The 72,089-nt window shown below is 48.8% G+C and overlaps 1 protein-coding gene across 1 annotated transcript; it reads left to right on the top strand.

Moving 5' to 3' along the window:
• The first annotated feature begins 44,226 nt into the window (after positions 1–44,226).
• On the top strand, positions 44,227–71,546 carry LOC144717779 (proton-coupled zinc antiporter SLC30A2-like). Its single transcript, XM_078593431.1, has 8 exons — positions 44,227–44,651; positions 54,702–54,928; positions 56,444–56,590; positions 57,771–57,924; positions 61,386–61,611; positions 63,343–63,448; positions 69,157–69,291; positions 70,743–71,546. Exons 1-8 carry the CDS (start codon positions 44,575–44,577, stop codon positions 70,889–70,891), a joined length of 1,221 nt encoding a protein of 406 aa, XP_078449557.1. The 5' UTR covers positions 44,227–44,574; the 3' UTR covers positions 70,892–71,546.
• Positions 71,547–72,089: the final 543 nt, after the last annotated feature.

Raw genomic sequence — 72,089 nt, 5'->3', positions numbered from 1 at the left:
CTGGGCCTGAAATGAGTACCTGGCGCGGTGTGTAAACCATACTAGGGAGACAAAGGTGGCCCGGCGTGGTGTTAGCCACCCGTCCCCTGATGTGCCGTGCTGGCCTTTGTCGGTGCTCACAAACAGCACCTAACAGTTTAAGGCTATACGGGGATTTCTTTGTGGATTTTTTCCTACACTATATGTGTGTTTGCCCGTGGCTTTCTCTGAGTATTTGTGGCCGGGTCGCTTCTGAAATAGAGTTATATAGCTCAGTGGACCTTTCCTGGTAAAAAAATAAAACATAGTTTAGATGCAGTGTGTTTGTGTGTGTGTCTGCGTGCGGGCGTGATAGACCGCCGGGATGGAGAGGAAACTTCTTGTTCATCAACTATCACAGAGGGGATGATGTCACTCCGCAGCACACACACACACGCGCGCACACGTGTGTGCATCCCTGGCCCGCTGTACGCAGTAGCACTTAACTCAGCCGGGGGGAAAGGGGGGGGTGCAGTGATTAGCGCACTGTGCTCGTCATCCGTAAACCTGGAGGTTGTTTGTAAAAGGTCACACTACTGTACAAGGATGTAACAGCTGGACAGAGATCACGCGAACTACCAAGAAAGCGATGGGATAAGACAGCAGGCTGGCGCAGTGGTTAACACTCGTGCCTCACAGCCAGTACTCCTGGGTTCGATTCCCTACTCGGGCGCCTTTCTGTGTGGAGTTTGTATGTTTCTGCCCCCGTTCTGCATTGGGTTTCTCCAGCTTTTCCGGTTTCCTCCCATAGCAAAAAAAAGCATCCAGTGCTGTTAAAGTATCAGCAAATTAATCAATTGGGATTACACACAGCAGCAACATCGCCCTCTATTGGGGAAACCTGATAAAAACCCGTTTGAAACAGAGTTGAGAATCGGTGGGGCTTTCCTGCGGTAAACAAGCGGAATAATGGTGATGAGGACGAAGGCGAACTGACAATCACCGCACATCAAGGCAGGGACCCTGACAGAAAACAGAAATGGAAACATACGCTGCTGCAAGCCGCCTACACCCTGGAAAGAGGATGTCACTGGTCGAGACGGTGCTGTGGGCCAGACCAAGTGAGTTGAAATTCCCGGTCACGGATAAAACCACGAGTGGCGAGTAATATCTGACCCGCTTATGACCTGGCCTAGCCCCCTCTCAATTCACTCCACTCCATTGTGTCCGGCGTGGTTAAGTATGGTCAAATACTTCCCCATGACCGACATGGGGATTCCCCGTGGCTGGGAATTATTTATATTGTTGTTTCGGTGAACCAGGTCTCGTGTGAAAGTGAAACTCTTCTGCATTGCCTGGCGAGTTATCAACTGTTTAAACAAATAAACGTGAACTTGAAAGTTTGATGAGCTCAAGCTGGCTTGAGAGGGCAGTGATCGCGAGCCACTATCCACCCTCCCCCACATTGGCACAATTCGCTGGTTGTTTATGCCTGCGGTTCTAATAATAGATCGATGCTTAGTGACATTACAATAATGTTTAGTGTCTTGTTCTCAAAGCATTCTGACAACCCTTTTAGATGCACATGCGTGTGTGTGTGTGGGTGCAACTATGTGATGTCCCCAACACTGAGGGTTGGGTGGCCTCACGTTTCAAGGGCACTGAGTGGGCTGGGCGTTCGTTCCACTGTTCAGCTCCTCCCATGTCCTCCTCTTTTCAACACGCGAGACCAGTGGTGGTGCTGCCCAATTGGAGACCCTCAGCAGAAATTATTTTTGGAACCCTCCCCGTCCCGCCCCACCTACCCATCCCAGTTTTTAAAATCCTGGTCAGATGACGGAAGAGATATAGATTACAGAAAAAATGGTGAGATGACAGAAATGTCAAAAAAAGAGTAAGATGATAGGTAAGAGATACAAACAAGATAGGGATATCTCACTCTCATATGGCATTTGAAGAGCAACTGGCAAGCCACAGCTGCGTTGTTGGTTGAGTCTGGTAATATATCTGATGACATGAGGAGTTGCTTGATGTTTAGCGGCTGTGTCTCTTGTGTAAGCGTGTAATGGGGCAGTGGTCAGTCGAATGAACAGATTGCACTTCATCACATTCACAAAAGGGGCGTGTTGAGCACGTAAAACGTATCTAACAGACTCAACACGCCCACGCACAACACAAATGTTCACACACATTGGCGCATGCATCCAGCCGCCCACTCGTTGAGGACGTCAGTCCATATGGACGCCTAGGTGGCGGATCATACTGGTAGGAACCTCATGGTTACACCAGCCTACAGGGGATTATTGTGTCCGTCCGTCGTGTATCAAAAAATGGGATGGGTGGGGCTGGGTGGGGAGGGGCTGGGTGGGGAGGGTGGGGAGGGGCTGAGTGGGGAGGGGAGGGTGGGGAGGGGCTGGGTGGGGAGGGTGAGGCTGGGTGGGGGGTGAGAAGGGTGGGGCTGGGTGGGGAGGGGCTAGTCACCCCGTGGTGCCCTTAAACGTTTAACCTACTCACGCCGGCTTGTCCGCCCTCACAGTCGGCCATATTTGCGGAATACACCACGCCGCCGTTGACCCTGGCCATTGACCGAGCAACCCAACGTTCCTACCAGCTCCCTCCGCAGGAATGTGTTTAACGTTCAAGTGTCCGTGATGTACCCGGACAGACGACACCCATTACGCCTAACTTGGGCAATGATTGGTTCGTGAAAATGTTGCGGTTCTAAGATTTAGTGTTCGGGACAAGCGCTGGGCGTGAGGACCGCGCCACGGTGTGGGAATAGGAATGGAGACGGGAGTTTTGTGTTGAGGTGAAATTAAAAAAAAGTGTTTTACACACTCACAAGAAATCGAGAGCGACTCAGCATCCTTTATAACAATGGTTGAAAGCATGTACAATTAATTAGACAAAGAGGGAGGGGGTGATAATTTAGAACCCAGGAATGCAACCCTATTTTCCCAGAAGGGCTATTATTTGTCGAATGTGGTTTTGGCCCAACATGGCATTTTCCAGGAACGTAACCCCCACGTTCGGCGAGGTATTATCGTACACCGGCATCTCATTGTTCATAAGTGATGGGAGGTATCCATGCCAATGTTTTCTGTTAATTACCTTGTATGTTTATTGGGATCTGAATTCGAGTTGATATTTGGTCCAATCCTATTTTTTCATAAATCTGGGGGCCTCTGAGCTACATGGGGCCCTGAGCTCTGCTTGGGTTTCTTTATTCCGAGTGCCACGACTATCGTGAGTCACTCCTATTTTTTGCCTCTGTGCGGGTGCGCCCCTTGCCATCAGCCACAGCGGCCGTTACTCATTCATTGGTTCAGGTTTCCCACGCCCAGTTTAAACAAAGCTTAACAAATCAATTAGTCACGGTCCACCATGACCCTGCCCATTAGCACACCCAATATAACCATCCATTAACCCTTGAAAGCATTCACCTACTACCATTTGTACTGTAGACCCTACTCCATTGTTCTTTATTTATCCCGGGTAAGCCTCACTGGGCGGTGACGTGACCCAGCGGGAGCGCGTTCGCCCTTTGTTGCATTGGTTCCCGGTTCATTTCCAGCGTCTGCACTGATTAATACTGCGGGTGTAATAATCACAATACATGTAGTTTCACAGAGGCTGTTAAAGATTCCCTGAGGTCATTCACAACAGCAAGCCACTGTGTCATCAGGTCCAAAATGGTCAAATTTTTATATGACCCGCAAATTACTGAATTGTGATCTCAAACAACAACCGTCCTCCACAACCTCCCGGCGTTTTGTTTGAAGAAGATATCCATTTCTAAACAATTTTGAACAAGCGTGAGATGTACCTCGGGCCAGTGATCGATGTATCCCGCTTTTAAACAAGCGCCCACCACATCTACGCCTCAATATAAGGAACGAAACAGTTAGGCTTCTCCACAAATCTGGCTGTCGCCTGATGAAGCTAGTTGTAATTACTGGCGAAACGTCGTACTCAGATTGTAAATGTTGTGGCTTGGCTCTCCAACACACCGGTGTACTGTACTAGTGACGAATTGGCATGTTCTGTTTACGTGACAACCCTTACTAGTTGGCTGTGTCGGGTGGTGGTGGGTTTTTAACGACGCATTTATATATTTACACGATCCAACCCAAAAATAACTCTTATATGGATATTTGTCGCGAAAGCCTACGTGTTAAACTGGATTATTTGTGTTGTCTTTGGTGGATGGCAGCCAGGGGCGCAAGTACCTATTTCAACAGGCATATGCAAAACACGACTGTGGGCCGTCCTCCTTTCTCCCGACTCACTTTTACTAAAATAGCTCAGGATATATTTACTCCGTATACAATAATATGTAGGCTATAACTATATCTTCATTATTATTTTATTTGCACCGTGTATTCGGTTTAGAGGAAGACAGTCTCACAGTGGCAGTATTAATGTAAATATTTAAAGGTAACAATACTCACAATTAAGTTGTCGTGCGTCTTGCTTTCATGCCGGCCCCATCGGTCTAGGATTTCCTCAAAGGGGGTGGATCGCGCAACTTTATACTGCTCCGTTGATACGATAGCCACATGCCTTAATCGTCGGGCTTGGTCCATGGTAGACCGCCGGTAATTTTTGTATGAATATTTTGTTTGAATAAAAAAAAATTAAACTTGTTTATCTTTGATTCGGGGCCCCCTTGTGACTGACTGGGCCAGCGTATGCGTTGCACATACCCAGCGTATGCGTTGCATATACGGAGTACCCAGCGTATGCGTTGCATATGCGTTGCATACGCTGGGTATGTGGCAGCGTATGCGTTGAATATGCTGCCACATACCCCTCCCTCCCATAGCTGCGCCCCTGATGACAGCCAATGTTCTGTTCTGATTTCACGCTGTTGTTAATTGCCCTTTGACCTTTATATGTCCCCCAGAAATTTGACCAGAAGGAGTGAACTGTTTCCAACTTTCTGGAAATGTAACTTTTTTTTAATCATTCTTGAACGACAAGATGTTATGTCATCAAACCTGAAGTTGATGCGACAATGGGGAAATTTGGCCTCCAAATTAATGAGCAGGTTTGATGATCGCCATGGTAAAGAGAAGAATTGGCAAACGCGGTGTGTGGAGGGACATTGATGATGTGAAGGGTCAAGGGGTAATTTCTCCATTGCTGCACCTGCAAGAGGCAACGAGGGCAACCTGAGATGTCACCAGTCCAGTTCGCCCGTGTACCGTCGGAGAGTCACGTTCACTCAGTGAATGTTCCTTGTAAGAGGAGCGCCAACGCAAAGTTCGTTAAAGAGACAGACACAAAGGTTTCCCGCCTTGCCTAAGACTGTTAGGACAAGTACTGTGAACATGCACATATGAAGGCGTGTGGTTGGCCAGCCCCACGCCGGCCGCCTTTGTCTCCCTCGTGGCGATGTTTACACACCGCAGCAGGTACTGTACTCATTTTAGACTGAGTTGACGTAGGGGCGACTCAGAACCGGTTCAGATAACCGTCACCGGTGTTGCTGGCCGTGAGCGGGAATCGACCTCGGGTGGTCGGGTTCGTAGCGCAGCGTTTCAAAGCGGACACACGCAAACATCAGCAGGTAGGTAGCGCCCCCTTGTGTTCGGGTGCATCATAGAGGCCGTCCATAAATGACGTCACGCACCTGGGGGGGGGGGGGTCAGACATTTGTGACGATGTGTGACGAGGGGGGGGGTTGAGAAATGTGACGTCACATCAAAATGCGCATCTTTAAATAAATATAGACAACACGTTCTACTTAGTTAAATAGACTTTTTAATAAATGTTTTCTCCTACAACATCAGAGTGCAGCGCCACATTAAATTCGCACGACAATAAAAATAGTTTAAAGCGATTTGAAGCATGTTTTATTTTCAAAACGGAAATATGGTTTGGGGGGGGGGGGGGGGCAGAGCTTTGTGACGTCATATTTGAAGGGGGGTCTGACTTTTTGTGACGCCGTGTGACGAGGGGAGGGGGGTCAGAAATCGTCCCAAATCGCGTGACGTCATTATAGACGGCCCCTTATTAGCCCTTTCTCAAAAGCGACCTGGCCATAAATGATAGCTCAACGTAGTGGCTTATCCTGTGGAAATGTATAGCAGCAAAATAATCTAAACGTATGTTTCTAAAGCAATACTGTAATCGCTGTGTTTCCATTGCGAGTGTTTATCCCAAATATTCACCAGAACGTGGACGGCCAGAATAAAAACCTCACTCGAGACACAAACATCGCACCTTATCCTCCTGTCTTTGAAATTCCTCTTCGAAGACACTGGCTGTAACGATCAACCGCACCAGAACATCAACAGGCCGATGCCCACATCTCATGAATGTGAAATTAGGCATTGCATTGGGAGCATGTCTTAAATTTTCACACTCGGTTGTTTGGCACTGCAGACCGGGCAGGTTAATCTCGTGCTAACTCGGACAGTGGTCAAATTATATTAGGATATATGGGTGTAGACTCACCCACAGCCACACCACACATAAATATATATGAAAGTCTGTCTGTTCCGAATACAAATCTACACCGTTAAAGCTATCGTTACCAACCTTGGAAGGGTTACCTTTTAAAAACCATCGGAACCCGTAGTTACATGGCGAGCCGACATTTTATATCGGGGGGCGGGGGCCGGAGCAGTGGCGTCTCGTGAGAGTTCCACCAGGTGGGGCTGTTGTGAGTGACCTCTGAAAAGACGGTGTTCTGATTACTAAAAACCTCGTCATGTTATTGGCCTTCCCGTGAAAGTGATATGACTGTGTTATCCACCAATGGTAGGCATTTATTTATTTACCTACATTTTCTCCATATATATAAAAGGCAAAGTTGTGATTATGTGTGTCTGTTCAAAATGTTTAGCGTACTTCCCGACATGCAACAAACTTGAAATTTGCCATTTGGGTACTTTCCAGACTGTACACTATGCACAATTATAAAAATATACTTTCAAAAAAAATTGGGGCGGGGGAGCTCAATAATGCATAGATTTTTTTTTGCACGGCAAGTGAGCTGTGACGTCAAATCTGTCATGTGACCCGCGCATGTGGAAGCGTAACGAACGCATTGTAGTGTAGTGGTTAGCACGCTGCACGACGAGCCCGGCGATCCGAGTTCGATTCCCGCTAACGGCCACCACCGGTGACGATTATTTGAACCGGTCCTGGGCCTCCCCTAGGTCGACTCAACCTCAAACGAGTAACTCGTGTGGTGTGTTAACATCGCCACTGGGGGAACAAAGGCGGCTGGGCGTGGTGAATCCAAGTCCCGGGCAAAGCCAGGTAGTAAAGCTAGTAAACAATATAAAAAAAAAACAAAGCACTCAAATACTGTTCCCATTATCCTTAAGTCCACACTACACAACCCCTTTGACACTGCCAAAATCCTAGGGCACGTAGACCGTGCCTGCTATATTTGCGCAGTGCAACGTTGCGTTGTGACATCGTCATTACAGCAATGGGTGTAAAGCTAATCGCAATGAATCTCTCACTCGGACGTCTTTACAACCGACTGTGGTGTTGCAGCGGTTTCAAATGTCAACAACTTCAAATGTTAGCTTAAATAAGCAAGTCACGTTGAAAGAACCATTACATAAAAAAACTATAAATTAACAAAAAAATATTTTTATTCGAAAAATTATTTCTCATCTCCAGCTGGTTGATGGGGCGGCACCCCAACGCCCCCTAGTGGATGAGCCGCGCCTGGGCCGGAGCCCCCCAAACGGCACTCCAAACGCTCCAATGACGTCACCATCCCTAACCCAGCATACGTTAACCTGGCCCCGCACATCTAACAGTTATATAACGCTTTTTGGCGTCCTCTGGTCTAACACCATTTGAGACGAGGCTCAAAAGAAAGCTGTCTCTGGTGTGGACCAATCAGTTTCAAGGACAATGCATATATTATCAGAGTATGTTTTTTGTTTGCATTCTGACCACAAGCATTATGATTAATGCCGACATGATTCCTCGTCAAGGTTTCAGTTTGGTGTTTTAACATCTTAACACCTGTTTTGTTGCCAGAAAAAAGGGGGGAAACCTATAATCAGTTATATATAACCTCCGTGAGCACGTCCGTCGTCTTTCCGTGGCGAGACAAACAAGACGGCATCATTCACGCTTCAATAATATCTTGACTGTATCGTTTTGTACCCTATTGTGGGCACCTTATATTACATTTATTACATGTCCCATGGCACAGAAAAATCTTAACAGTTGCTGTAATGCCATTGACCCCCCTCCTTCTGAATACAGTGATTGAGCCACTCTACATTAACAAAATGTAGCCGCAAGTGTCCGGGCAACGCTGGGTATTTCCTTTTAGAAAATATATAACGCTCTCATCGGTGACTGCAAAAAGATTTCACTTCCACAACGCTTGCACCGCTGTGGCTCGGAGACGGGTTTGTTTCGACGCAAGACCTCAAGCGAGTGGATCTACGATCTCGGTTGGAATGGACGGTAAAACCACCCCTCTATAAACCGTTAGTTAGCGTTTATTCACAATCTCGTTTTACATGCCACACGTGCCGATTAGTGGGCACTAAACATAAATGAAAATACTGCACCGTGCGCCATAGACGTCGCTACGTATTGCAGCAAAATAAAGTTTAAGCATTCGAGTAGCCGTTTTGTTAACGTTATTTGTTAGATTTTTATGAAACGCTGTGGCGTTTTCCCTGTTGGCTTTACAAGTGCCGACAGTTTTAGAAACGTTACCTATTAACGGGCATGAAGTCGCACACATTAAGAACCGTTTCGCGCTGAGCACGAGCAAGGCATTGGACATTTTTATGAAAGTTACTCGATAGGGGTTCTAGGTAAAAAAAAACGTACGTACTGAATAATAACAATGTATATTGAACTTCTTTCGCACCTTAAGTAGCCAACCGTTGAGTGATGTTATTTATATATCATAGTAAAGTGATTCACGTTATAACTTTGTTTGCACAGTGATGTTTAGATGCCTGACATTGGCCTTTGTATTCTGTGCAACTGCAAATCATGAATATAATACTAAATTGAACACTGCAATTCTTTAAGACAGCGTATGCATAATTCATACCAAGTTGAAAAAGAAGGGAGTACATCTTTTTGGTCTGCAATCACTTGTAATGGTTATTTTTCATATAATCCTTATGAAGAAGTGAGGTATCTCTTTGTTCTGGCGTTTCGATATGTACTACGTGGGAGGCACGCTGTAAAGTGTAGATAATAATGAATGTTTAAAAAGTAGACTGTTAAAACAAACATTTGAACATGTAATAACATCCAAAACCATCATTAGCGCAGTCGACAAACGTATAATTAATTCGATATTTCCATACTGTACTCAAAATGGCTCCGTATGCCACCAATCGTGCTTATAAAAGGTGCATACGATTGGAATGGCATAGAGAGACAGAGGAAAGAGGACCACGTTATTTCGGATTAATTATACCGCTCAAAGAGTTGGTTTTGATCATCAAGCAAAATGGGCTTGGGTAGGGCGCGCAGCAATCGTGGAGGGGACGATGGCCGCTGGTTCAAAATAGCGGCACAGCATTCGAGAATGTGCCAGACATAACGCGCGGCCTGACGATCGAGTGGTAAACTCAGCTCGTGCGCAGGTGCGAGGTGGATTTATAAGAGGGTATAATAATTGAGTGGCTGCTGCTCACATTTATCACGAGGGCACGAACCAAACGCTTGAAAGGGAGGATGGAAGGCTAATGCGTGTTCTTTTTTGTAAAGTACATTGAACTCTGTGGGAGTGTTTCCTTAACAAAATAGACCAGGTGTCACGCACCTTTGGAAAAAAATGAGGACAGACCGGTTCCGATAACTGTCGCTCCATTTACGGAAGTAAAAAAAACGGCAGATTTATCTCAACCGTTTTAATGAAAATGTCAAACAATTTCAGCCTTTAAAAATTCCCGGAAAATTAAGCCACGTCACGGAGGTAGTTTTATATCCTGAAACAGGTTAACGTGGAATTTAATTAGCAGTTTTATATTAATTTATGTTGCATCAGCACAGATTAGCTGTGGTTATGTGATTTGTTTAGTTGACAAGAATTTAGTATTATGTACACTTGGATATCAAGTCCAAAAAAATCAACACAGGTATGATGATTTTTTGTTTCTATTTTTGAGCCAACCACAATCAGCGGGCGACATTACAACTTTTTTCTTTTTAAACCTTGCCCTTTGGTCAAACGTATTGAAGGTTTTAAAGGATGCTGAATCTAACTATGAATTCACACTTTCATAGCTTTTTTATTTTATCAGTTTGACTGCAGGAAGAAATGTGGCATGAGGGAGGCGATATTTCGTCTAAGGCTGTTTTGTGAGAGAACGGTAAAAATGCAATAATATAGATATGCTTTGTAGATTCATATCAATCCATCTTGAGTTAATAAAAGCTTGTCAAGATGTAGAGTAGATAAGAATGACTTGAAGCTAAACTAAACAATTTTTTTCATTTTAAACAAAATTATTTTTTATTTTACCAGGTTAAGCCCAATGACCTTAATAGCTCGTTTTCAGAAGCGACCTGGCCATAAATGATAGTAAAACGAAGTGGCTTATCATGTGGAAATGTATAGCAGCCAAATACTCTAAAAGAAAGTTTCTAAATGTGGAGCGAACCGGAGGTCCCGTAGAAATATCCACGCAACCATGGGGAGAACGTGCAAACTCCAACTACACAGGCGTCGAACCCACAACCTGTATACTAGGCGAGGTAGTTAATATCTCACCACCGCGGCGCCCCAGCTAATCAGAGAGGTGGCCGACCAAATGAGGGAAGATTGAGTAGGGCGTGCTGTGAGGCTGTGTCCTGCACACGTGTCCGTTCAGAATTTACATGGTATGTCAACATCTACTCGGAGTTCATAATGAAAGAGGCTAACGTGGTGCTCCATAACGTTGACGCAAAACAAGTTCATTGAACAAGCAGGAAGTATGGGCTAACAACACAGAGAAGAATGGTCGTTGGTGATATTGGCAATGAAGGTGCCTATGAGGTCAGCATTAACGGAGATACCATCGAATAAGCAGACCCTTTCCCATACCTGGGGGACTTTTTTATGAAAAGGGGCTTTAGGAGGTTGAGTATGTCTTGGGGAAATGGTGAGTAAATGAGGGAGTTGAACCCAGATCTGTACTGGGAACATCACGAGAGCTTGTGCCGAGAACGGATGCTGGCTGACATTGACCATCAAACTCAAAATCCGGTGCTGACGCTTAAGTCTGAATTATTATTTATAGGGTCATTATGTCAGATGTTTTGTTAAACATTTTTCCCGCTCACGACCAACACCAGTGACGATTATCTAAACCTGACCTGGGCCTCCCCTAGGTCGACTCAGCCTCGAATTAGTTCCTGGCGCGGTATGTAAACATCGCCACCTGGGAAACAAAGACAGCTCGGCGTGGTGCAAGCCACCCACCCCCTCGTTGGCCGTTCCGGCCTTCATAAGTGCTAACAACACTTGCCCCAACGGTCTGTTAAGAATATACGGGGGGTCATCTTCTTGGTTCTTTCGGTAAAGTCACGTAGAAAGGAAGTAATAAAAGAATAAAAAATAAAACATAATAAAAAATTCTCACGACGTGTCGGCCACAACGCAAGCAACCGTCCTCAGGTGAAAACCCAGGTTTGTCGAGGCGACAGCGTCTGAATGAAACAGCACCATGCTTGGAGCATATATTTAAGCTGGGTTGGAAGGGGGGGAAAGGGCGCCTTGACAAAAGAATTTGCATTTTTATAAATATGCTAAATTCCTCTTGATATGCAAATTCTTTTGTCAAGGCGCCCTTTCCCCCCCTTCCAACCCAGCTTAAATATATGCTCCAAGCATGGTGCTATATATGCTCCAAGCATGGTGCTGTTTCATTCAGACGCTGTCGCCTCGACAGACCTGTTTTTTCACCTGAGGACGGCTGCTTGCGTTGTGGCCGAAACGTCGTGAGAATTATTTTATGATGTTTTATTTTTTATTATTTTATTACTTCCCTTCTACGTGACTTTACCGAAATAACCAAGCAGATGAATCCCTGCAGTCACGAATGCTTTAAATCGAATTACGGGGGATCGTTGTTTTTGATATGTATAAGTATAAATGAATGTGGGGGGGGGGGCATCCTTTGGTACGTGAATATGTGCTTATACATCTGCGTATGTTCATGCAGTTATAATACAAGAAGTATTTCATCAGGAAAGCCTCTGCTTTCAAAAAAACCTTTAATATATTTTCAGAAGTAATGTTTTTGCATGTGGAATGAAATTAGTTTTCAAAAATAAAATATGGATGTGATGGAATAACACTCAAAATATGGACAGGCCAATAATATACTTGATGTACTGAAATGTCCTAACCATGTTGCAGCCCATTGGGTTTGTAAATCACACGCAGATGATGCCAACCCTTGCCTCCAATGTGCTGGCACGTGCCTCCACGCCAGTCTTAATTGTGAAATTAACAGGACAAAGCTAAGGTCTCGTGTTTCCATGTACACACTGCGCTTTCCAGTTATCGAAACCGAAGAGAAGCTACAAGCCCTATCCAACAATGCCAAGGTCACCTTTATAAATATATTGCGCATTTTGAAGGAGACCAGGGTGTTCAGCATCAAGGAGATGCGGAGGGTCGCCGATGCGCTGGACAAACTGGAGAAAGATGTCACCATCTCCCAGACAGCGGGCACGGCCACCAGCCTTGTTGGTGGCATCGTGGCTACCGCTGGGATCATCGCGGCCCCGTTCACGTTCGGTGCCTCTGCTCTAATAGCAGGTGTGGTGGGAGCTGGGATTGGCATAACGGGTGGTTTGGTGACAGCTGGGAGCAACCTTTCCAAGTTCTTAATAAAAAAATGCAAACTCAAGCCCACTGATGCAGCCATTAAATTGGACACAGAAATGCTGGAAGAGGTCATGAATTCACTGATAAACCTCAATGAAGCATGCATCGAGCTTACTCATTTCGACAAGCAAGACTACAGGGCGTATTCTTTCAGGAAAGCTTACGGAAAGCTGTGCAGACATGTGGGTGTCCGGCCTGGCAGTGGTGATCAGTTCGCCGAGTCTGTGGTACGAGTGTTCATCAGTGTAGGCATTGTTCCAGTGAAGGCAGCTGATGCAGTTGAGATTGGAGTGAGTGCGATCAAAGCAGTAAGATTTGGGACAAAAGCAAGCTTGGTGGGAGTTGATTTGGCAAATAATGCCAGGATGGGAGCTTCTATGGTCAAAACTGCCAGTATGGCAGTGGGAAAGGCTGCATTTTCTGGCGTCTTTTCTTCCTTGGGGATCGTCTTAGACGTCGGATTCCTTGCCTACTTGGGAAGGAAGCTGCACAAAGGGAGCCCATCCCAGGTGGCGAAGGAGTTGCGGGAGAGGGCTGACATGTTTGAGCAGCAGCTGCCAAAGTTTGATGAATTTGCCAAGCGTTTTCCTGGGCCGCCGTCGTGTCTGGAGCGACTCTATCTCCAAGCACATCGCAAGATCTCGAAAATGGATCTGTGCTCTATTGTTCTGTGCTTTGTTGCTCTGCTAGTTGGTATATGGGCCCTAATCGCGTGGCTTTGTAGTGGTCCCATGCCGATGACCGCGCTAGGTTTCCCTCGCCCTGCAGAGCGAGCGAGGCTTGTCGTGCAGGAGCAGAGCTCATTTTTCTGGCACATGGTTTATGTCACTCTGACCTTTGTGTTCATGCTTGGTACTGCGGCCGTCTTGCTCCTTTTCTAACCAACGTGCAATCACATCAGCGGCGGTACAACAGCCATGCTTTCAGGTGCGGGAGCCTGTGTGCAATGTAAGATTGTAGGCTAAAAGAGGTGGGTTAGGAAGGTGTTGTTTTGCAGGTTGCCATTCCACAAGGCTCTTTGCCGTCTCTGACATTATTTCTTCTCTTTGTGACTTGCTATATCCTGCTCACATGATTCACTCTTTATAACAGCACTGGTAATTCATGATACTCATCAGTAGTATAGATTCCACTCTCAGCTGCCAAATGTGCCGAATCCAAAGGAGGGGGTCTCGTTTACGAACCGTGAACCAATCCCTCGTTTTCCCATTTGCCTTTGAGTTTGTGGATCGCGGATTTGCCGCTTTCAGCTATTTTCAAGAACGTAACCCTTGCCGTAAGTAAGCGTTTGGTGTAGAAGTTCAGCCGGAGTTAGAATACTGTTGTCAAATCTGGGATTACCTCATTCCTACAGTTCTGACATTGGAAAGCACGAATAATCCCCATTTATGATGTTTTTTGACTTGTTTGCATAGTTTAGTGAATTGCCATGTATTTGTATGAATGCTTGCAAATCTTGTTGTAGTATCGTATAAACGAATGGTGAAGGTTTATTTACCTGTGATTGACAAGGATATCGGTGACACATAACAATAAGTGATTGAGAAGTAAAATCCAACTGTCGACATTGTCCATTCACCGCGCATATAGCATCAGCATTGATTCAGAGACGACCTTGAGGAATCCATTTATATTTTATTCAGCCTGGAGAGTTTATATACCATACATAACAGGTCCCTGCGGGGTGGGCTGGTAGGAACGAATAACCAAAGAATATAAACATAATGTATTATTACACTTGTTTAGCCAGGAAAGCCTCACTCAGTCAAAAGGGTTTTGTAGGGTCCTGCCAAGTGTTTGCAGTAGGGGGCGATGTTGCTACACCTAATCGGACGATACGAAGGGAGAGTTTGAGGCCTAGTTCTAGGCTTTAGGCCTAGCTGTAGGCTTTAGGCCGCTGTGAGTTAATTTTTAATTGAAATGTTTTAATTATTAATGTAAAAGCTTTAAATGTAAATGTTTCTATTTAAAAACATCAGGGAATGTAACATTGTTAAACATTAACTCTCTTTCACACACGCGGGGGTACGATACGAAGGGAAAGTTTGAGGCCTAGTTCTAGGCTTTAGGCCTAGCTGTAGGCTTTAGGCCGCTATGAGTTAATTTTTAATTGAAATGTTTTAATTATTAATGTAAAAGCTTTAAATGTAAATGTTTCTATTTAAAAACATCAGGGAATGTAACATTGTTAAACATTAACTCTCTTTCACACACGCGGGGGTACGATACGAAGGGAAAGTTTGAGGCCTAGTTCTAGGCTTTAGGCCTAGCTGTAGGCTTTAGGCCGCTATGAGTTAATTTTTAATTGAAATGTTTTAATTAAAAGCTATCTCAGGGAATTATAAGGGAATGTTACACTTGTTTAGCCAGGAAAGCGTCACTGAGTCTAAAGGTTTTTGTAGGGTCCTGCCAAGTGTTTGCAGTAGGGGGATATGTTGCTACACCTAATCGGACATCGGACGGATGGACGGACGGACGGACGATATAATCTATTGTAGGCTGGTTCACTTCGTTCCTACCAGTATAAAGCACATATATCCATCGTTTACAAAAGGGATGCATTGTAAAAATAAAACACGCAAACTAAATTTTATAAATCGGAATGGTTTCAACCATATATTTAATACTAAATTAATACTAACCGAAAATATACACCTATATCACGTTTTACAATACACTGAACAAAAATAATAATGAACATAAACATTACACGATTGAATAATAATGATAAAACAAAAATTACTAACCTTTTCAGAGAACTCACCAAGAGACCTTCTGCATGTTGACTGAAAAAGTGACGTAGAGGCTTTACTTTTGCACTTTCAGGGATACAGCGACACTGTTTCAGATGGATGCGACCTCCCGGGCGGTTCTTGTTTGATCTCATGGCGAATGTGGTGTGAAATTTCGTTTACGCGGATATTAAATTTCGTTAATAGAAAAGTGTCCATAATTTTTCAATTGCATTAATGTGACATTTATTTAACCAAACCTTTTTTAAAACGAGGGACACTGTACCGGTACTGCATCACTGTCGTTTTAGTGTAGACCCCGCTTAGTGCTCAAGATACGTTCTTGCAGAAGAGAGCATGAATCAAATAAAAGGGGTCATTATACTATTGTATACTACATGGAGATGCGTTTACAGCACCTTTAATTGCTTTTCTATAAGCAATATATGAGGGCTTCGTTGGAGTATCAGTAAAAGTGGTAATTACCGGATGATAAACATTTCATAACTAAAAAGAAACAATATACAGGCAGTCCTCGATTTACGTTCCCAAGACTCATTCGTAAGTCAATGTGTACGTATCTCGACTCTCAATGTTTAATTATACAGTACATAGGTCAGTCTTATAAATCGTGGTATTGTTAAATAAAATAAGTATTTGTATATGATACACTAATAAATACTGAACAGTAAATAAAACAAAGTAACATGAAAAGATAAAAAATATTTTATTTTCATTTACCTTAAGACCTTGTTGGCTTGTATTGTTGGAAGGGATGTAATGAGTCCCAGCGCAGTTGCATGGTTCAGTTCATAAGTATGACCGAACGTTCGCAAATCAGATGGTTATAAATGTCTCATGGCGGTTCGTTCATGAGTGCAGATGTTCGTAAGTCGGACGTTCGTATCTCGGGAACTGTCTGTAACAACAGTCACTATTATGTACTGTGCTCACGAGTGCCATCTACTGTGCTCGTACAAGGGAGTGGTGTGCTCCCAGTGATGCCTTCAATCAAAGTTTATGTGGTGAGGTTTCTTTCAAATGGAGCCTGAGACTTTATCCTGGTCTCGTGAGTTTTCACCTGCCTAAACCCACTGTAGTAACATTAAAACAAAAGCATCGATATTTTTTGTTTAATCGTGACCATGAATCGTAGTCATCGAATCGTGGGGGGTGGTGTCCGGTAAGCTCAGCGTACATCGCTCTCATTGGCTGAGCGAATGATGGGGGAGGATACGTTTCTTCGGCCTGGGCTGCGTGTTCTCACTGGTAAGCGCTTTGTCGATAGTTGGATTTCATTTTATTTTAGTAAAACATTTCTCCAGGCGAAAGAACACTATAACGAATCAGCGTTGTACGGCTTCGAGCTAAGCGAGTTCTGCCTGTATAATATAAAGTGTTTGGTGTGACTACTTCAGTTATTCCTATTTTAAAAACATGTGATTATAATCGCTTTCTTCAAATAAACGTTGCATCAAGTGTGCTGAATACATTGCATCTGTTGCTGAGTTCCGCGTCGTTAATATTTGGCATAGGTCATCTCAAAACTTGCCAGTATCATAGTAAAGCTACCAAAAGTCCTAGTTTGGTCAGGACAGTCCCGGTTTCAGAGAAAGTGTCGTGGATTTTCTGAGTTTTAAAAAATCTAAAATTTGTCCCAGTTTAAAATGTTCTGGTCTCAAGTTCAACTCATGATGCAAGCAAAGGATGGATATGTTGCTACCAAAGCAGTGGGTAGAGTTGCTGGAGTAAGAGGGTCTTATGAGTAGACGGGACTGACGCAAGGAAGAGCTGCCAGATCGCCATGAATCCTGGTCAAGTCTCTTAGAAAAGCTTTAGCTCAAGGGAAACAATACACTAAGGGAAAAGGAAGTCAAGTGCAGAATGAATTTTCATTTCCGCAGAGTTAAACACTTGTCAGACACGGGCCATTACCATGCTCAAGAGCTATGTACTTTTACATCTAGATGAAAACTAATTTCTTTAGAATTGTTTTATGTGTTTCGTTTGTTGTCCTTCCCCCGTACCTCCGATTAGCACAGTTGGCTACATAACCAACCGTGCGAAACACGTTCTACATATGGTACGTACAACACACACACATGTTAATGATATTCAAACTGTTAAGAGAAGCGATTTGGCTTGGGCAGGACACGTGGCTAGAACAGATAATGCCCAGTAGTAAATAATGGCGGAGTGGCAGCCACGGAATTGAACGCATCTCACAATACGTCCACCGAGGAGATGGAGTGATGAAATCAACTCGTGTGCAGCGCGACGTGGATTATTACGTCACAGGTACATGATGTATGGCAATGGTTTGGGGGGAGATCTTCATCCAGCAGTGGATTGACTATGGCTTATGAGAATGATAAAGGAAATTTATTATTTCCCTTCTACGTGGCTTTACCGAAAGAACCAAGAAGATGAATCCCTGCGGTCACGTTGAAGGGAAATGATAAAATAATAAAGTAAAACTTTTAATTTTATTATTTCCCTTCTACGTGACTTTACCGAAAGAACCAAGAAGGAGAATGATAAAGGGATCATTATTTTATCCAGAGGAGAAGCGATGGAGAATTTATCTCGACCTTCCGACCGAATTAAGGACTCTAATTGCAGCACCACTTGACCATTGGTTTATTTTATACTAGCTTGTTAGCCCGTCCTAGGACGGAAGCTGTAATATTAAATATGTAAATTAACGTCTTATTGGGTGATTGTTATTTTTATTAGAAAATGTAGCACAAAAAATTAAGGACTTTGGAAGATTTCTCGGTACACGGTATTTTGTGTGAATCTCTTATCACTGTTCAAAAAGTTTATCTGCAGTTGGCTATCCTTGATGAACACTTTGATCTGCTGAGAATATGTAGTTCTAGACAGAGCCACGTACAACTGGCCATTGGAAAATACGGGTTCATTGAGATAAATACCCAACTTTTCAAAAGTCTGACCCTGCGACTTGTTGATCGTCATCGCATACGCAGGAATTATCGGAAGTTGTCGTCGTTTCAGTACGAAAAGAAGAGTGACGTCACTTGGAGCGAGGTCGATTATCGGGATGAAGACGATTTCGCCTCGGTTGCAAAGGCGAACATTCTCTGTGGCTGTATAATTTGAAAAAAACCCGTAACTTCACCTTAGCACTGTTTTCAAATTCTATGCCGCACTGTGATGCGGCATATAATTGTTTATTGCCTTCACTTTCTATAAAAATACGTAAAATCGAAAGCGAATTTCCGTATTTTTTTCATCATAGCCACTCGACCTTCTGCGTTCGTCAAAAAATCCAGGCACACATGAATAATAATGAGGGGGGGGGGAGGGGCGTGTGTGGAGTGACGTCACGCGCGGGACACACAAACACAGCCTTTTTTGACTCGTTATTAGTTGCTGCGTTTATTTCTTTATTAGCTTTACTTGCCATAAAGAAATGTCAAAATGAAAGCTAATTTGCATAAACACATTTTCGTTTCCGCTCCACCGTCTTCATGCGGAGTGACGTCACCCGTTGATGATTATTAATGACGGGGGGGTCCATGTGGAGGACCCCACCTGTTCATGATTATTAATGAGGGGGGCTGGTCGACGTGGAGTGACGTCACACGCATTACACACCGACATTCTTGGCTCATTGTTAGTAATTCCAGAAAACATTACATGTGGAAGTAGTAAATGCAACTTAACAATCATAGATCTCAACAAAACTTTCACCTATCCTCAACTGTCAACATTAAATCAAGCAGCGCTGTGTCATTGTGCTATCACCACAATCTTGGATGTGAAAATGACACATCCCTCACTTATATATCACGATTCTTTAGGTATCTCCAAATCAGGGACGCCATACCGAAGTCCCCTAACCAAAACTTAGACATGCCGACCCACTCCATCAACTGGCTGGTTGGAAACACCTAGAGACAGCTACAGACTGTCAGAGACCTATCGACTCCAGTGATAGGGGGTTTCTACCACCAGACTAGCAATTAAGAAACTGTGGAACAGGTTTTTTTAGCACCATGAGATTCCACCGCAGACCTGGGCACAAATCTGGCGAGCCCCTAAAGCCGGTCCAAGAGCTCTCCTCACTCAAGCTCATTCAATTTAAAATCATTCACAGAGCATAGTTGACGAATGAGAGTAGGGCAAAATTCATGGAGGTCTCGCCAGATTGCCCCAGATGTCCTCTGGGCACAACATAAACTTACCCCCACACTTTCTGGCTCTGTCCTGATGTTATGAAACTTTACCATGAGGTCATAAGCTTTTTCAATGACTTGTGCGGCACGAACCTCTCCCCGTCGGTAGAGGAGACACTGGGGTTTAAAACCCGGTATGGGATCGAATCATAAGCATGCTCTGCTCTAGACATTCAACATTACAGCCAGAGAGATAATTCTGGTCAAGTGAATCATAAACCCCCATCTGGAAACAGTGGTATAGCACGCTCCTCACACATGTGAGCATAGAACACCTGAGTTATAATCTCAAGGGACAGGAGGAGTTTGAGGCCAAATGGACCCCCCCCCGGGGTTAGAACCTGAAGTGAGCTCACCGGATGAGGGGGCTGGGGGACAGGGGACTAATGGTGAAGGGTAAAGGACCCGTCAGGGACCTAGCAGGAGCGGTACTCGGATTGGTGAAAGGGGAGTGCGAACGCACGTTGGCCGCACTTTCATTTTATTTCATGGCTATTCCCATTTCCCCTGCCTCGCCCCCCTTCTTTGTTTTCCCCGCATGCTTGGGACCTCCCTCTGTAAGTTGGGTGTACCTCCCTAATCCCAGTCATCCGCTCTCTCCTCCAGTTATTTAAAAACTCGCACAACCAACGCGAGACCCCCACGTGAATGGGGAAAGAGACCCCCCGCCTCCTTCACCTCCACGGTCCACTGCCTTCTCTGCAAATGGAGTGATCGCGTCGGGATTTTGTGCCTCACGGATGCCATCGCCTGGTTGTATTTGATACCCATAATGCTGTTATGGGTCTGCGTTCTTTGTTACAATAAAAACCTAATAAAAATCACTTTTATTATGGATATTGGTCGCGAAAGCATGCGTGTTAAACTCGGATGTCAATGTTATAAAAGTGTATTGCCTCGTTACGGATCACATTAACCGTGTTAGAACGGTTATTAAAGTTGATTTAGAATGCAATGTTAATGTTTTCATAGTTTATGATATGTTAAACGTTAGAAAGGTTATCAAAATAGATGATATAGTAGTTTTCAATGTGTGAATGTTTTCAGTTAATATCTTTGGAAGTAATCTGAACTACTTAAACTACCACAAACAAACGTCACAAAAAGTGCACCAATACATTTTCACACGCAAATACAACCGCTCAACCACAACTACTATATGTGACCCATGCCCACTGTGCCTCGATCTTTCCTGGCCGTGATCGTTATCGAGGGCACAGGGGCGTCATCAATAAAGAGAAGAATGACACAAATGCCACGGCCAGACGCAACATATAGAAAGCAAAATGAGGCCCCGCAACCCGGCAAGAAATTTTTTTTTAACACGAACCCCCAACCTGGCACACGTGTAATGCGAGCGTAAATGGGGTGTTTGCTGGGCTCTGGTCCAATCACACGGCCCGGGGTATTGGGGGGCGGAGCCTAGTCTGCGGGGCGTGTGGAAGGGGCCACCGTTCACCTCGGCTCCAATGAGAGGTGAGATAAATGGGGGTGGAGCCAGCAGGGTAGTATGGGAAGGCCGGATCTGACGATCCGGGAGGGGGGAGTCAGGATCACGTGGGGGGAATGGATATAAGTGGGAGCCCGGAAGAGATCGGGGCAGTCGGGGAAGTTAAGAGTCTGAGCCACGTTGGGTGGTGAGAGAGAGATCCGCGCCATCGGCCACGTGGCCGAAGGACCTCAGCACGCCGTCGGCCAGCGGTGTGCGGAGTGCGGGAGTAGAGGAGCTAACGGAGGAGCGTGCGTGGCACGCAAGAGGGAGCGTGCGCGGGGCGCACGCAAGACGACGCTGGTCCGTGGAGGAGACCAGTGGGGTGCGGAGAAGAACCTGAATAAAAGACAAGCGGAGACCAGCAGTGCCTGACGGAGTCTTTTATTACACACGCAAGATGGATTAAGTGTTAACAGGGGCCGGTGTGTGTCGTGTCATGCCTCGCCTGGCAAGCTGTGAAGAACGGAGGGCGGCAAGGTGGAGCACTGGGACGCCCCGAAGAATCTTGCATGGTGAACGCGGCCTCCTCTTGCGAACCGCAGCCGCCACTCGCACTCGAGCAGAAGACAGGGGCGCCACCCGAACGTGTGGAATTCCCCCTCCGCAGGCGTTGATGTCGGCGGGAACGGCGTGTTGGCGGGAACAGCATCCCGGCCAGTCGCCGAAATGGCGGGGAATGGCATTTTGGCGGGAACAGCGTCCCAGCCAGCCACCGAAATGGTGGGAACGGCGTTTTGTCGGGAACAGCGTCCCGGCCAGCCGCTAAAATGGCGGCCCCTCCGCGTGGCCTGCATTCTTGGACTTCCCCAGCCGGCCCCAGCAGCGACGGCGGCATCCTCTCCCCGCAGCTCTGGGGCTCTTTCCCAGATGGCGGCGAAGCAGCGGTGCGATGACAGTCCCGCCGCTCCGCGTGCAGCACCATCACTCTCACTGTCACCAGGGCTGCCATCCCCGGGGCTGTCCGAAGGATGGTCGTCACGCCGTCTTCGTCGTACGAAGGCGTCAAGGTGAGTTGTTTTCTTCGTGTGCTCATTTTACTACCCTAGGATAACACCGAGCAATATTTATTTTTCCGCAACTTCTTGACACCAAATGTAGTGGTTTCGAATTAGGTGCACACATACACTGCTTGGAGGCAACACTATTTATTAGAACAGTAAGTAATATAACACTGTACATTAGGTGGTGACCCCCTTCCTCAACTCACTAACACTCTGGAACACTATACAGCGTGACCCAGGCAGGCAACGGGCTGCCTGGTTTACGGACGATGACCCGGGACTTGAGGACCGATGATGTCGTCTTCACTTCGGGGTTGAACAACCCCGCTCTGCGTTCACACCCCGCTTATAACCGCTCCGGCGTGGCCTGGGAAAGTCTGGGAAAGTCCGGGAAAGTCCGGGTATTCCACCATGTGACCCCCGAGGCACCCCCTTGGGGTGCCTAGCCCTCGTACGGGCCGACACAGTAGTGACGTCCTATCTCACTACAATTATAAGCGCCATTCGCTACGAAGTGGTGGTGACGCCACCACACAATGAACTGATATGAGGGTACAATATCACATACCTGACAAGCCCTGATCAGTGCCTATCTTATTACATACCTCATTGGTCACCCCGTGCCCTTATAAATCTCAAGGTTCATCCTACAGAGTCCCATCACAAGAGAGAAACACAAACAAATTGATAAAACAAAAACATTTGCCCGTATTGAAACGACTGTACGCCGTATGAACCTGAAAACAAAATTTCCCCGTAAAAGAATACGGACGGGGTAAACCGTATGGGTTGACACGGTTATGATATTAGGGGCCGTCCATAAATGACGTCATGCACCTGGGGGGGGGGGGGTCAGACATTTGTAACGATGTGTGTGGGGGGGGGGGGGTTGAGAAATGTGACGTCACATCAAAATGCGCAACTTTAAATAAATATAGACAACAGGTTCTACTTCATTAAATAGACGTTTTAATAAATGTTTTCTCCTACAACAGGGGTCGGCAACCAATTCGGTACAAAATTCAGTATTTCAAGAGCCGCAATGCATCTGAGTACATACTGTACATACGTACATATCGTCAAGAAGCAGCCCGTAAAGAGCCGCATGCGGCTCCGGAGCCGTAGGTTTGCCGACCCCTGTCCTACAACATCAAAGTGCAGTGCCACATTAAATACGCACTACAATGACAATAGTTTAAAGAGATTTGAAGCATGTTTTATTTTTGCGGGGGGGAGCAGAGCTTTGTGACATCATATTTGAGGGGGGGTCTGACTTTTTGTGACAACGTTGTGACGAGGGGGGGGGGGGGGTAAAAAAATCGTCCAAAATCGTGTGACGTCATTTATGGACGGCCCCTTATGATAACGCTCACCCGCGCAGCCCAAGCAAGCGAGGACTCGCCGTAAAGGCCGGGCGCACAGAGATACGCTGGGCCGGTTGAGGGCACACAGTCGCCGCCTCAATCTCCACCGTGGAAAGTAGTTAGCAGTGACGTTGCAGAGATAACACGCACCGTTAAATGCATTAATGGGTATTGATTCATCGGCGACGTTAAACGTGCCGACGTGAAGCGTGGAGCGACTATACAGGGTGGCAACAAAGTCCCTTTGCATGAAACAAAAATATGTGCATGGATACACCTCGACTGGAACGCATCCGTGTGTTGCCATCGAATCCCAAGCACACAGCTGGGTTCGTACCCACGTTCTCCTCGACAGGTAGATCCCTACAATTGGATATCTGCATCCTGTAAAAGCAATTACTGACAGCTGTTTAGATCTACTAAATAGTTGTCAATCTTAAGTGTGAGATACTGTCTTCTCCTCAATCATTCCGGAAAGATAATTATTACATGCTGTAGTTGTCAGGTCTGGGCTTCGGGCAGACAAAACAGATCAGATCCTTTCCAATTCCATTGTCCATTGAATTCCTGATTCAAATACGTTTTCCTAAATTGCGAGAGCATAATTCTCCAGGGAACATGCATATTTATTTCAGGGGGTCTTTGTGACCATACCAAACTGTTAAAGCCCACTGAACTATTAGCTACTTTTCAGAAGCAACCTGCCCACAAATGATCGCTCAACGAAGTGGCTTATCAAGTAGAAATTTATAGCAGCCAAATACTCTAAACGCATGTTTCTAAATGTGAAGGAAAAAACCGGAGGACCCGGAGAAAAATCTATGCCACCATGGTGAGAGAGACATGCAAACTCCAAATATACAGGCATCAGGATCGGGATCCAACCCATGGCCTCCTGCATTCCAAGCGTGAAAGATAATTTCGCCACCGCAGTGCTGGAATAATAAAATTGGATAACCAATTAAATAACAGATCAGAGATCTGCCCATATATGATATTGTGGATCGTGAATCGAGGCTAATTGTATCAATTCTGCTCAGTTATTCCGGCAGGCAGCTCAAAGTCGATCGGACAGCCATCTTGAAATTGTCCGTTTTTATCTTAAACTAGCATAAGTACCCGGCGTTGCCCGGGTGAAAAATATATTTCTTAATAACCTTACATATATACACAGATGGGCTGCTACCCCTGCCCCCCCCCCCCCCAGCCACGATCTCCTGGGCCGCTGTGCAGTAATATGTACGGCCTATAGTGTGGTGGGGTGTCGAGGCCTAGTACCGTGCAGAGCCTCCGGCCTCGCCTAAATTGCCCACTCGGCTGAGGCCGGGTACGGGTGCCGTTCCCCCCCCCCCCCCCCGGCGCTACAATAATACTGTCTAATCGCTATAATTTTATTATCTACCGATCCTATAATAGTAATTGCACACATTGGGGTGGGAGGGGAGTGAAGAGGACGTGAAACTTTGATGAATTTACCTGAGAGTTGCGTGTTAATGCGTGCACATATTTTTTACGGGAATTAAAAATGGCATCCACCCCGCAGCGAATGCGTTGCTACCCGTTGCCAGGAGCAACCGCCGTGGTCCGCGCCGGTCGTCCAATGAAACTGCGTATGGTCCGGCGACACACAGACACACACACAGACAGACAGACAGATTTGCGATTTTATATATATAGATAACATTCTGGGGTTCGCAGTGTACAACGGTATTGTCTGTTTTACGTAATTTTATGTTAATCTGTTCGTAAAGGCTATCAGACTACTATGTTAAAACTATAGTTTTATGCTTTTAAAACAATGTTATGCTGATGAACAATTTCATCATAGCTGCGATTCAGTGTATTCCGATGTCCTATTTCGTCTTTAACTTGCTTCTGTGAGTGTCCGATCTTATATTAACGTTCATCCCTTGAGTCCATTCAAGACCATTGGATTCCGACGGCCCACTTCATCTTCAACTTGATGCTGTGTTAGATTTAGCAGGAAGCTTTATTCAGTGAGTATATACAAGCAGTCCGCATTCTAAACCATCTGGTCATTGAGGTTAACCTTATTTCTGGAAGCAAATCAATGAGGGAAGGTAAAAGCCTCGTCTCACATGTTTTTATTAGGTCAAAAAATCATGACATCTTCTTGGTTCCTTCGGTAAAGTCACGTAGAAGGGAAATAATAATAAAATAATAAAAAATAAAACATAATAAAATACAATTCTCACGACGTTTCGGCCACAATGCAAACAGCCGTCCTCAGGTGACGAACAGGTCTGTCGGAAAGACAGCATCCTGTTCGTCACTTGAGGACGGCTGCTTGCGTTGTGGCCGAAACGTCGTGAGAATTGTATTTTATTATGTTGTATTTTTTTATTTTATTATTTCCCTTCTACGTGACTTTACCGAAAGAACCAAGAAGATGAATCCCTGCAGTCACGAAAGCTTTAAATCGAGATCATGACATGCCACTGCAAATGCATACAATGACACGCAAAAATGGAGATTGGAGCAGCACCTCAAATCGAGCCACACACCCTGAGAAATACAACCACAAAGCCACGTGCATAAGGCGCAAAGTCAGAACATCACTCACGACTATGGCCCTACGCAATCCTAACACACACACACAGATAGTCCACCGATTCCATGTCTGCACAGCACATCTGCCCCACTGATCTTCAGTTGGGAGGCCAGCACTCAGGCTTCAACTGGCAATCTTGGTGAGGATAGAGGGGCCTGGGCTGGATTCTTGCCCCTGCCCACTACCTCCGATCCTCCCGCTACCCTATTTTTGTAATCCGACCGTGTCAGCAAGTTTCGATTTGAGAACAGGCTGTTCCTCCCGTGCCAGCGAGTCTGGAGATTTGTTTGTGAAACTGTCCAAAACATCCGTGGAGGTGTGTCCCATGGTCCCCCGCCCCGTGGAGATTTCCCAGATTGTCATTAACTTCCCTTTGTCCCGGTGTAACAGGCTGTAGTATACCCACATGCCGTAGTATACCCGGGGCTAAAACGGCCTAGGCTAGATTATACCCGGGAATATTATGGCCTAGGCCAAATTATGTCCCTCTAGGCCAAATCATACCCCCATGATAGTAATAGTGGTGAGCGATATACACATGAATTACTAAATTTTTCCAACATTTTATTTAAAACTGTAAACACATAGACTTTGATTGCTTCAACCAGAAAAACTTTAATAATAACCCTAACCCTAAAAATGCTTCAATTGATCAAATTGAGATTCTTACTTCCATTTATACGCTTTTTAGATTTCGATTGAAGTTCGTTGTCGGCTGTTCTCTGTATGGATAATTGCCTTTGAACTTTCACATAGGGCATATTCTGGCCTGGAGGGGTATGGTCTTGCCCAGTCTAGTTTAAACCCCCGGGTATAGTTTAGCCTAGGACACTTTATCCCCCCGGGTATACTCTCGCCTGGGTTTAATCGGGGCAAGGGTTATTTTAGCCTGTTATACCAGGGGTTTATTATTTAATTACTTTTTATGACCTCCCTTCAATTCTTTTATGTGGCAAGGCAGCTGGGGTGTGAGGGGTGGGGGTGTGCCTCACTGTTTCATGCCCCATGCTCACCCCGATTGATTATTACAAAAAAAATAGGCAGAATCATTCTTAATATAAAATTTGGAAAAAGGCCTATATATACAACACCACAGTGCACTGACCAGCTTTGTGAAGTATGGCTAATCAGCCAGAAGTGTCAGATCATAGCAGCTGCTGATGTACTAGTGAATGCTTGGGGAGGCCTTCATCCAGTTGTGGATGGACTGGCTATTGATGCTGATGGTGAATTAGAGGGGGGATGCCTTCATCGAGCAATTCATTGATAAAAGGCCCGTGTTTAAAAAAAATATATGCACATAAATTACTATATTTATAAGTTCTGGAGAGCGAAGGAGTAAACCCCTTAGCCTGCCAATTTTTTTGTATACACTCACAGAATAAGATTTAATATACAATCGGACATAAGAATACCATTGCTTTGTAGTTACTCACTGAATACAGTTTAACATTAAATCGAACACTCAGAATAAAGTTTAAGAAAACCGACATCAGAATAAAATAGTCTTCAGTTTAATGTAAAAACGGGCATAATAATATACTAACCATGGAAAATACCGGGTGAATCACGATCGGCTCATTATTTTGCGGGTTAATTGCTGTGTCGATTAATTGCCAATCAATCTATGGATCGAGTAATCCATTAGCTAGTATAGCGCCATGTGACACGCCCGCCTTTTTTGATTATCAAATATCTGCAAGATCGTTGATTCCGTCGCAGTCCATTTTTTTAATGTATCACAGTACCCTAAGGTTCCAACACGCCAAGGCCTATATGCATCACGAACTTCTTTCGCACCGTACATAGCCAACCGTGCTAATCGGAGGTGCGGAGGAACTCATTTGCATTCAACGTTAAACTATAAAACGTTCACATTGAATTATGGGTAATCATGATGCAGTGCAGTCAACAGCATAATCCACACAGCAATGCATTCCGAGGACGAATTATCATTCAATTGGAATAAAGGGACTTTCAAAGGTATTCTGTCATGAAAATCACTAACAAGAATGGAGACAAGACGCACCCTTGGCAGAGTCCAACACCGACAGTGAACGACTTTGATTTAACACCAAGCATACACACACAGCTCTCACTGCGGATATAGAGGGACCAGATAGTGCACAAAAGTGGCACCAGTACATCATGCTCCCACAGCACCTCCCACAAGACATTGCAGGGAACCCGGTTATATGCTTTCTCCAAGTCTACACAGCAAAGGTAGGCTGGCAAACAATATTCCCATGACCCCTCAAATATCTGTGAGAGGGAAAAGAGCTGGTCCACAACTATGACAGAATCCACATTGTTCCTCCTGAATCTGAGGTTCGACCACTGGGTGGAGCCTCCTCTCCAGCTATCTGGCATACTCCTTACCAGGGACGCTGAGGCGTGTGATTCCTGTGTAATGCGAGCGTGAACGGAGTTCGCTGCTGGGCTCTGGCCCAATCACACGGCCCGGGGTATTGGGGGGCGGAGCCCAGTATGGGGGGCGTGTGGGGGGGTGGCCGTTCACCTCGGGTCCAATTGGAAGCGAGGTGAATGGAGGTGGAACCAGCAGGGCAGTATGGGAAGGCCGGATCTGACAATCCGGAAGGGGAGGAGTCAGGGTCACGTGGTAAAGGGGATATAGGTGGGAGCCCGGAAGGGATCGGGGTCAGTTGTTGGAATGAAGAAGCGGGACCACGTTGGGTGGCCGCCGCGCCATCAGCCACGTGGCTGATGGGGCTTCGGCACACCGTCGGCCAGCGGTGTGCGGAGTAGGGGGAGCGGGGACGGGCAGAGGAGCGCAGGGAGGCTCCCACTGATGCTGCCCTGTTGTGTAGAGGAGCCAGTAGACGCCGGCTCTCTTCCTCCTCGGACGATGGTGGCAGGCTGGGGTTGGCCCACGGCGAGTGACGTCGAATGTCACCGCGAAGTTGGCTTTCTTGTGAATGTAGCCCAAAAGTGGGTGGCAAACATCATTTAATGCTAAACGTGCCTTAGGTGTGTGTGTTTGGAAATGTGTAGTCTCACGTGTGAGTGTGGTGAGAAGACGCTGGTCCGCTGTCAGGACCAGCGGGGTGCGAGGGGGAGCGGAGGAGCTGTCGGAGGAGCGCGCGTGGGCACGCGCGAGGAGACGCTGGTCCGCGGTCAGGACCAGCGGGGTGCGAGGAGGAAACTAAATAAAAGACCAACGGAGACCAGCAGTGCCTGACGAAGTCTTTTATTACACCTGTATAGTTGGAGCACACCCCTTTTTTAATGGAAACCACGACCCCAGTTTGCCAATCCAGAGGTACTGTACCCGCCTTCCATGCCACATTGAAGAGGCGTGTTAACCACGACACTCCTACACTGTCTAGCGCTTTCAACAACTCTGAGCGAATCTCGTCAACCCCAACAGATTTGCCGCTATGAAGGCTTTCGGCTGCCGCAACGACTTCAGCAGCTGTTGATGGATCCAACCCCCCCAGCTGTTTCCAGAGCTGCCTCCTGAGAGAAGGGCATGTCCACTGAGTTGAGAAGCTCCTTAAAGTGTTCCTTCCATCTCTCGATTACCTCCTTAGTTGAGGTCAATGTTATGCCACCCTTACTGAAAACAGCCTTTGCCACGTCCCGTTGACCCCTCCTAAGGCATCGGATGGTTTGCCAGGACATTTTTGAGGCTACCCAGTAGTCCCTCTCCATGGCCTCTTCAAACTCTTCCCACGGCCGGGCTTTCTTTTCAGCGACTGCTGCTGCTGCAGCCCTCTTGGCAAGCCAGTACCTCACAATTGAGTCGGGAGACCTTTTTTCGAGCATCGCTCAGAAAACCTCCTTCTTCACCTTGATAGGCTCCCTCACCACTGGTGTCCACCAGCAGATCCTAAGGTTGTCACCATGACAGGCACCAACTACCTTCAGGCCACATAACAACTTTTCGCAGCTGTATCCACAATCGAGGTCCTGAACATCGTCCACTCAGACTTAATGTGCCCGACCTCCTCGGGGAGTGCAGGAGAAGTTTTCCCGGAGGTAGAAGTTGAAATCTTTCTGTACTGTGTCTTCTGCTAGACGTTCCCAAAAAACCTGTGCTGTTCGTTTGGGCCTGCAACATCTATCTTGTTGGTGCCCCAAGTGTCGGATCCAACTTACCCCCTTCAACCGAGTGTCCAGAACATACGGCCTTGGCTTCGATGATACAATTATGAGGCCAATCATTGACCTTCGGCACAAGGTGCTCTGGTAGCAAGTACACTTATGAGTATCCTTGTGTTCGAACATGGTGTTTGTTATTGCCACTCCGTGACTAGCACAGAATTCCAATAACATCTCACCATTCGGGTTCAGATCAGGGGGGGCATTCCTCCCAATCACGCCTCTCCAAGTATCTCCGTCGTTTCCCACGTGAACATTGAAGTCGCTCATTAAGACTATGGAGTCGGTAGGCAGCACCATATCGAGCACTGCACCCACCGTCTCCAAGGAGGCCGAATACTCTGAACTGCTGTTTGGTGCATAAGCACAGACAACAGTAAGAGTTTCCCTTTCTGAGACCTGAAGTCTTATTAAGGTGACCCTCTCATCCACTGGGAAAAACTGAACAGCACCCAGCCTGGTGTTTGTGAGTATCCCCACACTCCCCGGGGCTTCTCACCAGGGGTTACTATGGAATAGGAGAGAGACCACCCCCGATCGAGAAGTTTGGTTCCAGTGCCAATCCTGTGTGTGAAGGTGAGTCGGTATCTTACCACCTTCTCCACAAGCTCTGGCTCCTTCCCCGCTAGTGATGTGCCATTCCATGTCCCAATAGCTAGTTTCCATTGCCAATGTCCAGTCCATCTGAGACTGTCACATGGCACCAAACAGTGTAAAGGCAGAACACAATGGAGGTTGGGGTCCACCTAGAATAGGGAAAGCGGTGATGAAAATTAGAGACACCTTCAACAAACAAGGTGTCAATCATCATTAATGCGGCCGGCTTCCTATAAACACATTCCTGCGGAGGGAGCAGGTAGGAACGTTGGGTTGCTCGGTCAATGGCCAGGGTCAACAGCGGCGTGGTGTATTCCGCAAATATGCCCGACTGTGAGGGCGGGCACAAGCCGGCGTGAGTAGGTTAAACGTTGAGTTTTATAAGGGCACCACGGGGTGACCAGCCCCTCCCCACCCAGCCCCACCCATCCCACCCCCCACCCAGCCCCACCCTCCCCACCCAGCCTCTCCCCACCCTCCCCACCCAGCCCCTCCCCACCCTACCACCCAGCCCCAACTTCCCCACCCAGCCCCTCCCCACCCAGCTCCTCCCCTCCCCACCCAGCCCCACCCACCCTCCCCACCCATCCCCTCCCCACCCTCCCCTCCCCACCCAGCCCCTCCCTGCACGACGGACACAATAATCCCCATGTAGGCTGGTGTAACCAGGATGTTCCTACCAGTAATAGGGACCGCTCCTTCCCCACCAGATAATGGAGGGTGAATGAAGGAAGACTCTGGCTAAATCTGCTCGTGAGCTGTTGTACAGATATAAGCGATGGTGTGAAAGCAGACAGGGAGAGCTTGTCTAAAATTAAAGAGGAACCAACCCTCTTAAATCGTCTCAGTTTTGATATCCATTTCTCTCAGACCCGACCCACACAACACAAGCGTGACTTGGCTGACCAAAAATATAATAGTGGCAGCAATAAAGGTGAGCCTTGAAGTAGGCTAGAACCAAAAGCGCCACAGAGACAATCCCTCTCCCTGCCATACTGGCATCGCACCCGCTCCTCACTCTTCATCCCGTGGATGGTAGGCGCACAGGACGGCGCCACATAGCCATTTCGGGCTGGGCCCTACCGGGTTACATGGGTCACCCGGCCACCAGGCCGGCAAACAACACCCCCAGGATTCTCTGATCTTGGTATTTTTTTAACCAATAATGAGGGGATTTTTTTCTCAGCCTTGTTATCATTCATTTAAAGAGTTCTGTTTATTGAATCTTCAGTTTCACATCTCTTTTTACATTCATCCTTATGACCTTTTGTCAGCAAACAGAAACAAACACTTACAGGATGAGTTGTTGGAATTTACACAGAGTATTTTAAGATGTCAAATCTCTTTAATCTTGTCAACAAAAATAACAGGAACGCTAGGAACGCTACCCTTCTTGCAAACAATGATTTCAGCTCACCCTGATGAAGAGCGGTAAAAGAGGTGGGGTAAAGTGACATCAGACTGGCGACCAATCATGTGGCCACCAGATAAGCCCAGGTAAATTAGGCATCTGAGAAATTTGGCCAATGTGGGAACCAAGCTCTGGCTATTTAAGAAATGTGCTCACCCTTTTGTGCGTTGTTGATGCTTGAAACTTCATGCGGAAAACTTGACTGCTCCGTCACCTGCCCGTTCCTGTCTGTGATTGATTCTCGGAGGCCGTGTGCTAAAGAGTGTCTAAAGGGAGAGGCTTCTTCAAGGTTTCCAAGCATAATTATTTCACGTACCACACAGTAAGTGGCTTATGAATAAAATTGCTAAATGTGTACGAGTGTATTGTGTTTTATTGTGAGTGTGGAGCGGAATGGGCAGTTTATCATTAAAATAAGCATTGGCTTGATAAAATTATAGTGGTGGTGAGGATAGCAGTGATGATAGAATAGTCATTGTTTTAATAATCTATTTTATATGTTTTTCCCCCTGTGATATTTGGCTGCCAATAGCAACCAGATATCCCAATTTGAGTTCATGTGATTTGTGACATGGATGGTCCCTTTCGATTTAAAGCTTTCGTGACTGCAGGGATTAATCTTCTTGGTTCTTTCGGTAAAGTCACGTAGAATGGAAATAATAAAATAATAAAAATAAAACATAATAAAATAATTCTCACGACGTTTCGGCCACAACGCAAGCAGCCGTCCTCAGGTGAAGAACAGGTCTGTCGAGAAGACAGAGTCTGAATGACAACCCCAGGCTTGGAGAGTCTTTTTTTTTTTAAGCTGGGTTGGGGGGGGAGAGCGCCTTGACAAAAGAATTTGCATATCAAGAGGAATTTAGCATATTTATGAAAAATGCAGATATGCGATTAGTACTACTTGTGAAATGCGTAGGAGGTTTGGCGAGGGGTTTAAAGTCATTATGCCCGTGCATTATGCAGGATTAGCAGCATCAAAGGGAGGGGTGGGGGTAGCATTAATAAAGAGAAGTAATGTTAATAGTATTTATCTGCAGTAACTAAACCAACACGTGAACAACTGAAGTATAAACTACATAGTATCATCAGTATACTAAATATACTCTTCAATAAGCTGAGCTACTAACAGTAAGTAATACATTACAATTCTACGTCGCAAAAAATATAATATGCTTCCAGACTCTCCAAGCCTGGGGTTGTCATTCAGACTCTGTCTTCTCGACAGACCTGTTCTTCACCTGAGGACGGCTGCTTGCGTTGTGGCCGAAACGTCGTGAGAATTATTTTATTATGTTTTTTTATTATTATTTTATTATTTCCATTCTACGTGACTTTACCGAAAGAACCAAGAAGATGGATGGTCCCTTTTAGTCAGTTGGTCGGCTATCTTACAAGGGAAATCCGTGGTGCATGAGCAAAGTAACGAGAGATAAAAGACAAAAACTATATTGAAAAAAAACAAGTATAGGTTCCTTCAGGAATTTTGATCAAATTAGGTATGTAAAGGTCGTAAATGAAATGAGATTAAAAAGAAAATGCAAAGGTGATAGCAAAAGGTGCCATAAAAGATTAGGTGCATGTGCAAATAAGCTCTGTGTTTTGGTTTCATAAGGACATAGAGAGGGGGAGTGAAGGGAGGGATCCAATCTGTAGATGAGCCGAAGGGTATTCCAAAAATGTGCAGCAGCAATACGGAAATACATTTGACTAAAGTTTTAACATTATTTTTTTACAGGAATTAAGGAGACACTTTTGATGCTACCAGAGTGATGTAGAGGAAATACGTCGTCCTTTAGGTAAGTCACTGATTTAAGAGAAGCTTTGGGATGAAGACAGCCCAGTGATGGTATCCAGGGGGGGGGGCAAATTTGAGTAAATGTACAGGTTGCAATGATGAGTTCTATAGGGGGCGTCAAGGGCAACACGGAGAGCACAGTGAGACAATGGAACGAGACGTTTTAAGGAAGATTCGGAAGCTGGACGGTTGATGGTGTCACAGTATGATAATTGGTTTTTTACCCTTCTATCTGGCAACAAAACTGACACCTTTTTACAAGGAGTCATGTTTGCATAGACCACAATACCTGCAGTCATAATGCAAACAAAAAACATAACATGATTGGTCCACACCCGAGAGAGCTTTCCTCTATATTCAGAGTCAAGGTGGAATAAAGTGTTTGTTTTTGTAAACAATCATGTTCTTATTTTATTGGCCATGTGATCAATATGGGTCTTAAAACACAGTCTATAATCCAGGATAACGCCTAGATATTTAAAGTTATCGGCATGCTGAATAAGGTCCGATTCCAGTGTCGTAATGTGCATTCTGGAGGGGTAGAAGCCCCTTGAAATACAGTATATATGGAATGAGGTGATGATATTTCTCAAGGTGGTATTTTAAGACACCCACACTTTTTTGACAATTACAAATCAATAATTGTTATATATACATGATGGATATTGTCATGCCGCCGCCACGAAGCCGTTCAGCAGGTGCCCCATCTCCGACCTCGCCACCACCAAGCGACGGAGCCGACCCCGCGTCCCCCTCACCTCACCTCACATGAACACACCCGCACGCATTTCCCCCCCCCCCCCCATAGAGCTCCGAGAGGAGGTCACCTGGCCGACCGGTTTTTATCCGAGAAGCCCTTACCGGGATTAAACTTTCACGGTTTCCGGCGACCAGGGAATTGGACGACCTCCCCCGACGCTACTTTGCACCGCGGCGCTGCGACCGGCCTTAAGATTGCAAGGTCGCAGCGAGGGGCCACTCGGCCACCGCGGGTGAAACGCATCCCACACACCCCACACACGCAAGTATCGACGGGGCAGGCAGAGGGAATAAGCATTGTGATGGAGGAGCATCATTAGAAAACACGCAGCGCATCTGAATTGCATAATCAGGCACCCCGCACAGGGAGCGGAGGGACGGCATAATTACGCTCGGGCACGCAGGCACCATTGTTAGGGGAGTTAAAGGATAAGGCTGTTAGTATGAGTAATCGGGAGAGCGGGGTCACGCGGGGAGCCATGCACAAATTCCCACGGCACACCTTTGTGACGGACGCCGCCGCATAAACTGCGATAATGGGGGGGGCCTGCGTGAGAAAGGGATTGATTGGAATTTGCGCCGCGCAGGTTGAGCATTAAGTAGCATATCAAAAGCGCCCGGAACCGCGGTGCGCGTGCCAGAGGGTCGCGAGCCTATTGTCCAGAGCCGCATTCCCTTTGAGGTAGGGAGGATAAATAGTGGGCACAAAGGGGAAATCGGGCTCTCCTCTCTCCAGCGCCAGGCGACAGGACGCTCTCCAGTCCAGCGACCCGAACGTCCGTGAGACGCATCGAGGCACGCTGCGAGTACGGGATCAACGAACCGCGTGGGCATCTAACAGGGAGTAAGAAGGTGAAGTAGGGTATCGTAAGCCGATAAATAGGGAATGGGTCCAGGGGAAGTAGGATAGGCCAGCCTCGTCGACTCATACTGACATAACATTAAATTACCAGGTAGCAGATAATAAATCATCAATAGCGAAGCGTGGTCTCGCGTGATCTTGTCGTGCAGCGTGAGCGCGTGGGTGAGCGTGTGTACGCAGTGGTTCTGTAGTGCTGCGGCTCGCCTCGGGGGGAGCGCGGCGCAGAGCGGTGCGAGAGTGGGTGTCGCGTGTGTTCACTCCGTGTGTGATACAGGTGTACGATCATAACGCGAGTAGTCAGTGTGGAGTTGGAGCGCACGGAGCGGTGTGTGTGTGTGTGCGTACGTTCGCTCCGTGTGGGTCGCAGGTACGCGATTAGGAAAGGGAGGTATCGTGGTAGCGTAAGGGGGGACATAATACTACGCGGTATCCAACCATGCCTACTACGCGGACCCGCGGTGGAGGGGAATCCTCGGGCGACGGCTCCCACACCATGGGTGAGGAACCTAGCAGCGGGGGGGCGATTGATGATGTTAGCCCGGCCGTTAGCATTATCGAGGGAGGGATCTCGGGGGCTAGCGACCCCCACAATATTCCACAATTCAAATGTATTTTTTTACAATATGAAGTTAACACATTATAAGCAACTTTGGGCCAAAAATAGATGTATAACAAACTTAGTGGTATACCTCGGTTAGCAGACCTCAACATTGGTATTTATCTCTTACACATTGCAATGTACAAAATATATATTAAAGAAAACATTTTCAGTTCCTTATTTTTCGCAAAGGTTTATTTTACATATTTGCTTCCAGACGGCATTGCTGACAGGCGCACGCAGTGAAGACCTCAAGCTAGTGGGTCTCCATGAAGATGGATGGTAAAACCATATTTCTATTAAATGTTACTTTTATTCACAGACTCATTTTCCATTCTAATTAGTGGGCACAATAATAATGATGAAAAACATGAATATTAAAACGTTTTCATAATTAATTTAAAGGAAAAATAATTAACCTTTTTACCGTTGCCCTTGTAGGAACACTGTGACGCTATGGTGGATTGATCACGTTGAAAATTTCTATAAACGCAGAAATTCCATTTTAGTCATCGAAAAGTGTCCATAAATGAAATCTTTTTTAAAGCTTTCGTGACTGCAGGAATTTATATTATTGGGTCTTTCGGTAAAGTCACATAGATAGGTTCAAATAAAATAACAACATTTTAAAAAAAACTACGACGTTTCGATCGCAACACAAGCAATCGTCATCAGGAGAAAAAAGAGCGGGAAAGCTGCTGAGGCAGGCTGTTTTAAAGGTTCGAAATGGGTTTAGTCCAAGGGTCATAAACGAAGTGGGCAGGGCTAGTGGTGTCAAAGTGAGAAATTTGCATGTAAATGTAAGGTCGGAGAGCTACCTCCACGACGACGAAGGCGCGGAGATGGCCATTGTGTTGTGAGAGATTAGCTTGTCAATGCAAGATCGCAGAGCCGCCGCCACATCGAGAACACGAGCGACGGTGGCTGTGTTAGTGTGAGACATTTAACCTGTTAATGTAAAACCAGAAAGTCAAAAATAACTACTAACATGACTTAAACTGGTTAATAACGTCATTCCAATGATTGCTCAGTTTATACCCATCTTCTCGGTGGAAATTGTGTCTGTGTCTATATATATGGATGGCTTCATGAACGCATCTTTATTGATAGCCAGTGGGCTTGCAAAGTACTTTCGTCTTAGAGAAATCAATTTCGTGTGAGCCCACTGCATTAAAACAATGATCAGCCACGGCCGAGGTATTGGTCCTACCGTGTTTCAGACCTGCCTTATGTTCACGAACATGGTCCGAGACATGTCGCTTAGTTCCCCCAATGTAATTACTGCCGCAGACACAACTTAGTTTGTAGACACCGGGGTATTGCATGTCAAGGATCACATCCTTCACGGATGGGATCAGATCATGAATTTTATGTACTGTGTTAAATCGAACCTGGATCTTGTGTTTGCTCATGATTTTGGAAATATTTTTAGTGACCCCTGCTATGTATGGCAAGGTGATGGTTTTGATTGGGTTGATTGGGTCCTCAGATGGTTATTTCCCAATGGTTGGGGTGATAGCTTTACGGATTGTGTGGTCTGAATATCCATTCATCTTGAGAGCTTGGTGTACGTGTTCCAGTTCACTGGCGAGGTGATAACGGTCGGAAATACATGGAGCTCTATGGTGTAGAGTTTTGATGAGGGAATTCTTCTGGGATGGGTGGTGGTGGGAGTCAGGTTTTAGGTAGGCATCTGTACATCAGCATTCAGTCCTTGTTAGACCACATCTTAAGATTGTAAAATATTTAGAGCTATACATTAGCCTACAGACATCTGTGTTCTGCATTATGTGAGGCCAAATCAGTAGTTTTGCATGTGGGAGGAAACCAGAGGGGGAAAACGTGGATATAAGGGCATCTGCAGAGAGAGGTGAGTGACGCACTTGCTGTATTTCTATTTCCTGGCCATGTTGCAGCCTATTGGGCTTCTAAATCGCACGAAGATTATGCCAACCCTGGCCTCCAATATTCTGGGTTGCAAGCGTGTGCCTCCACATCAGGAATGTGAAATCAACAAAACAAAGCTAACCTTGTTTTGTTATCCATTACACACACTGTGCTTTCCAGATATCGTTGGACAGCAGGATGCAAAAACCCTATACATCCAAGACCAACTCAAATTTATGGTTGAATTTAATATTTGGAAGGGCAAAAGGTTAGAGAGCATACAGGAGCTGCGGAGGATTGCAGATGTGCTGGCCAAGCTGGAGAAAAATGTCACCATCACTCAGACAGTGGGCACAGCCACCAGCCTTTTTGGTGCAATCGTGGCTTTCGTTGGGATCATGACTGCCACATTCACGTTTGGTGCCTCTGGTGTTATAGGAGGTGTAATGGGAACTGGGATTGGTGTAGTCGGTGGTGTGGTGGCGACCGGGAGTGCCATTTATAAGATGTTGGCTAAACATAACAATCTTAAAAAGACTGATGCAGCCATTACATCTGACATGAAACAGCTGGAAGTGCTCTGTAATTTACTGACGCAGCTTAATAATAAATGTCACCACCTCACATATATTGATGAGCAAGACCACATGGTTTATTCTTTCAGGAAAGCGTATATACAACTCTGCAGAAACATTAGCCCTGGCAGTGAGGCCAATTTCACAGTGTCTCCAATGGCAAAGTTCAGAGATCCATATATTGCTCCAGTAAGGCTATCTGATGCAGTTGAGGCAGGATGCAGCATCGTTGGGACAGCAACATTTGGGCAAAAAGCAGGTCGGGTGGGAGCCAATTTGGCAACATTTGTTAAAAAAGTAGCCAGTGTGGCTGCTGTGACCAAAGCCGCCACCAGATCGGCAGTGAGGATTTCATTAAAGGGCATCCTTCCTCCCATTGGGTTCATTGTTGATATCGGATTCCTCATCTACTTGGCAAGGAAGCTGGACATGGGAAGCCCCTCCGATGTGGCAAAGGAGTTGCGGGAGAGGGCTAATGCCTTTGAGCAGCAGCTGTCCAAGTTTGATGCATTCGCAAAGAGTTTTGCTGAGCCACCGTCGTATCTGGAGCGTCTTCACCTCAACGCACGTCGCTTGATTTCGAAAATGACTCTGCGTGATGCTCTTCTGTGCTTTGCTGCTCTGATTTTTGTCATATTTATTCTGCATGCATGGTTTTACAGTGGTCCCGTGACCGGGATAGTTTTCCCTCGAGCTGCAGAGCGAGCGAACCTTGAGCTAGAGATGGACCATGGCGTGCAGGTGCAGAGCTCATTTTCCTGGAACCTGATACACGTCACTATGAGCTTTGTGTTCACGCTTGGTATTGCAGCCGTATTTTTTCTTTCCTAACAGTGACATCAGATGCGGTAAACATACTGTTGGGTGCAGGATCCTGTGTGCACTGTAAAATTGTAGGCTGAGATAGATGGGTTCAGAAAGTGTCATTCTGCAGTTTGCCATTCCACAAGGCTTTCTGCCGTCTCTGACAGCCTTTCTTTTCTTCATAAGTGAGTTCCTATATCCTACTCGCTATATGATTCACTCTTGATAAAAGCACTTTTTATAACACACATCATACTCATCGGAAGTATATAATCCACTCTCAGCTGCCCAATGTGTCGAATCATCACCATTGCTATCAACTTGAACACAATCCTTCAGCGAGGAGAGAAGAACCTGGTGACTTTTCTCTTGAAAAAATAACCCAATCAATGTTTTTTTGTGTGTAAGGTTGTCGATACAAAGTACACCCAAACATTGCCCATCGCGGGTTTTCCCATCGCGCATTTGACCTTTCACGCCAAATCTATTGAGGTATAGTTCTCCGATCGCACCCCTGTGGATCGACAATTCGCAGTTGACCGCGAGATTCCTGAACGGTAGACATCAGAAAGAAAAAGAACAGACGTGGCCTATTGTCGCCATCTTGTCTGCCACGTGGCCCATCTTTGGTCCCAGGTCACGTGTTGTTCCCAGCAGAGTTTCTAGGAGGCACTTTATTAACAACTTTCACGGTCTCGTCTGCACACTCTCCACAGTAGCTTAGCCTAGTCTGTACACAACACTAACCGTCTAACACTGATAGCGCTGACTGAGATAGCCAACTACTATCCTTCATTTAGCGACGACGGCGACGAGACGACAGCAACGACGAGACGAGTCAATTCCCAGAACCGGCAGCCTCGAGCCCCCACTCTCGGCTCCTTTGATGCTACCAGCGCAGCCTGGCTCTGCTCTGACCGCGCCTCCCTTCTCGAACCCACTAGCAGCTTCAGGGGCCTCTAGATGGGGTCCTCCGTGACCCTTGCCCTAGTTCCTCTGCTCTGCCAACACACCCGTGATCACGCTCACCGGCGTGTGTACTGTCTGTCCACCAAAGTTGCCGCTGCTGTCCACCAGCCAACGTTATTACACTACACATTTACTGTACAAGTTATATTTAAGACTGTAGAAAATAATCATATTTTACATTTAAAAAATACTTCCCGTTCCATGTTTGGGTTAGTTTTCCCATTTGAATTTGCGTATCGCAGAATTGCCGATTGAATCTATTTTAAAGAACATAACCCCTGCCATAATCAAGGGATTGGTGTACAAGTTAAACCGGAGTTAGAATGCTGTTGTCAAATCTTGGGTGACCTCCTAATTCCTACACTTCTGACTTGTTGGAAAGCATTATTAATAATCCACGTTTGTGCATTTTTAAATCCTTTATATTAAGTTCGCTTGCTTGCGTGCTTGCTTGCTTGCGTGCTTGCTTGCTTGCTTACGACCGTGCAAATCTTTTGGTCGTTTTTTAACCCACTTCCCGTGATCCAATCGAGCTGACATTTTCCACACAGACTCGTTGTGCGAGACAATTAATGTTCGTGAAAAAAAAATTCCCAAAATTGTACACTTTTTAGGCAAAACAATTTATTTTACATATATTCAAATAGAACTCATTCATGGCTTTGGCTGAACGTCACAGTATAAGAGCCCAGAGCGTAACCCCTCCACAGGCCGTGGCGGAGTAGTGCAGTTGGTAGCGCCCTCGCTTCCCATGCGAAAGGTCGCGGGATCGATCCCCGCGTCCTCCACAGGCGAATATATTTTAAATCCTTTATATTAAGTTCGCTGCCACGCATATAAAGGATTTATAGTGAAAAACAACAGCAATGACGAGACGAGTCGATTCCCTGAACCGGCAGCCTTGAGACCCCGCTCTCGGCTCCTTTTATGCTCCCAGCGCGGCTTGGCTCTGCCCTGATCGCGCCTCCCTTCTCGAACCCGCTAGCAGGTTCCAGGGGCCTCCAGATGGGGTCCTCCGTGACCCTTGCCCTAGTTCCTCTGCTCTGCCAACACACCCGTGCTCGTGCCGCTGCTGTCCACCAGCCAGCGCTATTACACTACACTATTATTCACTGGCCATTATCCTGCAGAGCGGCTGATGGCCAGTCGTAAATAATGACGGAGTGGCAGCCACCGAATTGAACGTCCACCGAGGGGATGTAGTGATAACATCAATTCGTGTGCAGCGCGACGTTGATTATTACATCACAGGTATATGAGGTATGATAATGGTTTGGAGGGAGATCTTCATCCAGCAGTGGATTTCCGATGGCTGACGAGGAGATATTTTATCCAAAGGAGAGGTGACACAGATTTTAACCCAACCTTCTCACTGAGTCAAGCACTCTAACCACAGCACCACCTGGCCATCGGTTTATTTTATATTCCAGAAAACATTACATCCGGAAGTAGTAAATGCAACTTAAAAATCACAGATCTCAACAAAACCTCCACCTATCCTCAGCTGTCAGCATTAGATCAAGCACCGCTGTGCCGCTGTGCTATCGCCATAATCTTGGATGCGACAATGACACATCCCTGACTGATACAGATCAGCAATTTTGTTGCGTGACAAACGGACGTTTATAATAATGTCGTTTATCCTGCAGAGATTCACTGCGTCTCAAGGATCGGTCTCAAACAATGGGATGTTAGACCAATTCATTTTGAAGGAGTAATGTGTGTGTGTATGTGGCAGGAATGTGGAGTGCCAAGAGAATACCCACCATGCATGCAGGGGTGATAACACTCAACATTCCGTTCTAGTTATGAACCCACTTGCTGTACTGCCATCATTTGGCCACCTCCATTGCAAGCGGGTTAAGTGTCCCCCAACACACGATGTCACACAGGTTCTGATATCGCTCGCCACTTATGTTAGCCATGGCCTGGATAGAAACAAAACACTGCGTGGTCCACTACAAGCCACTGCCCCCCCCACCCCATACAAACACACAGATAAAGATCCCCCGTATAGCCTTTACAGACTGATGGTGCAAGTGCTGTTAGCGAGCATCTATTACGACACACCAGGCGAAGTGTGTGTGTAGACAGCACCACTGCCGCCCCCCAGTGCTGATGTTTACGCACCGCACACCAAGGGTCTGAGTTCAGAAAAAAAAAAACATGTCCGTAAATCTAACCGAGAAGCAATTCGCGTAACGCTACGAAAATCCGTAGGTCGCCCTTTCGCGGATAAACGGGCGGCACGCTCCAGCTCCTTGCTGTGGGTGGCATCATCGCTCCACCAGCCAATCGGCTCCAATAGGGATTTTTGCGCCAATTTTCAATCACTTCTTCAGCAGCCCCTCCCATACCTGTCAACCGATACCATTGAACCCGTGTTCTTGTACAGGGAAATAGAGTTTTCAGGTCCACACGGCGTAGAGCCGTTTCAGTACGGGCAAATACCAATATCTATTTGTTTATGTCTCTCCCTTGTTATGGGACTTTGTCGGATGTACATTGAGATTTATAACGGGCTTTGGGTGACCAATGAGGTCTCAATTGGTTTGTAATAAGGGGCCGTCCATAAATTACGTCACGCACCTAGGGGGGGGGGGTCAGACATTTGTGACGATGTGTGACGAGGGGGGGGGGAGAAATGTGACGTCACATCAAAATTCGCAATTTTAAATAAATATAGACAACACGTTCTAATTAATTAAATAGACGTTTTAATAAATGTTTTCTCCTACAACATCAGAGTGCAGCGCCACATTAAATACGCACTACAATGACAATCGTTTAAAGCGATTTGAAGTATATTTTATTTGGGGGGGGGGGGCAGAGCTTTGTGACGTCATATTTGAGGGGAGGGGTCTGACTTTTTGTGATGCCGTGTGACTAGAGGGGGGAGGTCAAAAATCGTCCAAAATCGCGTGACGTCATTTATGGACGGTCCCTAAGGTAGGACCAGGTAAGGCTCATTGAGCAATATATGTAGGACCAGGTAAGGCTCATTGAGCAATATAGCTCTTTTTCAGAAGCGACCTGCCCACACATGATCGTTCAGCGAAGCGGTTAATCACGTGGACAAAATTATAGCAGCTAAATACTTTAAATGCATGTTGATTGTAAATGTGGCACGAAAAACCGCAGGTCCCCGGATACACATCCACGCGACCACGGGGAGAGAGACACGCAAATTACCAATATGCAGGCATCAAGGTCTAGATCGAAACCACGTCCTCCTGCATACCCAGGCGAGGCAGATAACATCCCGTCACCACGGCGCCCCATTCCGAAGGACTCTGCGGCCACCCTCTAGAAACACGGAGATCGATGACGAACTCTGCGGTTGCTCTGTATCATCCATACCGGTTTTTTGCGGAATTGAATGCAATCCCAGTGCGGAGTAAATCCCGTGCGTTATCGGAAATTCGTGGCTTACGCATTTTTTTCATTGCGCTATCATACGGTAATCAGGGCCCCATGCAGGTCACGCGCGGTGCACGCGCGCACACGCAGGATTATAACATCGTCGTCATCTCGCGGTTAAGTCACAATGCGCTGCGCTGGGTGGTTTTCACAGGAGCGCCGCGTCACGTTTGCTGGGGGGAGACTTGAGCAGAGCGCGCGAGTGACTCCCTCGCTCTCACACGCGCCCTGTCTCCGCGTCTCAACGTCCCCGATTGTCATCCTCTAGCCGTCTCGCGTGGCTCGCTCTCCCCGTGTCTCACTCTCCCCGTGTCTCACTCTCTCTGTCTCCCACTCTTCCCGTGTCTCACTCTCCCCGTGTCTCACTTTCCCCGTGTCTCACTCTCCCCGTGTCTCACTCTCTCTGTCTCCCACTCTCCCCGTGTCTCACCCTCTCTGTCTCTCACTCTCCCCGTGTCTCACCCTCTCCTTGTTTCACCCTCTTAGTATCTCACTCTGTCTCTCACTCTCTCTGTGTCTCACCCTCTCCGTGTCTCACCCTCCCTGTGTCTCACTCTCCCCGTGTCTCACTCTCCCCGTGTCTCACTCTATCTCACACACGCGTGCGCGCTGGAGGATGGAGGCGGACAGAGAGAACGCGCAGCTGCTGGAGGAAGGGAGAGCAAAGAGCGCCTACCTCACCTACCTGCACAAGTACGCGGATACACGCACACACACATGTAATACGTATAGCATGTAATACACACATGTGATACATACAGCTTATAATACATACACTTGTGATACATACCGCTTGTAATACATACAGCATGTGATACATACAGCATGTAACACATACACGTGTAATACATACAGCATGCAATACATACACATGTAATACATACAACGCACATACAAGTAATGCACACGACACACAGATATACACGTGTGATGCATACGGCACGTATATGTAATGTAGTAACTCGGCGGGAGACGACTTCACGGGTAACACACTCTTTATTTTACCAAACTCGTTCACAGGTGACTAACACCTACTTGTATCTCGGGTGACAAACACCCACTTAGTATCTCGGGTGACAAACACCCACTTAGTATCTCGGGTGACAAACACCCACTTAGTATCTCGGGTGACAAACACCCACTTAGTATCTCGGGTGACTAACACCCACTTAGTATCTCGGGTGACAACCACCCACTTAGCTACCCTGGCGACTAACGCCCACTGAGCTACTCGGGTGACCAACAACCACTTAGCTACTCGGCGACTAACGCCCCTGAGCTACTCGGGTGACCAACACCCACTTAGCTACTCGGCGACTAACGCCCCTGAGCTACTCGGGACACTCCCTGCCCGGGGTATCCGTCTTGACTGTGGGTCCCCAGCCCGACCCACGTGGGCGTCGGACCCCGGGTCCCACAGTCTCGCCTCCGAGCCACACAGGGCCCCGGTCCCTACAAGGACGGCGGGACTAGGGGTCTCGGGGCACTAGGTCTTCAGCTCCGTCTTCTGGTCTTCAACTGGGTAACTCTCCCCGAGTGCTCTCGCGCGTCCCCCTTTATACCCCACCTGCGGACGTCGCTGCGAGCACCCATCCTATTCGACCAATCACTGGGCGCTGGCTACGATCCTGTTTTCCCACATCTCAGCGTGCCTCAGCACCCACGCCGCGCCGCCCCGTCATCTGTCACTCCCGGCGCGCGCGTCCACACCACGCCCACAACGCGTGCCCAACCCCGCACCTCGCGCCGCCCCGTGATCCATCACTGTCACAGTCGGCGCACGTCAACACCACCACTACATCACCCCCTACCACATAGCTCGCAGCCGACCCGGCTGCTATAAAAATATACAAACCGCCCTGTGTGCCCCGTAACACAACACAACAACAAGAACAACAACTAACGTAACAACACAACACAACGCGAACACTACCATCCGCAACCATCAACCAATGCCACCGCGACAACAGAACAATATATACAATCCGGCGAGTGACAATAGCAATGTGTATGCAGCAAGAAAAATAAATGGAAATTTTTTTTTTTCTCGACTCGTGCAGCGTCCCATTCTTTCCGAGCGTCCCTACAACGGGACATTTCCCCGGCAGAGGGGAACACCGGGCGAGCTCGGTGTCGAAAAAAACGTCTTCATGAAAATTGTTGTGCCCTAGCCCGAGTCCGCCTTGCCGGTCCGTCGTACGGCACCAGACGCGGTTGAACGTCCGGTGGTGCCGGCGGTTCAGGAAGACATCGGCCAGGCATCGAGGACCCGTGCGTGCCCCGGGGTTCAGGCTCCCGACGGTCAGCAGCCGTCAAGCCCGAGGCACCTGGGGGTGGGTCAGGTGGAGACACGTGAGGATCAGCCTGCGACACCTCCCTCCCCGAGTCGACGGTCACATCACACGCCCGGTCGTAACGGCACAGAACGGGGTCACACGGTGCCGCATAGGGCTTCAGTCGGGAGGGGTGCACGTACCAACGGCGTTTTTCCCATTTAATCTGTATACTCTGGGGTCGTGCAACCCGCACAATTTCCACCGGTCCCCTCCAAGGTCTCAACAACTTGGGGGACGTAGCCAACGGTGCATGTGGACAATGCAGCCAGGCCTTATCGCCTGGTTTCCAATCATGCGTATGCACCCTCCGCCCATGCAATCTCTCGTTCGCAATTTGCCGAGACCGCGAATTCAACCTCGCCGCCTCCCGCGCTTCAGTCAATTTGGCGATATTAAATTTGATGTGGTCTGCCAATTTTGATTTTGCACGTGGCTGGGAAATCCCCAGTTGGACGTCCATGGCCGGATCGGCCTCCCGCCCATACATAAGAAAAAATGGGGAAAACCCCGTCGCCGCATGAGGGGCCATTCGATAGGCCGCGAGTACCCCCGGCACCTGTAAGTCCCAATCAACCTGATCGTCGCAGACCTGTTGGCACAACATAGACGTAATCGTCCTGTTCAGACGCTCAACCATCCCGTCAGTCTGCGGGTGGTAGGGGGAAGTACGCACTTTCTTTGTACCCAACAGGTCGCACACCTCGCGCAACAAAACGCTCGAAAAATTCTTTCCTTGATCCGTCAGCAAGCGTTCGGGGGCGCCCTTGTCCAAAACATAGCCCTGGACGAAGGCGTCCGCCACCGCTGCAGCCGACTGGTTGGCGAGTGGCCATGCCATGGGCCATCGGGTGAAGTATTCTACGCCAACCAGCAGGAATCTATTTCCCCTTGGTGTAGCAGGAAAGGGCCCCAAGATGTCCAACGCAACTAATTCGTTTATGCGCGAAACTTGAATGGATTGCAGCGGTGGATTAGCTGCCAATGGTGGCGGTTTCCTTTTGGCGCACCCTACGCATCCCTTAAGAATATTCGCCACGTCGTTACCCATCCCCGGCCAATAATAGTCTCGCTGGATTAGGGCGAGCGTTTTGTGAAAACCCAGATGCATGAGCCGTTCATGAGCTGCCAGAACGACCCTACCCCGCATAGCAACAGGCACAACGAGCACGTGACGCCGGGACATGTTGTCCCACTTCATCAAAAGGCCCTGTCTGCACACCCAGGAACCGACCCGCGCATCCCCTACCTCGGGAGCGCCAACTTTTCGACGTAGCGTAATTAGGGAGCCGTCGGACATTTGGAGACGGCCCCACTCAATGAGGGGCAACGACAACAGCGAAACCCTCCCCGTGGGGGCGTCGACTCCCGGGGTGTCAGTGGCGGCGAGCGCAACTCCCGGGGTGCCGGCGACCGGGGGTTTGCACCGCGCCGATCCCAACAAACATGTGCAGTCCGTGCATGGTGGCAACCGCGACAAGGCGTCCGCATTTGAGTGTCGCAATCCCTTGCGGTAAATCGTCGTGAATTGGTAGTCCTGAAGGACCTCCAACCATCGGGACAGTTGGCCCGATGGCTGTGCCACGCGCATAGCGTATTGTAGAGCCGCATGGTCCGTACGGACCGTAAAATGACGGCCGTAAAGATACGGCCTGAATTGCTGTGTAAAAAACACAATCGCTAACAATTCACGACGAGTTACGCAATAGCGTTGTTCGGCGGGGGAAAGAACTCTACTACCGTAGGCGACCACCCGTTCAACCCCCCCGACCACCTGTGAGAGCACCCCCCCGATACCCGTGTTGCTGGCATCTGTGTCAAGCAAAAACGGTTGTGTGAAATCGGGGTAACACAAGGGGGGAGCCTGCACCAAGGCGTCACGAAGGGAGCAGAACGCAGCCTCCTCTTCCGCCCCCCAGTGAAACCGCACACCCTTAGCCGTCAAAGCGTGCAGGGGCCTGGCTATGGTGGCAAACTGCTTGACAAAACGACGGTAATAGGAGGCGAAACCAATGAAACTGCGAACCTCCGTGACCGAGGTTGGCGTTGGCCATGAGCTGACGCAGTGCGTCTTAGCAGGGTCCATCGAGATCCCTGAACGACTCACGATATGGCCCAAATACCTGACCGATTCCCGAAGCAGAAAGCATTTAGCCGGTTTAAATTTAAGCTTAGCGGAACGCATCCTGAGGAACACCGCTCTCAGTCGCTGGAGGTGCTCCTCAAAAGTCCGACTGAAGACGATGATATCGTCGAGATAAATCAAGCAGGTATCCCATTGGAGGCCCGACAAAACCAATTCCATGAGTCTCTGGAACGTGGCGGGAGCGGAATGTAAGCCCATGGGCAACCGGTTGAATTCAAATAGGCCACCAGGTGTCCGGAAAGCGGTTTTAGGTTTAGACTCGTTATCGAGTGGCAATTGCCAAAATCCGGAAAGCAGATCGAGTGTGGAAAAAAACTGTGCTCCCGCCAAGGCATCCAGCGACTCATCCATCCTGGGGAGCGGATACGCATCCGCCATCGAGATTTTGTTTAAGCGGCGGAAATCGACACAAAACCGCAAGGACCCGTCCTGTTTTTTTACTAGGACAATAGGAGCACCCCACGGACTAGAAGAGGGCGAAATGATATCGGCCGCCAACATATCATTAACCGCCGATTGCACATGCTCCTTCTCGGCTGGGCTGAGCCGGAAGGGATTCTGACGAATAGGGGCCGCGTCCCCTGTAGCTATGTGGTGGCGCAACAGGTCAGTGCAGCCGATATCGTACTTATGTTTGCTGAACACGTCAGCAAACTCGAGTAGCAAAGTCCTCAATGCTCCCAATTGCACCTTGGACAAGTTAGCTGAACCGGCACACAACGAGTCCAACCACTCAGTCCCCTCATCACTTGGAGGATGCGACTCGACAGTGAAATCTGCTTGAGCCACGAGCCGTTCCTCAACGGGTAGCGGCGCGGCGTGAGCCAGCACCGTTCCCTGCGCAATTACGGCCGGCCGCGAGCCCGTATTCAGGACCATTACGAACGGCTCACTGTCCCCTCTCACCATGGTTTGAGCAACCGCTAAGTCGAGGCCCCTTCTGGCCCTGTTAGACGGCCCCAACAGCACCCCCTGTGCCTCCGCACCCACCTCGAGTGGTTTCCTCAACCGAAGGGGTACCAACATTTGCGATCCCGGGGGCACCCGTACAGTGTGAGTTGCCAGCGCCTGCACCGTCGCACAAACCGTGCGTATTTTGGTAGGGCTCGTCAAGAACGCAACCCGCCGACCTGACGGAAGCTCAATGCAGGCCTGATCTATAAGAATTTTGATGGGCATTTTGGACAAAAAGTCCGTACCTAGCAAACAGGGAACGGCCAGCGATGATGATACAAAAATAGGGCCCGCCAATTTGATGTCACCAATGCAAATAGTCGCCCGAATCTGGCCGATGATCCCCAGGGATCCCCCATTCGCCGCATAAAATGGCACGTCTACTGGCAGAAGGGGTCTACTTTGGACGGGAAGAATGTTATAAATAAGGTCCGAGATGATAGTGGCCGACGCACCCGTGTCCACCAGCACCCGGACCTCAACCCCGTCAATAAACCCCGTCACCACGGACGACCCGGCCGACGCAGCCACTATCCTGTGGGCCAATTCGGACCACTCGACTGCTTGCGGGCCGTGTACGGACCCCCCTCGCCGAAGTGAACCCCCGGCACCCAGCCGCGAACCCCCCACCGCCAAGCGGCGACCCGAATGTGCCGTGTTTGTGGACCGAACGTGTGAGGTGCGCGACTTGCCGGGTTTTGTTGGGATGACTTGTGGGCCTGGTCGTCGTCCCGACGTGGTCCTGTGGCGCGCTGACGCGGAGCCCGGCACCCGGCTGCGACGTGGCCCCGAAGGCCGCAGTTGTAGCAGACGACGAGGGACGTCGTAGGTTCCGGTTGCTCCAGCTTGCGTGATGAACGTGTGGGCGAACGACCTCCCGTTCTCCACTCCCCCGGACGCGATGCAGCGAAGGCCTGCTCCTGATCCGCAGCTGGCTGAGGTTCGGCGATCGTGGCGGCCAGTGCCGCGTTCCCCGCCCATTTGCAGACGACCCCCGGCTTGCGTTTGAGGACCTCGTACGCGTGAATGCTCGTGGCGATCGCCAGGGAGCAGATATCCATTTCGTCCGCCACATTGATGGGGACCCCCAACTCGTGGGCCAACGCCAGCAGCTGCTCCGTCACCATGGCGTCCTTCCCCTCCTTATCCATGCGGGGAAAAGCTGCGTCCGCCAAGGCGAGCAGTGCCGTGCGATAGGCGAGCGTCGTTTCTCCAGCCACCTTCCGCCGATCGTAGAACTGGTGGCGACACGTGGAGGGCGGTCCGAACACCTTCGCCATCAGGTGTAGTGCGGCCTGGAGCGTAGAGCGGGACGACCTTGCAGCAGATGTGAAGGCTGCAAGCGCGTCGTCGTCGAGCATCGCTGGCAACGCACGCAGGGCAGTGGTGTCGGACCACCCCGACATCTCCTGATGAGCGAGGAACCTTCGTTGGAAGGCTCCCCAGTCGCCCCCATCCGCCTTGAACGCCGACAGCGCGGGCTATCTTTGATGGAGGACCCGATCGTCGTCGACGTCGGAGAGATTTTCCCGCGCTCCGCTGTAGTTGTGTAAAATGTCGGCTCGGTTGTCAGGCGCAAAATGGAGAGCTCCGGCGCGCGCTGATGACGTGGGCTGCGCTGAGCGGAGGTCTCCGGCCACGTGGTGTCCGTGTTTCCCGCCAATCGATGGCGGCCCCTCAAAAACGGCGGCAACTTCCAGACTTTTGGCGCGAAGCGCCTTTTGGCGGGATCCCTCCAACGTCGCCTTCTCCGCCAACCCCGCAACCGTTTTTCCGCTCGCCGGAATGGAGATGTCCGCCAAGACAGCGGCGGCGGCGAGTAGCAACTCCGCCAACCGGGAGTGCGCGTCTTGGAGGCTGGTGTCGGAGGCGAGCGGAGCGTCGGCCATCACCGCGAAGTGCTGCATCGGCGGCAACTCCTCGTCCTCTCCTCCCGAGGTTGGTGTCCCCGGTACGCCGTCGTCGTCCCGACCTCGCTCGTGGGTACGGGTAGTCTTCCTCGTGTCCATACTTCTTGAAGACAGGTTTACTTCTGACGCCAGTTGTAATGTAGTAACTCGGCGGGAGACAACTTCACGGGTAACACACTCTTTATTTTACCAAACTCGTTCACAGGTGACTAACACCTACTTGTATCTCGGGTGACATACACCCACTTAGTATCTCGGGTGACAAACACCCACTTAGTATCTCGGGTGACAAACACCCACTTAGTATCTCGGGTGACAAACACCCACTTAGTATCTCGGGTGACTAACACCCACTTAGTATCTCGGGTGACAACCACCCACTTAGCTACCCTGGCGACTAACGCCCACTGAGCTACTCGGGTGACCAACACCCACTTAGCTACTCGGCGACTAACGCCCCTGAGCTACTCGGGTGACCAACACCCACTTAGCTACTCGGCGACTAACGCCCCTGAGCTACTCGGGACACTCCCTGCCCGGGGTATCCGTCTTGACTGTGGGTCCCCAGCCCGACCCACGTGGGCGTCGGACCCCGGGTCCCACAGTCTCGCCTCCGAGCCACACAGGGCCCCGGTCCCTACAAGGACGGCGGGACTAGGGGTCTCGGGGCACTAGGTCTTCAGCTCCGTCTTCTGGTCTTCAACTGGGTAACTATCCCCGAGTGCTCTCGCGCGTCCCCCTTTATACCCCACCTGCGGACGTCGCTGCGAGCACCCATCCTATTCGACCAATCACTGGGCGCTGGCTACGATCCTGTTTTCCCACATCTCAGCGTGCCTCAGCACCCACGCCGCGCCGCCCCGTCATCTGTCACTCCCGGCGCGCGCGTCCACACCACGCCCACAACGCGTGCCCAACCCCGCACCTCGCGCCGCCCCGTGATCCATCACTGTCACAGTCGGCGCACGTCAACACCACCACTACATATACATGCAAAGTTACAGAAAACACGCATTTGATACGTACATCACATAGGTATGCATGTGACTCATACAGCACGTAAACATGCAAAACATACAGAACAAATGAACGTGATACGTACATCACATAGGTATACATTTGATGCATGCAGCATGTATACATGGAATACACAAAACATATGCATGTGATACATATAGCGCAGATGTACGTTTGATGCATATACAGAACATATGTGTATACAAGCAACCCATCTATATACACAAAACAAAGAGAAAGACCCTCGGAGAGCCTTAACAGACTGTTGGGGCAAGTGCTGTTAGCGAGCACCTATAAAGGCCGACACGGCACACGAGGGGGTGGGTGGCCAGCACCACGCGCGGTCGCCTTTGTCTCCCAAGTAGCGATATTGACGCATCGCACGAGATACTCATTTGAGGCTGAGTCGACATAGGAGAGGCCCAGGACCGGTTCAGATAATTGTCAGTGGTGTCGGCCGTGAGTGGGAATCAAACTCGGGACCCCGGGTTCGTAGTGCAGCGCGCTAACTGCTACGCTACCACTTCCACACAGTTACATATTCACACACACACAGCACACGATGTATACACACACTGACAAATAATGCACGCACGTATATTCAGCGTATGCACACATTTAATCACTATGTACAGAAACACATACACGCACATATACGCATACATGCACGTATATATGCAACACGTACATAATTACAAAAGCATGAATTGCGTTTACAACTTTACACATATGCTGTATGTATGATCACATTATAGACGTGTACTCTCCTGCGTTTGGTGCATATTTGGGGCCCGGGGAGCGGTGGCACAGTAGTTAGCGCACTGCGCAAGCCTCGGTTCGAATCACGGCCACGGTTTAACATCAGTGGCGAGTGATATGCGAAGCAGTCCTGGGTCCTCCTTAATATACATACCCCGATCTAACCAGCCTGGCTATCGTTTGATCAAAGTAGCCCCCCCTCTCCACCTCCCAACAGGCCTTAATCGAAAAGTGGATTGACCAAGGACCGTACATTCGTATTTTAATCTGAAATCGCTTGACATTCCAGCCGTTGCGCGCGGTATGACATGAACGGGGAGATTGTGTAGCCATGCGGAACGGCGACTTCTGTTCGCGTTGGGCGCTGACGTGGCCCCGCGCCAGCCTGGGGGGAGGGGTATTGCAGAGGTTCACGGTTCGAATGTCCAGCGGCCGTCACCGTTATGCGCACACACATGCTCGCCCGTCCGCTTCACGGCCGATGTTAAATAATCCTCAACGGTCAGTTTCGGAAGAGTAGACCTTCGGGTTGCTGGCGTCCACATAAAAAAAATGTACCTGCAAATTCCTCAACCAAGAATTAACATTTGCAACCATTGTCCCCTACTGTGGAAACTTGGCAGGGCCCTCTTGAAAACGAGTCATGAGACTCAGCAGGGGCTTTCCTGGTTAAAAAAAGCGTAATCATCATTGGAATAAGATGGCTCGCAGGATGTGTGTACCCTTTTAACTGTCCGCATGGGATGCCACGCTTTGAGTAGACGTGTAATGTAAGCTCGAATATCCAGGTGAGCCTTAGTCGAGTGTCGCAGTTCTTGTTCAGGAGGGTCCTGGCTTGGGATGTACGGACAATATCCCTGTTGGCGTGTGCATGTGTTGGGCAGGTTAAATACGTCATCATGAGCACAGCAAATCCTCGTTTTACGTCGGGGATGCGTCCCTGAACGACGCAAATCAAAGCGATGTTTTTCCCGAATGACCAAAATTCTGCACGTAAATGATAAATGCTACTCCACGGTACGGTACATTTCTTTATGCGCGACGCAAACTAGTTCGTGTACAGGGTTAGTAGTAGGTGGAGGAGAGGCGAGGGATAACGAGACGGACGATGCAGTCAGCGACGCGAGTGTGGGGTTGAGGCGACGCAGATCGGGTAGCGGTGTTAACACAGTGACGAGATATTTGCGAAACGACGTTAAAGGGTGAGACGTAAATCTGATCTATGGCTGTATCAGGAAAACCAAGAAGGTTTGACTCTATCGTTCTAGACCAGGGGTTGGTAACCAAAAAAACAAGAACAGCCATTTTTTTCTTCAAATTCGGTAAAAAAAAACACAACTCGATGTTCCAAGAGCCGCAATGCGCTGCGGTGGATACGAGACGGTGGTAATTGATAAATATTGTCACGAAGCGGTCATTAAAGAGCCCCAGGATGCCGACTCCTGTTCTAGACCCTTCCTCACCGGTGGCGCCCTCATTCCCCCATGGCTCCCAACCTAAACCCGTGAGCTTCGGACACGATTTGTGACCCTCCCCCACCCCCACCCCCACCTTCACCCCCACACCATTCTTCGAATATCTCTCCAACTCAAACCCCCCGCGCCCCACTCAACAAACCACTTAGCTCCGTGAGCAGCGTTAACAGCTTCCTCCAGGCGACGGACTCGCCGCCGCCCAAGTTCCACGACGACGCTGGCGTCGATTCGGCGCACGAGGCCCTGGGCCACAGCCCGTGCCACTCGGGTGCCGGCGGTCAGAGGCGGAGGCGGCGCGAGGAGAGCGAGCGAGCCAAGAGGCAGCTGTACCTCGTCAGCGTCATCTGCTTCGTCTTCATCATCGGGGAGGCGGTCGGTGGGTGGCGGGCTTCGGGGTTGATGGGGAGGGGGGGGCTCAGAATGGATTCGTTGGAGGTAGATGAAGGAGCGGTGGCTTCAGCTCCGTGGGGCATGTGCTGGGTGAATTATTGCGCCGCAGGATCGAGAGAGATGGCAGCGGCTTGGAAGTCCTCCATCCAGTCGTGCGCTGAAGGTGACTGACGATGAGAGATGCACTGGACATGCCACACGCTAGAAACTGGTCAATGTCACAAAATCTCCCCGCTCAACTCAGGCACAGGCCGGCACTCATCTTTAGTTTGACGCCGATCAAACAAGATTTCAGAGCCGTCTTTTCGGACTTTGGTTCAGTAAATCAATTCAGTGATTTAAAGGGTATGAAGACAGAGGGGGATATTAAATGCCGCATCATGGAATATCCAATCTGCAACGCCCCATTACTCTCTCAGCTACGATATGTCACTGCAGGTAGTATTTACAGTGGGGGGGGGGGGGGGGAGAGGTCTATGTTTTGGTCTAGGGCATCGAGTTAGGGTGAGGGTAGCTCAGAAACGCATTGTAAGAGCCACAAATCATATCAATGCTCATCTCCATTGGTGGCCCTAAACCAGAGTGGTGGAAATACCCCACATTCCTGTGCAGGGCGCAAGGCTAAAGAATGCCGAACTATTGACTTCCCACAAAGTAGTCGTCGTGTTTACTGATCCTGGGGGAAAGGTGAGCTGTATTGGCCACTGACTGGAATTTTAACTCGCGACCTTTTTAATTGCTAGTGGGAGCACTGCTTGAACTGCCTATCAGTTGTATAGGGGAGTAATGCGCCTCTGGGCACAGTGTTGGTATGCACTCCGTGGCACTGCACTACGATTGGAGTTTGTTTTTGGTGCTTCTTGGCCTGACATTGTCGCTCACTGGGGGGGAGGGGGGCAGCGACGCGAGTGCTTTGCACGCTGCGCTACGAACCTAGTCACGTGAGTTTGATTCCAGGCCATGGCTAACCTCAGTGGTGAGTAATAAGTTGACCGGTTCCTGGGAACCCGCCCCCTCTCCACCAATCACCACTGATCAGCGATGGAGAATTATGGTCAAGCATGCTCCGTGCAGCAGAAGACTAACTTGATATTTTGAAATCTTTTGATGTTGCAGCCTTTGCATGCGTTGGGTCAGGATGAATATCGTGCCCAATGTGAGTTTGCAGCCATTTCAGTAACTTCTGTTCACATTTATTTACGTGAATGAATTAGCTCACGTGACCCTATTCCCTTGCAACCATACGCACGGTATGCTGTGCAATGTGCATGCACATGTGCAGTGGTCTATAACATTGAAGGTGACTGCTGTGTTTATCCGGAAGAGGCTCAATTAAGTGCTGTTGCTCTTTTTACGAGGGTCCTACTTCGGGATCATTGACCGATTGGTCTTTGGGAGTTCGGCGCACCTCCGGTTGACTACGTACGGTGCGAAGGAAATTCGACATGCGCTCGTACAGGGTGGTTCGACGCGGTATGAACGTTGTTGCTGTGTCTTGAAGGTGGCATCCTCGCGCACAGCCTGGCCATCATGACGGACGCCGCCCACCTGCTCACCGACTTTGCAAGCTTCTCCATCAGCCTCCTGTCGCTGTGGCTCGCTGACAGACCCGCCAGCAAGAGGATGACGTTCGGCTGGTACCGGGCAGGTGAGGACCAACCCCTTCGCTGTCGGTCGAATCAAGACGACTCAAGACCTCGCTGTTCCAGCTGGTACGGCTCACTGAGTTCAACAGCTCTGTCGCTTGGGGACAACCCCAGCCCAGTGACAGGACATTCCAGTTATATAGAGTGGTACAGAGACTCGTAGCGTTACAAAGAGACACGTAGACTCAGATTCAGACTTTATTTCAGCTGGTCAGGCCCCAGTGAGCTAAGCAGCTCTGTTACACAGACGGCCGTAGGTCCAAGACATCCGGCAGCGGTGGCGATTACCGGACGCTGCAGGTTTGGACTGTGTAAACTAACAGCAGCGAACAACAACGGCAAATTATTTGCCCGAAAGCCACGCGAAAACCGACTAAAAACAGCATGAGCAACAAATAGTGCTCAAACACAAATCAAAACAAGTATTTCACAAACATCGCTTGGTTATAGCGTGAGCAGCACCGGCGCCTCCGTCTCAAGTGCCGTTCGTGAATAGTGGGGGGGTGGGATCCAGGGTGCAGTCCTGCACTGAACAGTTCCCGGATGGACATGGTACAGGTGGCGTTTGACGCGGAGCCACAGAGCCACGGCGAGCGGTGGATACTGGACGTGGTGTGTCGGGTGCGGAGAAAATGAATGTTTAGCAGCCAAGGGGTCGGCTCTTCTCAGTCGCGAGAGAAGGGTGTTGCACACGTGTGGAGCCATCAGTGCGGCTAATCGGTTGCTCAGTCAGGTTGGCGTTCTCTCCCCGCTCGAATGAGCGATGGCGCAGGGTTTGTCTCCATTGGTGACCCTGAGCACGTGGTGGGAATTCCACAGTCGCATGGTGGGGGCCAATTTCTTCACAGGCTGACCACTCTTCGCTTCATGCGAAAAATGATGGCCTGAGTTTACCTGTGACGACGTCTATCATGCCGTGCTGCAACTTCAGTCACCGAGGTTCGATTCCCGGCCATGGTTAACATCGGTGGTGACTATCAGAACAGGCCCCTTGGCTTTTCCTAGGTCGGCTCAGCCTTGAAACAACGCCTGGTGTGGTGTGTCGACAGCATCGCTTGGGGAGACAAAGGCGGTCAAGCGTGGTGCTGGCCACACCACCCCGTTGTGCGCCGTGGCGGCCCGAGTAGGTGCGCACGAGCGGCATCTGCCCTGGGGGACCTTTGTCTGTGTCCGTGTGAGCAGAGATCCTGGGCGCACTGCTCTCCGTCTTCTCCATCTGGGTGGTGACCGGCGTGCTGGTCTACCTGGCCGCCTGCCGCATGATCTCGCGAGACTTCGCCATCGAAGGGACGGCCATGCTCGCCACCTCCGTCTGCGCCGTCATCGTCAACATCATGTGTGTGCGCTTGCACACAGCCAGCCACTTACCAACGTTGGGTCAACGTTGGACCAACGTTAGTCCAACAATTCTAACCACGGGCCACCCTTGGTCCAACGGTTCCTGCCACATGCCAACGTTGGGTCAATGGTTCCAACCGTATTCCAACGTCGAGCCAACGTTGCATGTTTACTGGGCGGGTGAGAGCGTGCGCGCGTGCGTGAGTGTGCAAGCGTAACATACATTTTGGGGAGCGGTAGTCAAGTGCTCAGTGCACTGCGCTAGGAACCTGGATATCTGAATTCGGATTACCCGCTCACGGCCAACATCAGTTGCTAATATCTGAACCGGTCCTGGGTCTCGCCTAAGTCGACTCAGCTTTAAATGAGAACCTGGTGCAGTGTATTAACATCAGCACTGGAGAGACAGAGGCGGTCGGGCGTGGTGCTGTCCACACCACCACGTGTACCTATGTCGACCTTGCATGTATGTATATTGAATTTCTTTCGGACCGTACGTAGCCAACCGCGCTAATAGGAGGCGTGGGGGAAAGACAACAAACTAAACACAAAAAGCAGTTTCAAAGAAATTCGTTTTCGATCGAGATTTAAAAGTGCATAGCTCCAATGGCTTCCTAATGTAGGTGTTCGCTAACTACACTTGCCCCAACAGCCTAAAAAGGCTATAGTTTTATGGGAATATTTGTTTCTGTCGCATAATTACAATTGATAAAGTCACAATTCTTTCATCATCAACAACATCACCGACTTTATATGAACAAAATCAGTACGCACCTTTGCGCGGGATTGTGGGTCGTGAAGCAATATTATTCACCAGGGAAGACATCCGCATTTTTGTGAATTGACATTTTCATCCTTCTTTCATCAACATCACCCTCATCACTGACTTCATATGGACGCAATCAGTGCACCGTTGTGTAGGATTGTGGGTCGTGAAGCAATATTATTCACCAGGGAAGACATCCACATCATTGCGAACCTACGCTCATCGATGAATCATCCACAGGAGCAGAATCTGTTTAATCCGCGGACCACCCAGCATCCTACACCCCTGGTGTCAAAACGCATTAATTTCTCTCTCTAAATACCGGTGACACAAAAATATTCATATTACTTGAACATAAAAACATTGCTTTTTGTACGCAACTGTAAGGCTTTTTTAATGGGGGGGGCATTTTGATCTTAGGGATAGCTTAGTTTAATCAGGGTAGTTTACCTAACTTGTTTTTTTTATATCATAAGTCAAATATTCATTGGCCGAAACAAAAGGTGAAAAATTGTCATTATTGTCCGGATCAACCTGCATTTGCTTCACAGCCCTGCAGACTACCTGGAGGACCGTCACAGACCACTCGCTGGTGGTGCGGGGACCACTCTCTGAGACCCACTGGTTTAAACAATGAGAATCTCGCGCTGGCTTCAAATTATACGGGTCTCTTCAGTGCGACACAGCCGCCATCCTGATAGGCCGACCTTCGCTCATGAGACTCCAAAAGGTCAACATCAATTCTCCAGTTAGTTTTTGCCTGCTTCAACAAATGCTGCGGTAAATCGGTGGCCAACAGGCTCAGTTGTTACTTCACTATGGCTATGAAACAGGCATCGCCCACGTTGTGTTTAATACGCCACGTATACAGGGATTCATAGCAGCCGGATTGGCGACCCTGGGATATATTTTGACACACGCAGCACGCCACATCCGAAATGCGTCTCGCTTCGGCTGCGACACTATCCTTGTGCCGCCTACTCCCGTCCTGAATGAAGTGCCTGTTCCAGTCTTTCAACAGCGACCTGTCATATATTCAGTGAGAAATTAAGAGCCCCGCTGCATAAATGTAAATGAATGGGTGGAAGAAGGTTGGGGCACGGAGAGTCTAAATCTGACATTTAACTCGGACGCCTTCCCCGATGGAGCGCTCCCTCGGGCAAATCGAGCTGCACATTCGTTCAGCCGACACTATAAACTGCCAACCATCGCTCTCTCAGATTCCCTCACTTTGGGGGAAATGAGGTGAGGGATTATTTATAGGCGTGAGGGGAGAGAGACGTGAGACGTGGATGAATGTGTTTAGGGCTGCGGCTTGTGCGTGCGAGTGTTTTATAAGGCGCGTCGACGATGTTACTGAAATTTTGGTAAGCGCAGGTAAGAAACTGACACTTTGCTGATTAACGCCTAGTTCTGAGTGCGTAATCACACCACCCATATAATGACATCACTACCGTTACAATCACACCACAAATATAATCACACCACCACCGATATCATCACATCACCACCGATATCATCACATCACCGATAACGGGCGATTTCATTTTCTAATTCGATTTAAAAACAAAAACTGAAGATATCGACCGTATTCCACACGCAGCGAAAAGGTGTAAGCGGTTGTTTTCAACAGCTGGCGAGAGACTTCGTGAGCGTTGGGGCAGCAGCGGCTGCCCTCGCCGATCCACACAGCACGGCCGCAGCCAGTCACAGCGCCCATACTCACAGGTTTGGTCAACCGAACATATGTCCGCTTCGAAGGATATGATTCAGAATAACATTGCACGAGTTCGAAAGTACAAAGTACAGGATTACATCGCGTCACTTCTGAACGGTAACTGAAGACTGATGACTTAAAAAAAAATTCAGCACTATTTTTGGACAAGAGTTTTATTTTTGTCACTCTCACGCACGCACGCCCCTAAAGCCCCTCGTACACGTGTTCACCCCTTCAACAAAGGGCTCTTACTGTCACCCACCCAACCGCTACTTATTCGCCCTTTTGTTGCCTCGACAAAGATTGTGATGTTAGGCGTGACCTCCAAAATTATACAACACATAGTGACAAGAGATGTAGATGATTTTGGTAGTGATGTCAATAACGATGCTCACGAGGTGAACGGTACTGGTGATGATGATGGTGGTGGTGGTGGTGGCGGCGCTTCATGAAGATTATTTTAATGACATAGATCAGGATCAACATTATTGCGATGATGACCATCCTTGTAATGACACATGTACGAAGATTATTTCAGAGATAGTGATGATGAGACTATGAAGATATAGTGATTTTGATGGTGAAGATAACGTTGATGAATTTGATGTATGTAGAACTTCCTTCGCATCGTTAATCTGACGTGCGGGGGAAGGACGTTAGAGATGCTAGCGCCCACAAAGACAATGTCAGTGGTCATCGCATTCATGCAGAAGAGATAAAAGCACAGGCGTCGTTGGTTTGTGCGGGCAACTGGGATGGAGAGCAATAGATGACCAGCAATGGCCCTATGCATCGACAACCAGGGAGGGGGAGGAGCTCGCACAGCCTCATGGGCCTACACGAAGCCATTGCCGTGGCCGGAGGCCAGAAAGAGTGGAGACATTTCGCTCCGCCTGACAAAAGAAGATCATATTCGTCAACGATGTTCATGTTGACGACATGACATTGTCCAATCAGAACTTATCTCTCTCTGCAGCATGGCCGTTCTCCTCGCGCGAGGCCATCACTCCTCCGGACCCAGCGGGGACTCGGAGACACCCCCAGCGGTGCCTCTTCACCTGCACGGACACTCTCACTTGCACGGCCACTCGCACCTGCAGAGCCACTCCAACCCGAGCATCCGCGCCGCCTTCATCCACGCCCTCGGAGACCTCCTGCAAAGCATAGGCGTCCTCGTCGCTGCCTGCATTATCTTCTTTAAGGTAAGTGCGGCAGAAGGTGGCGATGGATGCTCCCAGCCTCCGTTTCCAACGCCGGAGGAATGACGGGGCCGAGTCAACACCCAGTCCGAATTTGAGCACGCGACCTTCCGACCGTGAGCCTCACCTTCTGCCGCTGAGTCACCGGGCCGATAGCAGGGGGCATCCTACACGGGTCTATCTTGCCACCTGTGTTCGCTGTTCACAGCAGGGGTTGGGAAACGTTCCCTGTGTGCTTTCAAATGTCGCTCGTGAGCCACCAAAAACAAAGATCCCCCGTGTAGCCTTAACAGACTGTTGGGGCAAGTGCTGTTAGCGAGCAGCGCCAATGAAGGCCGGCACGGCACACGAGGGGGTAGGTGGCCAACACCACGCCCAGCCGCCTCTGTCTCCCGAGTCGTGATGTTTATACACCGCACCAGGACCGCTTCAGATAATCGTTAGTGGTTTGGTCGTGAGCGGCAATCGAACTCGGGTCGCCGGTTTCGTAGAGCAAGGCGCTAACCACTGCGCCACCGTTCCCATGGTGGGTCATCACACGCTCATATTTAAACACCACGGTCACTTCTGTCACTGTATAAATAGGCTAGCCTCATATACGCAAAAGCGCACAAACCGAACCGGCATAAAGCGAGGGAAACCTGTATATCGGATGTCATTGATCCAATCCTTGTTGCTGGTTCATGCCGAATTGAAACCTAATTGATATGATGGGGCATTTGTGCATTCATTGGGTGACTGAGCCAAAACCATGAACTCACGACGCTTCTGAACCTCGTTTAATCACCGGTGCGCGGAGTCAAGCCCAGGCTCTCAGCGGTGCCGGCTCAGTTTTCTAAAAGATCCATTATGAACCCCGTTGACCAGTAGACAACTTCATAACTAATCCCCTGCAATTAAATTACTTTTGTAATGAATATTTTCTGGACTTTTTAAATGGGGTTTCTTTCATTTAAAACAATTATCTTTTGAAAGTGAAAACGCTCGAGAGAGAACCATTACGAGTTTAATGCCAATAATCGCGCGGTGCTTTTAGATGGCCATCGCGGTGTCATTCCCACGCTCCATTTGCCCCGCTCGTTACTCGGAGGCGCTCTCCGATTCAACGTATTTTTCTAATCACGCCACAGATTAACATCGGTCTGTGGTTAAAGAACACGTAGCAAGCTCTTAATGAGAAAGAGGGGAAGGTGTTTTTGATGTACATAGGTGACGACGACGATGATGATAATAGAGGGTTTTGTGTTAGATTACGCGATCTAACCCAAAAACCTTTATTATGGAAATATTGGTCGTGAAAACCTACGTGCTAAACTGATGGTGAATTTAGTAATTATGATGATGATACTTTTGCTAATGTGAATGAACTGCTATTATTATGATGATGAAGTCCTTTATAATAATCATGTAGATATGAATAGGGTGTGATGATGATGGTATGAATTTGGTATGGTGATTATGTGAAGACGGTGTGATGATGATTTGTATTGAGTGTGGTGAAGATGTTATTTATGTATGATGAAGATTATGCGAATCGGGTGTGATGATGATGATGATGTGAATAGGGTGTGATGATGTGAATAGGGTGATGGTGGTGAAATTAGTGTTTGTGGCGACGATGCTCACGATGTAAATTTGCCGTGACGATGATGAATTTCACCACTGATGCTGACGCGACCCCCCCCCCGGGTCCTTTGTGCCCACTGTGCCCCCCCCACCGCCCCCCCCCCCCAGCCAGAGTACAAGCTCGTTGACCCCATCTGCACGTTCATCTTCTCCCTCTTCGTCCTCGTGACCACCGTCACAATCTTGCGCGACGTGCTTCAGGTGCTGATGGAGGGTGAGTGTGGAACATGCTTCACCGCGCCGGTCGGGACGCGTTGGCGAAGGCGGGGAGCGTTGGTGTAGGAGCGTAGAAGCACAGCACAATACCGCAAGGGGCTGGGCTAGGGTGAATATGTTTTACGTGTGCGAACATTTTCTTGTAATTCTGAGCGTGTACCAAACGTTAAACAGATTTGCGCATTTTGTGAGCATTGCATTTTGTGCCCATTACTACGCGAGGCCCAATGTGTCTCCCAGCTCACACAAGTGTGGTGCAGTGGCTGAGCCAGTGGTGGAAATTCCACATTCCTATAGTGGCAACCAGATGAAGGGTCGAGTCAGCTCTCGAATGGGATTAGAACTAGCCACCTAGTTGGGATATATTTGGTGGCAAATTCAAGTATATGATTTGACCGACGTGGCATGGCCAAGCGGTAATGTATCTGCAGCTTGTTGCAGGGGTTCGAGCCTGGTGGCCGCACTGGTTAATACTGCCATCTGCCTCACAGCGGACATGTGTGTTGGTATCATCATGGTTCAAATGAGATTTTTTTTTATAAATCACCGGCCAATCACCTATTTATCTTTTTGAGAATAACCTGCACAGCAAACATCACCCGTGTGTGACACGCAGAGTCTTCGTGATAGCCTTGCACTGCAATGATCGCGTGAATGTCAGGTGTACCCGTGATTACTATAATTACTCATTTGCAGTCTTCTTTTTCTTCCTTCGTATGGCAGCAGTGGCAGTGGGGTGGAGGGGGGATGATCAAAAACGGCTCTGGGCTAATGCCGAAGACGGCAAGCCATGTCATGGCTGCAGTAGCGGTGCTGTCCGTGAACGAATTATGTGGTCGGCGCTTTTGCTTCGCTGTCCACGATCGCGATTTACAGAGAGAGAGCGGACGGGCGGGCACACGGACGTGCGTGTTTCCCGTAGCGATGGACATCTCAGGGCAGGGACAGAATAAGGAGTTTCACGAGAACCCTTTCCATTTGCAAATTCTCCTCCTCCTTGTCGTCGCCGTGATCGTCGTCGTAATTCACGAGCCGCCCCGCACGGAGCGCGCCAGCGTGTCTTTATGGCAGCGCCGTTTCATTTCACACTCCAGTCGGCCCGATGTGCGGAGCGGCGGCAGGGGAAAGGGGAACAGAGCAGTGGCTGAGGGTGGAGGAACAGGAGATGAGAGAAAGAGCTGGGAGAGAAATAATACAAATTGAATCTCGTGGGGAAACAGATGGCATTAATATGAATCCTATGTTTATCCAGGAAACCAACACCAAATCTCAAGGTTCCCCTTAATGAGTGTCCTACCTGGGATGTGCGACAAATTCACTTTGAGCATATTGTGTTTGAGGAAAGCAATTAGTAATCAGGGACATCACGCTGCCTGCACCGCACGCACAATTGCTCCATCACAACTTGATCGGCAAACACCGTCTTGCAGAGTGCAGGATTGCAGGTTCGGAGAGAGGAGAATGATGGAGCAATCGAGTTTCGGGAAGGCAGTAAAATCATTTATCTTTCCGTGCAGCAGAGGCAGCAGCAGCTGCCCCGGTGATATATAAACGGCTGCTGTGTGCTCACTTTTCGTTTAAAGCTGCCGCAGTAGCAGGGCGCTGACTTAAACAACGTCCTGGGTGTGACAAGAGTCACTGCGAGACCCGGCGCCCGTTTGTCACACTGGGGCGGGTAACGTCTGGGGGCCATCGACACTCACCCGTGTCCTGCCGAGTCCTAACATTTTCCGCTGACGGACAGATCCAAAATCCACAATGACTTGCTCTGCAAATCAAGCGTCTCCCCCGTAGGATTCTTCATGAGCGAGGTGCCACGGGTGGCTCAGAGGGCGTAGAACCGCGTCGGAGCACAAAACCTGCCAACGAAATCCGGGTTTCAGCCAAGTGTGATTAAACTGGGTCCTCGAGTGTGGCGAGTCGGTGGTCTTAGCCCGGTCACCAATAACTGTACACAAACATAATATAGGTTTTTTTTATTAGATCGTGTAAATATAAATGCATCGCTAAACCCGCCACCATCCAACACAGCCAAATAGTAAGGTTAGTCACGTAAACAGAACATGTCACTTCGTTACGAGTACAGCACACTGGTGTGTTGGAGAGCAAATCCACAACATTTACAATCTGTACACAAACAAAACTACATTCAATTTGGCTAATTGCTTGATTGAGCATACAACGAATGAAGTGCAAATACAATGTTTGGTTTCACTGACAAGTAAATGTGTTGCGATTTAAACGTCGTTGCTTTTATTTTATTTATTATTTTTTATTCACTTTATTATTATTTTTCTATCTACGTGACTTTACCGAAAGAACCAAAGAATATCAAAAGTGAATAACATTCTTAGCAGGGCATATAAAAGATATATGTTGGACAAAGAGACCAATCAAAGATATTTCAGAAGTAGTTTGGTGGCATCGGTCTCCTGGGTTCAATGCTTTGCTGACAGAGTTGCGAATGGAAATCTGCGTCATGGAATTATTCTGGGGGCACAACGGAAATATAACCGGAGAGAAAATGCGTAAAGTGATATCATCCCTTTTTTTTTTACAAATAATTCTAGCCGGGTCTCTCTGCATTAGTGACCTAGAAAACATTTCATAACTGGCATACCACATCTATGTACGTATGTTGAACTTCTTTCGCACCATACGTAGCCAACCGCGCAATGGCTGTGGCTATGAGCCGCTTGCCGAGTTCAGTCTACCAGCTGCTTGGAAGATATCAAGTGAGAAATTGAGCTCTTGGCTATAGGCACCACGTCAAGAAATATAGGAATTTATGTTCAGAACCGTAGTGCATCGCCCTGTGCAAGAGGAAAGCTGCAGAAAATGACATCCTGGAAACACTTTTGAAAACGGTCATTGCATGTCAATCACATTTCAGTACTCAGATCTGGAACGTAATGAAAGTGAAACCCCACATTAATTGTGATGGGTTTGTGTGTGTTCACCCTCAAATGAGTAGCTGGTGCGATGGTGTGAAAACATCGCCACCGGGGAGACAAAGGCGGCCGGGCGTGGTGCACTTGCCCCTACAGTCTGATAAGGCTATGCAGGGAATCTTTGCGGTCATTGCTGAGCGAGCCGAGGCCATCTCCTTGCTACACGTGACCTGGTTAAACGGCGGGTGGCCGCCCAGATTCGATCTCAGCTGTGCCCGCTCAGTGCCCCCTCTAAACCCCTGGGGCCACTCGGTTGCCCCCAGCACAAGCAATCATCATGCCTCGCGAGCACCCAGACGCGGGTTTGTGGGAGGCGCGAGGGTGCGGAGTTCGACCCACGCAGCCAACAGAGACGCTGCCCGAGTGTTTGTTGGCAGAAGCTCACGGGCTTCGATGGGGAAAGGCTCCTGAACTGGGGCAATTCATGCCTTCGTGATCATATTTTGCAAGCGTCGTGGAGCTACTTGTCTTCATCCTGTGTGCGCACTCGTGTATGGGCGGTAGCGTAAGCGGTTGGCGCGCTGCGCTATGGCGTTGAGTTCCGATTCCTGCTCACGGTCAACACCGATGACAATTATTTGAACCGGTCCTGGGCCTCTCCTAGGTCGACTCAGCCTCAAATGAGTACCTGTTGTGGTGTGTGAACATCGCTACTGGGGAGACAAAGAGGGGCCGGGTGTAGTGTTGGCCAACCATCCTATCGTGTGCCGTGTCGACCTTCATAGGTGCTCACTAACAGCACTTGCCTCAACAGTCTGTTAAGGACAGGGGATCTTTGTTTCGTGTGTTTGTGTGCGCGTGGGCGAGTGTGCGTGTGTACGTGTTCACAAGTAGTGAGCACAGGTGGTGCATCTGTCATATCAGTCAACCTGTAGCACCTGGGTCTGCCTTCCACACTTCACGTAATTGCCTCAAAGTGTACGTCATCTGGCTCAAGCCAGGTGGTGAATGGTCGCTATTATTGTTCCCCTCATGACTGTGTGGTGTGTGCGATGTGTGTATGTGTGTGGTGTGTGTTGTGCGCGTGCGTGGTGTGTGTGGTGTGGCGTGCGTGGTGTGTGTGGTGTGGCGTGTGTGTTATATGTGGTGTGTGGGTTGTTTATGGTGTGTGGTGTGTGTGTATGTGTGTTGTGTGTATGTACCTTTGTGTGTGGTGTGTGTATGTATGTGCGGTGTGTGTGGTGTGTGTATATGTATGTGTGGTGTGTGTGTATGTCTTTGTGGTGTGTGGTAGTGTAGCGGTTAGCGTGCTGGGCTACGAACCTGGAGACCCGAGTTCAATTAACGCTCACGGCCAAGTGCCAACACCAGTGACGATTATTTGAACCGGTCATGGGCCTCCACTAGGTCGAATCAGCCTCAAATTAGTATCTGGTTGGGAGACAAAGGCGGTCGGGCGTGGTGCTGGCCACCCACCCCCTCGTGTACCGTTCCAGCCTTCATAGGTGCTCAGTAGCAGCACTTGCCACAACAGTTTGTTCAGGCTAATATGTGGGATGTCTTTGGTGTGTGTGTGTGGTCAGGAGTCGGAGCCATTCCCTGTTCACTTTGGGGTGCGGCAGGGATGTCCTCTGGCTCCCGCACTATTTAACATCGATTTCGACAACGTAGTTTGTGAAGACTTCGATGGCTGTATTGGAGGGATTTCTGGGAGGCTGATCGATGCCCGGGTGCAGTGCTTTGTATGCCAATGATCTGGTGATTGCTGCTCAATCAGAGGAGTTGGAGGCACTGCTGCTGGACCTGGAGCATGCCACTAAGAGGTGGGGCCGTACCATTAGCCCCACCAAAACTAAGCACCTGCCTGGGTATTTTGTACCATCAGACACTCCACCCCCACAACTCCGAATTGGTGATGGGGCAGTTGTAGAGAGAGTGGAGAGTTTCCCATACCTGGGCAGTGTGCTCATGACCGGCTCAGGTTTGACAGCAGAGGTCTCACTCCAACTCAGTCGAGCGGCAATATATTTTCATGGGTTGCATAACGCTCTGTGGAAGCTACCTGGTCTGTTGCTCCACACGAATCTCCAGGTATTCTAGACCACGGTAATGTCCTCCCGTCTCTAAGCTTGGGAAACGTGGGCCCCCGTAATGGAACATCTTCGCCGGTTGAAAACACTGAGGCTGGCCTGCCTACAATCCATCCTGGGTTTAACCATGCTGGATTGTGTGCGGAGCTCACATATCCTTAAAAGATCTGGACAAAGTGCCATCGGTGAGCTCCTCTGGCAAGCAAGGCTGCATTTGCTGGGTCATGTAGCACGCATGCCCAGCCACCGCATGCCTTAACAACTTTTGTTCAGCCGGATAGAGGGAGCTAAATTGGCGCGGCACAGGCTAGAGAAGAGATGGAGTGATGTGGTACAAGAGGATGTGGAGCTGAGTGGACTTACTGATGACTGGTACCAGCCATCTATATGGAGGAGGCTCGTGAAGTACGCTACTGGGCAATTGGAGGCAGTCGCCCTCCAGCAACAACAGAGGGCAGACGAGCGATACCCACAACAATGAGCGGAGCGCCGGCGGAAAAAACACAGCAAGTTGGCACAGGAGGAGGCACAGGTGGTGCATCGGCCGGTCATCTCAGTCAGTCGACCCATTGCTCCTGGGTCTGCCCCGTGACCTCCTGCCAGCGGGCGTTCGACACTTCACGTGGCCTTGACGTCCACAGAGCCTGGCACTAGCGCCGTGGTGACGTCACCGCCACTTAGTGGTGAATGGCGGTTGTTGTTGTGTGTGGTGTGTGTGTGTACAGGTGTCCCTCTGGGTGAGCGATTCGACGACGTGCAGGGGTCGCTCCTGTCCATACCGGGCGTGCAGGCCGTGCACGACCTCCACCTGTGGTCGCTCACCTCGGGTCGCCGCGCCGCCTCGGCTCACCTCGTCACCGGTTGGCACGGGGGGCACGTGGAGTTCGGGGGAGGCGGGGGGCAGGGACACACACGAGACAATCAAAGAGGCTATAGCGCTGTAACGACTCTGACGACGATGTTATTCGAGCCACTTTATTGGGTCACTGTCACAATGGGGGACCCTAGGCTTCGTTCTTGCCTTCAGCTTGTCACTTCCCCCGAACGTCCCCACTCCTCGTGCTGTCCCATTTTATACTCCTCGAGCCCCCTTTCTGGAAGCTTCTTGTCACCTTTTTCCCTTAGCCAATCCCTGTCCTTCCCCTCAAACGGATCTTCTCTGTTTTCCGAGTGATCTCTAAAAGTCTGCCTCCCGAACAATCACCGAGGAGGCCTCTTCCTAGCGATCGGAGACCTTTAATTTCCAAATAGCCGCAAGGCTGCCTATTGGCTTGGGGTAAAATTTCGGTCATTACAGCACAATCCTAGCGCTATCCCTAACCAAACTAAGCTCGCCAACCAGACACGAGCATTGGCATTGACCACACTCACGAGATATTGGCCCTACCCCTGACCATAACCCATCAGCCAACCAGACACAATCGCTCGCCTTAACCATAATTGCACTCGCCAAACCCCGTCTCTAATCCCAAAGCACTTGCCAACTAGCCACTCGCCATAACTGTAATGTGATCGTGTGTTTTATGTAGGTATGTATGTGTCTGTGTGTAGATTTAGTGGATATAGGTGTGGATATGTACATACTTGCATGTATATGTGTGTAGGTCGACTCAGCCTCAAATGAGTACCTGGTGCGGTGTGTAAACATCGACAAAGAGGAGATAAAGGCGGTCGGGCGTGGTGCTGGCCACCCACCCCCTCGTGTACTGTGCCGGCCTTCATAGGTGCTCGATAAAAACAACTGCCCCAACAGTCTGTTCAGGCTATATGGGGGTCTTTATCTTTGTTGTGTGGCCATGTGTGCACAGTAGGGAGCACAGGTAGTGTTATTCCAGTCATCTCAGTCGATCAATCCATAGCACCTGGACACATCCCGTGACCTTTAAGCGAGCCTTCGACACTTCACGTGGCCTCAAAGTGTACCTAGCCTGGCACAAGCGCCGTGTTGTTGTTACGTGTGCATGTATTTGTGTGTGTGGGGAGCTCTCGTGTAGCGGTTAGCACGCCACGCTACGAGCCCAGCGACCAGAGTTAAATTCCCGTTCACGACCAATTACAGTGGCAGATAGTTAAACTAGTCCTGGTGAGTCTCCCCTAGGTCGACTGAACCTTAAATCAGTACCCGGTGTTGTGTGTAAACATCAGCGCTGGGGAGACAAAGGCGGCCGGGCGTGGTTTTTGGCCACCCACCCCCTTCGTGTGCGTGCCATGTTGGCCCTTCATACGCGCTACCCGCACTTGCTGCAGCGGTCTGTCAAAGGCTGTACCGGTGTGAGCTGGCCACCTTTGTCTTCGTGGGTTTTGTGTGCAGGCCCGGGGGAGCCGGCCATGCAGCCGCTGCTGCAGGAGGCGACGCGCCGCCTGCGCCAGCTGCACGGCTTCCACGAGGTGACCCTGCAGCTGGAATCCTACAACGCGGCCATGGCAACCTGCCCCAACTGCAAGGAGCCGCGCTCATAGGCAAAGCGCCGATAAGCCGCCACGGCAACCCACACCACCACCACCAACGCTGGTCCGACGACACCGGGACGAACACCGACCGCCGCAGCACGAGCGCTGCCACCGGCACAAGCAACGCCACTGACACGGCCAGAGCTTCTGTAACGCGACGGGCACACCGCGCTGCCGCGCCGGCTCTGCCACCGCGCTAACGCTGCAATGGCACCAACCACTACCACCGTGGCGATAGCAAGGCAACGGTTGACAGGCCGCCAAATCGTTCTCCATTTCATCCCAACCCGAACGCCGTAGTCACACGACCCATCCATGGTGGCCAACCTGCCACAACACTCCGCTGCTGTTAACACCCTTATTTTTCCAGTTGTGTTGCTGTGTCAACTGGGATAACGCTGCTATGAACAACCTTGAGGTCTGTGTGAGTGGCTGACCGCTGGATATCCCGTGGAGTGGATGGCTCTCACAATGTAAATGTGAAATTCCAAAAAATTGGCTCAGGACCACGCATGGAAATAAAACGTGGAGTACCTGGGGCTTTTGTACTTTTAACCTTTTTTGCGTTAAGTGTTATCAAACTACGGTGCGTCCCCGTGTGTGTCCTTCCCCTGGCACACGTTCCCTGCACGTTGGACTGCAATAAATGTGCGTGTGCATGCCCTGTCTGCCTGCGTGTCGCTACAGCCAACGGTGCAATGTCTTTGACAACTATTCAAACAACATCGATCCGTTATGTCACCGAGAGAGGTGTCGAGATAACCGATTCGTAGGTTTTCGTGGCTGTAATCAATCTTAATTTGGAGCTTTCGTGACTGCAGGAATTATTCTTTGGTTCTTTCGGTTAAGTCACGTCTAAAAATAAAATAATAAATTAAAATAATAGCGACGTTTCGATTGCAACACAAGCAATCATCATCAGGCATAAAAGAAATAGCAATAAAAAAATCTAACTAGAAAACTATAGACAGACATAAGCAGACATATCGGCCGATATGTGTCCTCTCTCTGTGTGTCCTTGTGATGTCTGTCTGTCTATAGTTTTCTAGTTAGATTTTTGCATTGCTATTTCTTTAATGCCTGATGATGATTGCTTGTGTTGCAATCGAAACGTCGCTATTATTTTAATTTATTATTTTATTTTTAGACGTGACTTAACCGAAAGAACCAAAGAATACTTTCGTGGCTGTGCTGCCGCAACAGCTGC

Source organism: Lampetra planeri, chromosome 4 (assembly GCF_965212315.1).
Source record: "Lampetra planeri chromosome 4, kcLamPlan1.2.h2, whole genome shotgun sequence".
Lineage (NCBI taxonomy): Eukaryota > Metazoa > Chordata > Hyperoartia > Petromyzontiformes > Petromyzontidae > Lampetra > Lampetra planeri.
Note: the sequence above shows the minus strand (reverse complement) of the source record. Positions and strands in the feature narration are given on the sequence as shown.

Bases quoted from the DNA above. Each gene is read 5' to 3' on its own strand.
- LOC144717779 (XM_078593431.1), top strand. From the start codon at position 44,575: ATGGAGGCGGACAGAGAGAACGCGCAGCTGCTGGAGGAAGGGAGAGCA. The intron at 54,929-56,443 runs GTGGGTGGCGGG...TGTGTCTTGAAG, and splicing joins CATCATCGGGGAGGCGGTCG to GTGGCATCCTCGCGCACAGC. The intron at 61,612-63,342 runs GTAAGTGCGGCA...CCCCCCCCCCAG, and splicing joins CCTGCATTATCTTCTTTAAG to CCAGAGTACAAGCTCGTTGA.